Raw genomic sequence first — 72,089 nt, forward strand, 5'->3', positions numbered from 1 at the left:
GTGTTGTGCCAGAAGGCAGCCTCCAGCTCCTGACATCAGCCCTGGAGATGTTTTGGTGCCATAGTATATAGAACATTGACATTGGCATTCAGTGATGATGACAGTGCAAGATTGGTACGAAAAGAGCTGTGCTAGCCCAGTCTGGCAGAGGAGCTGCCAGGTGAAAATGGGAAAGGAAGCATAAGGGAGCAGGGGCTGCCCTTGGTGATGGAGGGTGACTGCTTTGGACTGTAGTTGGACGGCAGATAGGGAAGCCACCAGACCACAGTACACTCCTGTCTACTTGTTCCTCTTCCGCTGAGCTGTAGAGTTGCCAGTAATCCACAGGACATATAGGAAGGCATCTGCCTCTACTCTGTGGTGCTCTGCTCTGTGGAAGCTCCCTAAATCCTTGGGCCAAAGGCAGCACTGTGCCTTTATTTCACTGGGTGCTCTGAGGCTGAGCTGCTCTCCTGAGTTCTAGTGAAGTAGTGGCCATAGCAGAGAGGGTACAACGCTGGTGGTGGCCAGCACAGTTACCTCAGGACTGGTGCCTCTTGGTCATCATGGAGGCATGTAGTGGACAGCTTTGTTGTGAGGCTAGGAGAGCCGTGGCAGGGGCTGCTGGTGTCCTCCTCAGAGAGTGGTTGCTTCAGTTGGTGGATCTCCCATCTTTCAGAGCTGCAGCCCTGAACAAGGACATGAGCAGATCTTCTGTGCTCTTCTTCCTCCTCCACTTAGCCAAGGAATGCTGCAATATTTCACAGGGATATCGACTTAAACATAAAGGAACACCTTATCTTGTGCCTCTACACCTTACCTAGTATCCATGATAGAGAGTATGACGGGCCTAGAGGCAGCTGAAAGGTCCCCAGAGCTGCAGAAAGAAGTTCTGCAGTATCCACATTTTTTTGTATGATGCTTATCACAGGGTGAAGGTAGTTTATAAACACAGATTTTCTGACTCAGTAAGCTACTTTTATTTAATCCAGTTTTCCTAAAGGTTAGTAAATCTGCTTTACTACAACCAATAAAGTAAAATGGTATGTGGCTATGAATTCTTAATTTAAAAAAAGACCCAAACCACTATGCAAAAACTTTATACTTTTAAAAGTATTCTGGGTGTATACATACTCATTATTTCAGGATGCAGGTGAAATTGAGTAACAGTAAGAGTAAGTAAATTTTTGAAACAAAACTAGATTTTGATTAAACTGCAATGCTAAACTCCTTAATTGTGCAACAACTGTAATAAATGCGTGATGTAAAAAGTAACCAGAAAAGATCAAAATTTTAACAAATTACAGTACAAGAGGGAAAAGGGACTTTCAGTTAATTCTAGGATTCAAGCATAGAGAAAAAATAGAAATGGTGAGTATAAGCAAAAGATGACTTTCTTACTCATGAGTAAAATAGCAACACAAACAAAAGTTTCATGGAAGCTGAATTATAATGTAATGCAGACATGAAATTGGAAGACATCTGGTAAGCACCATATAAATTAACATAATGTGTTTGGGGTTGGACAATCCCCAATGACCTCTTCCAAAACCCAGTTTCCACCTGCTAATGCCAATTTTGAACAGTGAGAGGAAAAAGGTTTTGTTAGATTCAGCAAGAACATTCAGAATTGTATTAATGAACTCAATTATTTCACTTAACAATTTTGGAAGAAATAAATTGCCATTGTATATCCATTATGCTTGTTATTGTTATTGTTTACAGTACTTGTGACAGTTCCCAAGCTAGAAATCTCTTTTGCTGAAAAAAAAGAAAAAGTGTAAATATTGAGAGTCAGGGAGCCAAAAGTGAAATAAAAAAATCATCCCATTTTCTTTTTTTCCTTCATCTAATAGTCTTCTCATTTGTTGCTTGTGTTTACACTTACAATGTAATGACTGACTATCTGTAGGTTTAATATAAAGTCAGAAATTCCATTCTCAAATTTGAACTAAATTAGAACTCATCCTATGGCCAGAGACAGAAGATGTTAAATCACTTTTGAAAATAGAGTTTTGATAAATTTTAGATAACGTTAAAGATGTTTTATTTCTCAATATATCTTATAGGAATTCACATTTCATATTATCACTAGATGATTCTTAATTTCCTTGTGTTCATGTCCCTGTCCAGTTCCCCTCCTTTTTTTTTTTTATTTTCTTTTACTGGTTTTAAAAATTAAATTTAACTTGTCATCTTTTGTACTAAAGATTGTGAATGGAAGTGATTTAGTATTCATCAAATTCAATTAACTTTATTACAATAGACGTGACACTTGAGGTTGCCATCATATTCTTAAAACGTAAAATATAAAGGCATTACTATAATATTGATTAAACTGACATAGGAATGAATGTGTTCAAAGCATAACAACAACAAATATGGTACAAGAACATTATTGCAAGTTTTTAAATAATAATAAACCAGGCAATGTCAAAATGTAATTTTGTCTTTTGATCTCAATTTGTTTTCACGGGATTTTTGTGCATCGGTTCTTCCTTTTAGTTATTATTACATTTGATTAATTCTCATTTGAGAAACTTTTTAAGAAACTGAACACTAACAGGAATCTAGGAACAGAATTATTTTATATATTTATATATTATTTAATATTGCCTTCAGGATAATTCAAACATGGTTATAAGGCACCCTTGTGCTAACCCAGTTATCTTTCACAGAAATAAATAAATAAGCAAAAATTTTGTTCCAAATAGTTTATAGGATATGGCACCAATGATGTTACTAATGCCAAATTAAGAAGATTTGTGCCCTGGTGGTTTTTTTTTTTCTGTAACTGCTATATGGTTGTATATAAAATGATACTGAAGTAGTTCTAGGGACAGAAAAGAAAAAAAGAAATTTCAGTCATGAAAGCTATGAACAGTGACAAACATGCCCTAAACACACAATAATTTACTTACATAAAGCTGCAATAACTTGTGATGAATGTAGGAATGATCAAAAAAAATCTACTGGTGAACCAAAGAGGTAAAGATATGTCCTAGTTTCATAGTCACATGTTCTCAATTTCAAAAAAATAAGAAGTAAAAAAGTACTTTGCCTCAAACCAGATAAGAAAATACTCTCCCTTTGAAACTATAACCCCATCTAGTGGGACTCCCTTTTAATAGCTGATAGGATTTGTTCTATTCCTTGCTCTGACTGAGTACATTGTGTTGCTAAAGATCATCAAATAAAACTGGGAGATTTCCAAGTTTTGTCTATATCATATCTCTTCTTAAACTATTCTATCTTTGCTACTGTTGTAATTGCTTCGTCAGTTACAAAGGGTTGATGCATACTGCGAACTATCTACTCTATTACCTGAATGAGCTCTGGAAAAAACTTAGTAGAACACTGTGGAAAAAATGTTTTATGAGATGTAATAGATTATAGGCAAAAAGGTATCATGTAGAAGTTGTGTTGGTCAATGGTCCCTAGATTACTTACCTTGCATGGATTTCCTTTCAAAGTTGTCTGTGCTTATAGAAATTAATAAATTACCAGGCATCCCAAGAGCACAAAAGAAAGTAATTGTACTGCAGTGAATGTTGGAGACCAGGCTATACTGAATTTGAGCAGACTAATAAGGATTTCTCACAGTGTGCACACTTTGTGGTACATTGGGCTATGAGCAGAGTCCATTGGTCTTGTTCTTTGCCTTTAATAACACAAAGAAATTGAAGAGTAAAGATGGCTTATTGGTTCTAAATACTGGGAGCTATGATACATGGAGAGAGGAGAGAGTGGAGGGTGGTTCTGCTACCTAATACCTATAGCTCATACTATTGTAACACATAGCTCAGACTGAATGCAGAAATGATGGCAAGTGTCTGCCCTTCAGATTAAGCTGGTTCACCTCTTGCACACACTTGCTCCATTGATAGGCGCCCTCAAGTTGTTCATTGAAAGCTCACTGATTAAGGCGATCTTCCTCAGCACCCAGCCAACACAGAGCACTCTCACAAGCTGCAGGGATCTCTTTCACAAACGGTATTTGCCCAAGCACCAATATAATCTTCTATGTTCAAATAATTCAGTAATCTTTGATATTTCTTTGGTCAGTAGTAATGGTCATCAGCACCAAGATACAAATTATCATCAATTTTCTAGAGGATATACATCCAGTGAAATAAATGGGGCAGTTATAATTCTGTCAGACTAGCCATTATGTGCTTGGCAAGTTGGTCAGGCAGTGCAATTGTGTTTTCTCTTTCAAAGGCTCTGAGTCTGTATGACTGTAAAAGCTTGAGATTTAAAACAGAAGAGCAGATATGTAGAGTGTCCTAGTTCAGCTGGAGGGACCAGCTAACCCTGTGTGGTGGTGATCAAACCTGTGTATTCCACCCCCTCTATTCATTCCCCAAGGACAATGGGCCATTAGCAGCAGCTGCCCAGGGAGCCATTATCACTTCACACCCAGCCTGAGGGGGGCGGAGCTGCTAATGGGCCATCAACAGCTCAACAACCCCTGGCTCCCAGAGTTAATCACCCATTGTGTGAGTCCCCGCCCAGGGGGAGGGACTGAGTGCTCCCTGAGGGTACATAAGTGGTGGGTAAGAAGACCTCAGGACCTTCTCGTCGGATCCAGAGCAGCAGCAGGACCTCGACAGCAGGAGATCACCGCTCTCGCCCAGACCACAGCCCTCGCCTGCACCAACAGGTTTTTCTTTTCCTTTTGCTCTGGACTTGGGGGAGCCACAGGGGTCTCAGCACAAGGGCAAACAAACCCCCTTGGGTTTGTGCCCCAGGACACTGGGTTATACTGCTGGGGTATTGTGAGTTGAAAGCAATTTCCCTTGTGTATCAGTGTTGTTATTGTAATATTATTATTAAATTTTAGGTCTGACTTATAATCTCTCTCGTGGTGAGTTCATTTCCCCTGCTGGTTCACCTTCTAACCAGCACATCTTTTGGCGCCCAACGTGGGGCACGAGAGAGAAGTCAGAACTACAATTTCATTTTGTGTATTTGGGTACAGAAACTCCCTGACTACCATGTTGCTTGATGTATTCATGTGGATGGTGTATCTGGGCCTGTTCATATTTCGACACATGGGGAACCATGTGCCTGTTTTGATGCTCTCTTTAATACCAGGGAGAAGGATCAAAATTGCTTTATTAATATACTATGTTTATGTTGTCATAACATCAGAAGCAATGAATTTCATTGTGAATGTATATTCAGTCTGGTCTGCCTGTCCTGGTTTGGGTTGTTACCTCTGGGGTCTCATTAAAAATAGCACCCAGACTGTGGGGAAAACAGGCGGAGATGGTTACTTCCACCTTTTCACCTCTGCTACAACAATCATTGAAAATATTGAGCTCCCTTTTGATGTTAGGGACAGCATAATCCTGCTGTTAGTGTTGCTTTGTCTCCTCTGTACTGTATACACCATGTTTAGGGTCAGAACTGGGCTCTCTAAGGAGACTTGCTGGAGGCCTGCCCTGGGAGTGGATGATGTTGAGTGGCACGGGAAGTGGGAAGATATGGGCCAGTATTTGGAGACCTTCTCTCCTCAAATGATCTGGAAATTCACCCCGGAACAACTGCAGGACCCTGCCAAAATGCTAAGCTATGTGAAAGGAAGATGCTCTGGTAGTCCCAGAGATGTGCAGCTCACAGCAACCTGCTGGGCCCTGGCCACTGCCTACCGCACACTGCTTGGTGTGGTACAGCATCATCAGGAGGAGGAGAAAAGGAGCAAATCCACAGGCGCCATGTCCACCCAGACCATGACTGAGCCAGAGAGGAAGAGAGATACATCAACTAGCGCCATGTCCACCCAGACCATGACTGAGCCAGAGAGGAAGAGAGATACATCAACTAGCGCCATGTCCACCCAGACCATGACTGAGCCAGAGAGGAAGAGAGATACATCAACTAGCGCCATGTCCACCCAGACCATGACTGAGCCAGAGAGGAAGAGAGATACATCAACCAGCACCATGTCCACACAAACCATGGAGGAGCCAGAAGGACAACAGAAACCGATAGCAGTTGCCCCTGTCCAGAAAAGAAAATCAAAGACCAAATCAGTTCGTATAGTGCATGACGAGGAAGAGTCAGGACCTTCATCTCAAGCAGAAGAAATGGAGCCAGAAATAATCACCCGGTCCCTATCCCTGGGAGAGCTGCGTGAGCTCCGGAGAGAGTTCACACGACAGGCAAACGAGTCCATCTTGACCTGGCTACTTCGAATCTGGGATGCTGCAGCCAATGATACAATTCTAGATGGGAGTGAGGCAAGGCAGCTGGGATCCCTGTCTCGAGATGTTGTCATTGATCAGGGCATTGGAAAGAGACAGGAAACTCTCAGCCTCTGGCGGCGACTGTTGTCAAGCGTGAGGGAGAGATATCTTTGTAAGGAGGACCTCCACGTACAGCAAGGACAGTGGAACACGATGGAACAAGGTATCCGGTGCTTAAGGGAATTAGCCGTACTGGAGATAATCTTTTCAGAGGATGAGAGATTCCCTAAAAGTCCAGATGGTGTCCAGTGCACATCCCAGATGTGGTTAAAATTTGCACGACTTGGGCCAGAAATGTATTCTCGCTACCTTGCAACATTGCAGTGGAGAGAGGGAGAAGACAAGGCGGGTGCACTGGTCAGCAAACTCAGGATTTATGAAGACACTGTCACTGCTCCATTACGAGCCCATGTCTCAGCTGTGGAAACAAAACTGGCTGAACTGGAAGAGAAGATTAAGGAAGGACTCTTCCATATCTCTCCAGAACAAACAAGAGTCTCCGCCATCAGAAGCAGGCGTCTTCCAGCTAAGGAGAAAGGGTACACTCCACGCGGCAATCTGTGGTTTTACCTCCATGAGCATGGAGAAGATATGAGGAAGTGGGATGGGAAACCCACCTCTTCCTTAGCAGCTCGGGTACGTGAATTGCAAAGAGGCACAACTAACACAGGGAATTCTTTAAGGTTGAAGGCTGCTCCGGTCTCTCGTGGGCAAGGCTCCAGACAGTATAGGAATGATGATGTTATGCCCGATCCTCTTGAAGGAACCTCCCGGTCATATTCACAGGGAGAGCGCAGTGAATACCATGACCAGAACTAGGGGGGCCCTGCCTCTAGCCAGGTAGAGGAGAGGGACAATCGGGTTTATTGGACTGTGTGGATTCGGTGGCCTGGCTCATCAGACCCACAGAAATACAAAGCTTTAGTGGACACTGGCGCACAATGCACGTTGATGCCATCAGGATACGTCGGGGCAGAATCCATCTCTATTTCTGGGGTAACAGGGGGATCCCAACAGCTGACTGTACTGGAAGCTGAAGTCAGCTTGACTGGCAAGGAATGGCATAGACACCCCATTGTGACTGGTCCAGAAGCCCCATGTATCCTTGGCATAGACTACCTGAGGAATGGATATTTCAAAGACCCAAAGGGACTGCGTTGGGCCTTTGGCATAGCTGCTGTGGAGACAGAGGAAATCAGACAGCTGAGCACCTTGCCTGGCCTCTCAGAGGACCCTTCTGCTGTAGGACTGCTGAAAGTTGAAGAACAATTGGTACCGCTGGCCACAGCCACAGTGCACCGTCGGCAATACCGCACTGACCGAGACTCTGTGACCCCCATACACAAGATGATTCGTGAGCTGGAGAGCCAAGGGGTGGTCAGCAAGACTCACTCACCCTTTAATAGCCCCATATGGCCAGTACGAAAGTCCAGTGGAGAGTGGAGGCTGACGGTGGATTACCGTGGTCTCAATGAGGTCACACCCCCCCTGAGTGCCGCTGTGCCGGACATGCTGGAGCTTCAGTATGAGCTGGAGTCCAAGGCAGCCAAGTGGTATGCCACCATCGACATTGCCAATGCCTTTTTCTCCATTCCGTTGGCAGCAGAGTGCAGGCCGCAGTTTGCTTTCACCTGGAAGGGGGTGCAGTACACCTGGAATCGACTGCCCCAGGGGTGGAAACACAGTCCCACCATTTGCCATGGACTGATCCAGACTGCATTGGAAAAGGGTGAGGCCCCAGAACATCTACAGTACATCGATGACATCATTGTATGGGGGAACACAGCAGGGGAGGTTTATGAGAAAGGAAAGAAGATAATCCAGATTCTCCTAAGAGCTGGTTTTGCCATTAAACGAAGTAAGGTCAAGGGACCTGCTCAGGAAATTCAGTTCCTAGGAGTGAAGTGGCAAGACGGGCGTCGTCAGATTCCAACAGAGGTGATCAACAAAATAGCAGCTATGTCCCCACCGACCAGCAAGAAGGAAACTCAGGCTTTCCTAGGCGCCGTGGGCTTTTGGAGGATGCATATCCCTGAGTACAGTCAGATTGTAAGCCCTCTCTACCTTGTGACACGGAAGAAAAATGATTTCCAGTGGGGCCCTGAACAACAACAAGCCTTTGAGCAGATTAAACAGGAGATTACCCATGCAGTAGCCCTTGGGCCAGTCAGGACAGGACAGGATGTGAAGAATGTGCTCTACACTGCAGCCGGGGAGAATGGCCCATCCTGGAGCCTCTGGCAGAAAGTACCTGGGGAGACTCGAGGACGACCGCTGGGATTCTGGAGTCGGGGATACAAAGGATCTGAGGCCAGCTACACCCCAACTGAGAAAGAGATCCTGGCAGCGTATGAAGGAGTTCGAGCTGCCTCAGAAGTGATTGGCACTGAGGCACAGCTCATCCTGGCACCCCGACTACCAGTGTTGGGCTGGATGTTCAAAGGAAAAGCTCCTTCTACCCATCACGCCACTGATGCCACATGGAGTAAGTGGATCGCTCTGATCACGCAGCGAACCCGGATAGGGAATCCTAATCGCCCTGGGATTTTGGAAATCATCACCAACTGGCCGGAAGGTGAGAGTTTCGGATTGTCCTCTGAAGGAGAAGAGGAGCAGGTGACACGAGCTGAGGAGGCCCCACCATATAACCAGCTACCAGAAGAGGAGAAGCGATATGCTCTCTTCACAGATGGCTCCTGCCGCATTGTAGGGACAAGCCGGAAATGGAAAGCAGCTGTATGGAGTCCTACACGTCGAGTTGCAGAAGCGACTGAAGGACAAGGTGGATCAAGTCAGGTCGCAGAGCTGAAAGCTGTTCAGCTGGCTTTGGATATCGCTGAACGAGAGAAGTGGCCAAGACTCTACCTTTACACTGACTCGTGGATGGTGGCCAATGCTCTGTGGGGATGGCTGGAGCGCTGGAGAAAGGCCGGCTGGCAGCGCAAAGGGAAACCCATCTGGGCGGCTGAGATGTGGCAGGACATCGCTGCCCGGGTAGAGAAGCTGAGTGTGAAGGTCCGTCACGTAGATGCTCATGTACCCAAGAGCCGGGCTAATGAGGAGCATCGTAACAACGAGCAGGTGGATCGAGCTGCCAGGATTGAAGTCTCTCAGGTAGATCTGGATTGGCAGCATAAAGGTGAATTGTTTCTAGCCCGATGGGCCCATGATGCTTCTGGTCATCAAGGCAGAGATGCAACATACAGATGGGCTCGTGACCGAGGGGTGGATCTAACCATGGACAGTGTCTCACAGGTTATCCATGACTGTGACACATGTGCTGCCATCAAGCAGGCCAAGCGGGTGAAGCCTCTATGGTATGGTGGACGGTGGTCGAAATACAGGTATGGGGAAGCCTGGCAAGTTGACTACATCACACTTCCCCAAACACGCCAAGGCAAGCGCTACGTGCTGACCATGGTAGAGGCAACCACTGGATGGCTGGAGACATACCCCGTATCTCACGCCACTGCCCGGAATACCATCCTGGGCCTTGAGAAACAAGTCCTGTGGAGACACGGCACACCAGAAAGAATAGAGTCTGACAACGGCACCCACTTCAAGAACAGCCTTATAGACACCTGGGCCAGAGAGCACGGCATTGAGTGGGTGTATCATATCCCCTACCATGCTCCAGCTGCCGGGAAAGTTGAGCGATGTAATGGACTGCTGAAAACAACCTTGAAGGCGTTGGGTGGGGGAACTTTCAAACACTGGGAGCTGCATTTGGCAAAGGCCACCTGGTTGGTCAACACCCGGGGCTCCATCAATCGAGCTGGCCCTGCCCAATCAGAACTCTTGAATACTGTAGATGGAGATAAAGTCCCTGTGGTCCATATGAGAGGTATGTTAGGAAAGACTGTTTGGGTTAGTTCCACCTCAAACAAAGGCAAACCCATCCGAGGGATTGTCTTTGCTCAAGGACCTGGTTGCACTTGGTGGGTAATGCAAAAAGATGGAGAAACACGTTGTGTACCACAAGGGGACCTAATTTTGAGCGAGAAGAGTTTGTAATGTTTCATTGTATACATGTGTATATATATGTATAGGTAAAAAGGGGGTTAATTTGGGAATGACTAGATGGAGTGGAATAAGGGGTGGATAATGTCCTAGTTCAGCTGGAGGGACCAGCTAACCCTGTGTGGTGGTGATCAAACCTGTGTATTCCACCCCCTCTATTCATTCCCCAAGGACAATGGGCCATTAGCAGCAGCTGCCCAGGGAGCCATTATCACTTCACACCCAGCCTGAGGGGGGCGGAGCTGCTAATGGGCCATCAACAGCTCAACAACCCCTGGCTCCCAGAGTTAATCACCCATTGTGTGAGTCCCCGCCCAGGGGGAGGGACTGAGTGCTCCCTGAGGGTACATAAGTGGTGGGTAAGAAGACCTCAGGACCTTCTCGTCGGATCCAGAGCAGCAGCAGGACCTCGACAGCAGGAGATCACCGCTCTCGCCCAGACCACAGCCCTCGCCTGCACCAACAGGTTTTTCTTTTCCTTTTGCTCTGGACTTGGGGGAGCCACAGGGGTCTCAGCACAAGGGCAAACAAACCCCCTTGGGTTTGTGCCCCAGGACACTGGGTTATACTGCTGGGGTATTGTGAGTTGAAAGCAATTTCCCTTGTGTATCAGTGTTGTTATTGTAATATTATTATTAAATTTTAGGTCTGACTTATAATCTCTCTCGTGGTGAGTTCATTTCCCCTGCTGGTTCACCTTCTAACCAGCACATAGAGGTACATCAAACTTGCGCCTATCCTGGTTCTGAAACATAAGTGTATGATTATGCAAACAGTGGAAAATATGAGCAACAGCAGAGAGACTTTCCAAATAACTCACCCACCTTTGTGCAGCCAGCAGCCTAGGAGACTTTGTATGGTTAATAGCACTTAACAGGGTTTTATTCCACAAATTCATGCATTTGTCTTTTAAACCACGTGTGCTTTTTAACCAAAATATCATGTGGAAATGAGATTCATGATTACAAACAACTGGACTGGAAAAACACTTGCTTCTGTTTGTTTTAAACTTGTTACTGGATAATCCTTCTTCCAGAAGGAGTACTTGTCTAACCCTGGACAAAGAAAAGGTTGTTGTCAGTGACTCAATTTCTATGCTTCAGTCTCCAATGGCAAGCACTCTAGCCAAGCCCCCCAAGTCAGAAAAGACGATTACGAGTACTTGGAGAAAGAGGACTCTAAGCCCACTGTAGAAGGGGATCAGGATCAAGAGCATCCAAGGAACCAGATGAGATTAATCAAAGGGTCCAAAGGGAGATGGCAGATGAAATTGTTAAGCCACTGTCTATTTTTAAAAAAAACTGTGGCAGTCAGGTGAAGTCCATGATGACTGGAGACAGGGGAATATAACCACTGTTATCAAAAAGGAGAAAGCAGAAGACCCAGGGAGCTACAGTGCAGTCACTGTTACCTCCATGAGTCTCCATGGCAGGACCATGGAGCAGATTCTCCTGAAATCTATGTTAAGGCAGATAGAAGACAAAGATGCAACTGGTCACGGACACCATGGCTTTACTAAGAAAAAATAATGGCTGACAAATTTGGTGACCTTCTGTAACAGGTCTGCAGCATTGGTGGATGGAGGCGGAGTGACTTATACCGTCTATCTGGACCTTTGCAAAGCTTTTGGCACTGTCCCACATGATATCCTTGGCTCTAAATTGGAGAGACATTGGTTTGATGGATGGATGACTCAGTGCATAAAGAACAGGATGGATGGACGCATGCAAATTGTTCTGGTCAGTGGCTCATTGTCCACTTGGAGACCAGTTACAAGTGATGTCTCTTGGAGGTCGATGTTGAAGCTGATACTGTTCAACATCTTTGTCAGCAGCATGAACAGTGGGATCTAGTGCACTGGGAGGTAATCACTTCTGATTCTTATGATAAACTTGGGGCACTGCTTACCACCACCAGCTGGCCTTGAGGTACTTCGGTTGGAGGAAATCAAGCTCACCATTACACCTGCCTGGTGACCAAGCACTGAGGAACCCAGCAAGGTTTAACAGAGCCACACACGATGCTAGCTGGGAAGAGATTTGCCTTCTGTATCAGAAACAGAACCAGAGAAGTGACTGTCTCCCTGTACTCAGCACTGGTAAGGCTGCACCTCGAATACTGTGTTCAGTTCTGGCCCCTCAGTTCAGGAAGGACACTGAGGGGCTGGAGTGTGTCCAGAGAAGGGCAGTGGAGCTGGGGAAGGGTCTGAAGCACAAGTCTTATGAGGAGCAGCTGAGAGCGCTGAAGAAAAGGAGACTCAGGGGAGATCTTAATGCTTTCTGTAAGGACCTTAATATTCTCTGTAAGTACTTTCTGTAGTGAGGTGGGGATTGGCCTCTTTTCCCAGGCAACTATGATCAGGATGGGAGGAAATGGCCTTAACCTGCACCAAGGCAGATTTAGATTGAATATTAGGAAGATTTTCAGATTTGAATTGACTATTGGGAAGAATTTCTTCACAGAAGGGGTGATTAGATATTGGAACGGGCTGCCTGGGGAGTTGGTGGAGGCACCATTCCTGCAGGCGTTCAAGAAAAAACTGGAAGTAGCACTTAGTGCCGTGGTGTGGGTGTCGTGGTGGTGTTTGGTCATTGGTTGGTCCCCACGATAGCAGGGGTCTTTTCCAAGCGAACCGATACCGACTCCCGGCGGGAAGCGAACGGCCGCGCCCGCCCGCGGGAACGCGCCCCAGGGGCGGGGCGGGGCGGGGCGGGGCCGCGCGGTCACGTGACCGCTGCGGGAGGCTGCGGTGCCGCCGCCAGGCCCGGCGCGGCCGCTCTGGGGCGGGCGATGCTGGGAGCGACATGAACCCCGAGCCGGAGCCGCCACCAGCACCGGACCGGGAGGCAGAGGAGGAGGAGCCGCCGTGGTCGTGGGTGGGCGGCGGCGGCGCCAGGTGGGGCATCTGCATCATGCTGATGAAGAAGGTCGGCCTGAAGGTGGGCGGCGGCGCGGTGAGTGCGGGGTAGTGTCTGGGTGCTCCTTGAGGGCGGCGGCTTCGTGCGGTTCCTGCCTGCCCTGGGAGCGGCGGTGTGGGCCGGGCCGGGCCTGGCCTGGCCTGGTTGGACGGCCCGTGGAGGCAACGGCGCCCGCCCCGGCCGTGGGGTCCCGCTGCCCCCTGGCCCCGCCGGAGCTCTGGGGCCGCCTCGCCCGTCCCGTCCCGTCCCGCAGCCCCGGTGCGTTCGTTACGACTAACCGCGGAGTAACCGCACCTGTGAGCGGCTCTTTTCTGCCAAAGTCAGTGAATCCGGGGTGGTTGGATGGTAAAACTTAAGTTTTCCTTTGCAGTTCATAGGAGGTGCCCCTTTGTGAACTGAAACCACGGAGTTACCATATGCAGTTTTCATAACTTACGGCACTTGTTTCGTCTCTTCATACTGAGCACTAAAATGCCTTTGTGCAAATGAAAGAAGCCGCAAAGGAGTGATCTTTGCACTCAGTGAAAGTATCTCTGAGGAAAGTTGCATTTGTAAGCGTGGCAGTGATGCATAATTATTTCCAGCAGAAACGTCTTTGTAGAGGCTTAAACCTGTCCCAGGATACGTGTATGTTCACATGGTGCCTTAAAACCAGATCAGAGATAACACCTCGTGAGCTTTCTGCAGTAAGGTGTCTGGTGCCAGGCAGGATGGTACTGGCTGAGGCGATATAACTCACTCTGTTTTGGTAGTGGCAGTGAACCCAGAACTTAAAATGGGGTAGATGAAGCCAGAGAAAGACACAAAGTAACAGAACAGCCGCCCTGTCATTGACTGTTTTTAAGGGCTATAGGTAGAAAGCAGAGCAATGCTGCCCCATGCTGAATCTTTTTTGGGAAGTTCAAATCACATAATGTTTTTTCGCAGCCTGACTTGCTATCTAACAATAACTTTTTTTAAGTTCTATTCATATTCAGGTGTTCCTGAATAACTAAATATTCATTTAAACATAAAATTAGGTATGCTTAAAGCATTGCATATGCCATAAGTTATAAAACAATATTAAGTTTGTGTCAGGGAGTTCGTGTCTGCTTTGTGTGTTGACAGCCATTCCACAGATCAGAGAGAGGAAAGTGTACTGCTTTATGTGCATGTGAAGAAGTATGTTTAGCTGAGCATTAATAGTGTAGCATTAATGTGATCATGGCTAGAGTTGAAGAATGTAAAAAATAATCTTAAAACCATGTGTTTGACACATATATGTTACTTGTACTATACTTTGATGAAGATGTTAAGGTACTTTTAATACATGAATAAACCAGAGAAAATGTAAAAAAATGTTAATCCATGGAATTAATTTGTCAGGAGATTTTATTTAAGTTAATTCCAAAATAACTGCTTAACACTTCTTGTAACCCAACATTTATTTCTGTGTTCAAGTCTTTGAGTTCTTTTTTAGAAATGGTTATGGCTTTCAAAAAGCATATTTGGCTCCTTCAAGAAGTGCAGCTGATGTCTGCTGTGTGGTATGTTGGCTGTTCAGGTTTGTGTACAGCAGGTCGCATTAAGGACTCTAGTATATATAAGGTGCTGTAACCCAGGAGAGTCTAGAAGAATTAACATTTTAGTTAAGAAATACAAACTTTCAGTTTTATCACTTCAGACGATGTGGTGAAAGAAATAGAAGGTGATCTCAATATATAAAAGAAAACCAGTTGAATTTATTTAAGTATGAACAGAGTAGGATATGGAAGGTACAGGTAGGAGAATGTTAAAAATTAGGACTTTGATTTCTTTCTCTATCTTTGAAGAGTAAAGCTCAAATGGAAATTAAATCTGTACATAACAAAAGTGCTAACCTGTTTTGTTATTAATGGACAGAATGTTTGTTAAAGTTGGATTAAGTGTTAAAAGAATGCCTTTGAGTACTTAAAATATATTCTTCTATCAGTTTGAAAAATTAGCTTCTAAATGGCATATGTTCTTGATTTTATAAAATGATCTCAGGTTTTGCTTCTTGAATGTTTTTTTTCCTCTCCCCCACCTTACTTAGAGGACTTTGCGTTTCTGTAAAGCCTCTCCTGCAAGAGAGAAAGGCATGAGGCTCCAGCCTTAACTTTTGTACATAGTTATAGCAGTAGTGCAATTATACTGACATCATCTTAGGGTCTATGTCTCAGTTCCTGACTGAACAGTCTGTTTCCTACTTTATTATTGCAGTTAGTGCAGCTCCATGTGATTTTCATGTGGCTGTCACGTTGCTAAAACTCCCTCTGCTTAGACCTCATTGAAAAAACTTATTCACGCTCAGATATGAGGGGCTGGATCAACGCTTTAGATGTAGTTTGATGTATCTGCTTGACATCAGTGGGAGTGCATCCCTGACGTTTGAAAGGGAAAGCCTGCTGTGTAGGCTGCTGCTAAAGAAAGAAGTAAATACAGAAGTGAAATTTCTGTGAGTTGCTTCTTTGGTCTGTGAAGAACATCTTAGTTTTTTATTTTTTCTCCTTTGTCACGTTAGTTCAGTACAAAAAAGTGGAAAGAGTATGACCAAGTCTGTGAGGTTGTACAAGGCTTTCTCCTTTTACCCCTCCAGCCTGGCATAACAAGTTTCTGTTTTTTGATTTATCTGTAACTATCTTCACCCTATTGAATGCATTGGCTTCACTGAATCAAAGAACTAAAATATAAATGCTGAACAAATGACTTTTTATGAATTGAGTTACTGGATCAAAATCAGTAAGAATGATAATATGTTTAAGTAAATTCCAGTGGAATTAAATCAGTTTTCATTGGCTGTATTACCGTCATTTCAATGAGGTTCAGAAATTGAAATAAATGCTACCTTGGGACATTTTATTACTGTTTATGCAATCTTGGTACACCAGAATTATGAACGTTGATAGTATAAAATTCAACGTGACATTCAGAATATTCATCCCATGTACTTAATTTCTATGCACTCTATTGTCAGTAAAATAATGCCATACTGAGGAAACTCCAACAAAATACAGTGCCATACTGTCTAAATCAAGTGCTTTTATGGGAGAAGTCCCCAAGTGGGATATCAGAAAAGTCACACCTGTGTACCTACTTAAGAATTAATCACACATTAGTTTAATGCTTTTGGACACTATAAGATGAAGGCCAAGACTTTATATGTTTTTAAAAATATAATGAAAGTATTCTGAACTGTGCATCTTGGAAGTATGCCAACCTTTATTATTTTGCCTGTTTTATACAGTGAAGAACAATTGTATATACCTAAAGAATTAAGTTTTCACCCTTCTTGCTAGCATTTTTCCTCTTTCCTTTTTCCTTCATAAAAATACTGTCCTAGTTCAGCAGGAGGGACCAGCTAACCCTGTGTGGGGGTGATCAGAGCTGTGTATTCTACCCCCTCTATTCATTCCCCAAGGTCAATGGGCCATTAGCAGCAGCTGCCCAGGGAGCCATTATCACCTTCACACCCAGCCTGAGGGGGGCGGAGCTGCAATGGGCCATCAACAGCTCAACACCCCCTGGCTCCCAGAGTTAATCACCCATTGTGTGAGTCCCTGCCCTGGGGGAGGGACTGAGTGCTCCCTGAGGGTACATAAGTGGTGGGTAAGAAGACCTTGGGAACTTCTCGTGGGATCCAGAGCAGCAGCAGGACCTCGACAGCAGGAGATCACCGCTCTCACCCAGACCACAGCCCTCGCCTGCACCAACAGGTTTTTCATTTCCTTTTGCTCTGGACTTGGGGGAGCCACAGGGGTCTCAGCACAAGGGCAAACAAACCCCCTTAGGTTTGTGCCCCAGGACACCGGGTTATACTGCTGGGGTTTTGTGAGTTGAAAGCAATTCCCCTTTTGTGTCAGTGTTGTTATTGTAATATTATTATTAAATTTTAGGTCTGACTTATAATCTCTCTCGTGGTGAGTTCATTTCCCCTGCTGGTTCACCTTCAAACCAGCACAAATACAGAACAGTGAAACTGAGGCAGCAATTTAATGTAACGAGACTTCACTGAAACAGCTCTGAGTTCAGTAAGCTGGTTTCTTAAATTTCTTTCTTGTAGGATTTAAATTGAATTGTTAGTAGTAAGCACTTTGTTCTGTTGTCACTTTGGGTATTTAGCCCTTTGTGGAGCACTGTGGTCTCCAACACCAGTTATTTTTCATGTTCAGTCTGAATAATTGGAGATGAACAGCATTGCCTTCTCAAGATCACCAGTGTTGTTCTTAATCTCCTCATCATGTTAAATTCAAGCTGAGTCTCTACTGTTGTAGTAGTGATTAGCTGCTGTCTTTGAAAAAATCACTGACTCATATTTATACTGAGAGGGCACTTTTACTGTTATGAGTCTTATTGTAACTAATCCCCCAAATTCTTTGAATGTGGAGGGTTTTGTCTTCTGAGAGAAGTGTAGTAGGCTAGAGCAACAGAAACTTAATTATATGACTTAGGAATTTAGTACTGAAGATCCAACCCCAGCCACTGGACAACGAGCTTGAGTAATTATCTGCCCCATGGAGAAGCTTGTAAATAAACTAAGCAGTGTGTGCTGCTTTTTGGAGGAATTCTGAGTGCCATATGTGTTTCTATATTTTAGGAAGAAAACTTCAGCAGTAGATGAATTAGCTCGTTATTTGGTGTAGCTTAATATGTTGGTTATATGTTATTTCTATAAGAAGTAGTTTAATTAGGCAATTAGTATTGTCTAAAGCTGAGCATTCAGGATGTATGGCAACTGTTTTCTTGGTTGGTCTTCCCACCTCAGTTACCTCAGCCATGAAGAGTGAACCAAAAATGGTGTTCATGTTTTACAGGCCGTAGATTTCTGCTTCATAAGCTTGTCCAGTCTAAACTGAAACAGGAATGTGTTCTCAGCAGGAAATAAAATATGGCAAGACATTTTAGACACCAAGTGTAAATTATGTGAAGTGCCACTTATTTTCTAGGATTTTAGTGTAAGAAAGCAGTGTCAGTTGTTTTGTCACACCCTTCATGTCACTTCCAGTTCAATGAATCCCAGTTGTATCTGCAGCTATTTTGACTACAGCTTGGAGGAAGCTGCTTCGGCATTCCTCCATGCTTTTGGCAGCATTCTTTTTCTTTCTGTGGGCCCTTTGTGCTTCTGTAAAATAGACGTTCAACAGTCTGTATTGCTGAAAGCCTCTGAACAAAACAAGCAGCTGTGGGATAAGAGGAGGATCTTTTTGTAGGTCTAATAAAAATGTAAATCTAATCAAAATTGTTAGAACACCAGAAGTAGAGAGCGAGGCAGACACATCTCATGTTCATGCAGTATTATAGTGCTGAACTTGTGTCTTTCATTGAACTGTTTTCTCCAGGACCACATTCCTACATAGTGGTCATCCTATTTTTTCATGCTTGCATTAGTTAAATTCAGCTGTGTTAATTTCAATCTGCAATCAATGTTTGTTGTTCTTCACTATTGCCCTGTAACTTTTCCTGTGTGAGTTGCATTTTGTCATCACTGAACTTTGTCACTTTGCTTTTACCCTCTTTTACAACTGAGTTATGAATGTACTGAATTACTTAGCTGCTAGGATGGAGCACTGGGACTCATCTGGTAACTTTCCTTTGTTTTGTGTTTATGTATTTTCTTTTTAATTCCTGTGGAGAATTTGCTTGCTTTTAGGGCCTTTGTTGAGCATCTTTGAGTATGTTTACTAAATTTTCAGAAGGCTTATTATGATCTCCCTTATCTATATACGTTCTTTTGAGAACTCCAGGAACTTTTTAAGGCACAATTTCACTTTACAGAATCTGCACAGGGTTTTCCATTTTGAACCAATTGTGGCTTCAGTACTCTAGACCTGTCTAATACGATTTAGCCTCTCTTTTTCTTGCATCATGCTCATCCAGTCTGAAGGTAAAATCTTGTCAGGCCTCTGAAAGGGGGGAGATGAAGCCTTAAGATCCTTAAGATTTTTACTTATTTGTAGATTTTAATATAGCTGTATAGTTTCTAAGACGTCGGAATTGCTAAACCTCTTTTTCATGGTTTGTGCCACATTCTTGAAATTCTGTTTTAACTTTCTTTTTAAGGAAAAAAATTCAGCAAAGACATCTTGTATGGGACACCTGCCTGGAACGTATGATTGTAGTCAAAGCAGTATAGAAAGCCCAAAACCCTTGGAGAAGCTGCAAAGGAGCAGACCCGAGAATGGCCCCAAGGGGGGACATGATAATATGATATGATAATTAAGGAGTGTTACAAATTTGTTAGAGCCATATACTGGGTGTACACTTACATATTCTGTTGAACCTGAAAGTGCTTTCATTAAAAGACCCCTTCTTTATTTTATCTATACTAATATTGTCTGAGAAGTTCTTTTCTCCCATTTTAGGCAACAAAGGTATTTCTTTTGCAAATTAAACACAAGTTTGGATAATGTATAACCAGAATTAATTACAATTTATATTGCAGCTTACAAGGCACTGTTCTGGATTGGAAAGTACTTTCATTTGTGCTCTGTGGTTTGAGGACTTTTTTACACTGAATTTTTGCCAATTCTGAAAAATGGACCATTTGTGAGAAACAGCTGGAATTAATGTTGATCCAAAATACATCGGTTTGAAAATTAAAGGGAATAAGACACTAGAAACAGCTAAACATGCAATATTCCTCAAGAATTACCTGTCTAATAGGTGTGGAACAAGAGAGAATCCATGATGTTGTGAGGTGGAGTGGTAGCATACTATTTCTGCAAGAATATTCTAAAATGATTAAATAGTCATGCAGAGAGGCATACCAGGAAAAGTTTGCATTTGAAATAGTTGAATTTTGTGGGGAAACTAACAATAGTGGAAAGGGAATGCACTTCATAATTTGACAGGAACTTCAAGATCTGAGTGATTCATACATGAAGCCAAGTTTCTCAGAGTGTTTTACTGATTCTATTACTTCATTTCTTTTTCTTGAAAATATGAGAGTTGACACATTGGCCTGCAGTGCAGGTGGTAGTGTAAAAAATAAGTGCTTGTACCAATTCATTTTTGTTGGGAGGAAAAGGTTTCTGTAGGCACTTCTTAAAAAAGAAAGTAAGAAAATTGGTTATCCTGATGCAGTTGAATGTTGGTTTACATGTTACAGAAAGACAGTGGGTGCTGTTTGCAATGTGCGTCTGTACTGGAAGTAAAACAAGCAACTAGCAGGCTCTCCTGAGAGGCCCTATTACCTCGTGGGAAAGAATTTCCAGAGGATGGTGTGGGGTAAGAGAGGCAGATTCCTGTGGTTTGTCAATTTCAGAAGTTCAGCTTGAGTTTGTTTTTTATCTGCTTGAGAGATAATGCGATTACTCGACTGGAAAGGTACTTTAGGGAGATCCCCTCCCCTTCAGGACACGATCAGCTGTGAGGCCTGAGCAGGTTGTCTAGAGCTTTTCCAGTTGGATAATGAAACAAACCCTTCAAGGATGGTGAACTTGTGTTCATCTCTGTGAGCAGTGGGTTCTGCTGCTTCACCCTCCTGGAAGTACAAAGTCATGCTGGATTTCTCCAATCGAATCCTTTGCTTAATTTATCTGGCAGGAGTACATGGCCTTCATCAAAGTATGACAAGTTTGAAAAGGTGCTCCAGAGGACTTTGAACAGTGAGAAGTGATTTTGTTTTGAAATAAGGATATTTCTTAGGAGAAACAAATGTTTAACCATGTTTGAAATTGATGTCATGGTGCCTTTGCAAACAATTTTAATTATTAAATTACAGAATTGAATTAACAGATAAATAGTTACATAAGAAATATGTAAATAAATGAATACTGGCAATTCTAGCTTTGCTCTGGAAATATGGGACTGGCTATGTAAAACCGGTGCAACAAGTAGGTGTTTTGTTAGAACTTCTAGGACTTCAGATTTTATAATGATGGCCTTAAACTTGTGTTGGTAAGCATCTGAGACTAAGTAATGCTTTACTCATTATTGACTATGCAATTATAAAAGCTTGACCAGCAGCTTCGTTTAAAAGCAATTAATGCTCATACACAGTTTCTTCTCCCATACACTGGTCTGCCATATGGAGATGATCCATGTGCATAGAAAATAAACCCACAACAGATTTTAAGGCTTTCCTGAGGGCACCTAATTTTCAGCGTAACACTTTCACTTTCGAGGGTGGTGGATGAGGCAAGCAATTTGCATGTTGACCATATCTTTGCTGTTTCTGAAATCCTTTTAAAATCTCTTCAATCATAAGGAATTGAGTAAGTTGTGAATTTTCCTGGTTTCATGATTTAAGTTTCCCAATACAGCCATTTGCACAAGTGTTTTTTAATTAACCTAGAAGTCACTGCAAAGAAATTTGCAAATCATCAGCTGTAGTCTATGTGGATCACAGATTGGTAGCTATTAGTATATTTGACACAGTATGCTTGTCTTACTTTTTATAGGCTCATGTTCCTTTCAGGATTTAAATTCTAATTTTCCAGGTCATGTCTTGAATCCAAAAAGTGATTTCTGTTTTTTTTTTAAGTAGTTCAATGCAGTTAACTGTAAGCTGCATGATACTGCTAGAAATGATTTGCAGACTATTTTAATCTCTAGGACAGATTCATTGAGGCTCCTTGCAACAAAAATACTTTTTTTTTCCCCAGAAGATTTAAAACTACTTCTGAAGAAAGAAACACGCATGTCTTTCTCAATATGTGTGTACATCATCTTTCTGTTAAATCATGTAAATCTCAGATCAAATTTGCATGTAATAAAAACATTATTAAAAAAATTCAGAACAAAACTAAGCAGACCAAAGCTTTATTTTTAGTGACATTAGAAATGTTTGCTGAATACAGACCAGATGTTCATGGTCCAGCATAATGCTTGGGGATGTAAGGGTGTGGGGGACATAAAATTAGAGGCAGGAGATAGTCCGGGGAGTCCTTTACCTACTGTCTACTATAACATTTGCATTTTCCAGGAGAAACTGTGGAAAGGATCTTTAGACTTCAGTGTAATCAGTGTTAAATGCAGTCTGACTGGCATACATATAGTCAAGAAAATACTCTTATAATTGTTATCTTATTACATTATATAAAAGTACTTGTGGACTTCTTAGATGAGGAAGAATCTTTTACCCCTACAATCTTTGGAATCTGCTGTTTAGAGTTTTAAAATTACATGGTAATCTATGAAGAAATGTTAAGAATGCTTGAAAGTTTCTCAGCCTCCCAGAGATAAGATTTGGTATAATCTTATATTATTTTCTAGGAGAAAGAAAACTGTTTTCTTCAAATCATCACACTTGAAAACAAGCTGCAATGTAGAAAATAAATTGAATTTTATTAGGTAGGGTACCCTGTTGCTTCAAGTTATGATAAACTGATAACTCCAAAAAGTATTAGAGGTCCAGGCATTTAGACTGTTTAGGCAACAGGGATTTCTCTTTAAAGTTTTTTGCTATACATGGTTAGCTTCAATGAATCTTTTGATAAATATGCTTTCTAAACCTGTAGTTTCTATCAATATACTGAGCAGGGGAGAAGCACCAAAGGTGTCTCTGTTCCACCTTCATTGTATACTGTCTTGACTGCTTTGGGGTTTAGTGGAAGACCCTGAGTTTCATGCTCTCCTTACTCTACACCTGCTGAAATGAGAGTCTGGTGGATACTTATCACTGGATGTGTCTCTTCATCTGAATCCTGCATTATTACATTGCACAACAAGAGAAATGTTCTTTTATATTTTGGATAAACCTCGTGTATTGGGAGTACTAGCTGAGAATCCTGTACTGCTTCTTTCTAAGAATTGCCAAATCCTGTTGGAGCATAGGGGCTTTAGATTGGCTGGAAACACTGAAAAACAATCTTTTGCAGGACAAGTATTAGAAATAAGGGAAAGAGTAATTTCAGAACACAAAACCTGTGTACAGTTACTAGGGAAGAGGCAAATAGAAATGAAAGAATCATAGAATGCTTTGAGTTGGAAGGGTCCTTAAAGATCATCCATCTCCAAGCCCTCCATGATGGGCAGGTGATCCCACAAGATGGGTTGTTCAGGGCCTTATCCAGTCTGGCCTTGAACATTTCTGAGACATCCACAGTTTCTCTAGGCAACCTGTTCAGTGCCTTATTACTCTTTGAATAAAGAATTTTTTCCTAATTTCTAGTCTCAATCTCTCCTCATTTAGTTTAAGATTGTTCCTCCTTGTCTTATCACCTTTTTAAAAAGTCTTGTTTAAAAGCTTGTTTAAAAAGTCACTCTTCCTCTTTTTTATAAAACCTCTTCAGGTGTTGAAAGGCCACAGTGAGGTCTCCCCAGAGCCTTCTCTTCTTCCAGGCTGAACAACCTCAGCTCCCTCAGCCTGTCATTGTAGGAGAGGTGCTCCAGCCCTCTGATCATGTGTGTGTCCCTTCTCTGGACCCACTTCAACAGGTCCATGTGTGTTTTGTGCTGAGGACCCCAGACTGGATGCAGTACTCCAGGTGTCTCATGGGGGCAGAATAAGGGGTCAGAGATCCCCTCCTTTAATCGCTGGCCACTCGTCTTTTGATGCACCCCAGGATACAGTTGGTGTTCTGTGCTGTGAGTGCACAGTTCTGGCTCACGTCCAGCTTCTCAACCAATGAGAACCCTCAAGTCCTTCCTCGCAGTGCTGTTCTCAATCAGTTCTTCTCTCAGTCTCTGCTCATATCTGGGATTGCTGTGACCCAGGCAAAGCACCTTACACCTGGACTTGAGGAACTTCATGAGGGTATTGTGGGCCCACTTCTCAAATTTGTTAAGGCCCTTCTGGGTGGCATCCCTTCTTTCTGTTGTCAGCTGCCCTGCTCAGCTCTGTGTCATCACTGCACTTGCTGAGGGTGCACTTGATTTCACTGTCTGTGTCATTGATGAACACATTGAAGAGCACTGGTCCCGAGATGGAGCCCTGAGGGACAACATTTGTCAAAAGGCTCCACATGGACACAGAGCCATAAACCACAACTCTCTGATTGCGTCCATCCAGCCTGTTCCTTATCCATTGAGTAGTTCAGGTTTCAAATCCTTGTGTCTCCAGTTGGGAGAGAAGGATGTCATATGGGACTGCAAGGAAGGCCTTTACAAAATCTAGGTAGATGACATCTGCCAGTCTCCCCTTGTCAACTGTTGCTGTCACTCCATCATAGAAGGCCATCAGATTGTTCATCAGTTCTGCTTAAATCTGCCTTGGAAAGAAAGAAAGCAAGCAGCAGTTCTGGTTAAATATGCTTTACCCAAGGGTTCTGCCCATTTAATCTAAATAAAAAGATTCCAGATGTTTCATCTGGGATCTAGTCCTTGGATCTTGAATGACAACAGTTTCATGAGCATTTCAATAGTTTGCTAATTCTTTCTGGAATTGTTGGCCAGCAGAAATAGCTCCTCAGTCTCTGTCTTAAGCAGCCCCTTATTTTCTTATGCTTTGGCATTTTCAGGCACAAAAATTGTTGCTCTTCTGATTATATACATAGTCATAGTTTTGTTGAAACAGTGCCGTGATCTTCATGAAGTGGATCTTTTTTGTTGGCACTTGTGGAGTTGCAGGTAGAGATATACTCTCTATGCTATGGAAATGTTGTGAATAATGCTTTAGGGGAAGGAAGCCTTAAAGGGATGCTGGAGGTGAGAGCAGTACAGGTCAATGTCAGGAAAAGGGCAAATAATTCTTTTCAATTAGCAAGAATTTGAAGGAACAAATTTTTTCAAGTTCCCTGGAGATATTTATTTATTTTATAGTGGCTTTTCTTCTCTTGTGTTTGGCTTATTTTTGTTTCCAAAGGCACGGTTAGTAGGTCATCCTGAAAATTGGTTATGCCCAAAACATGTTCCTAAGAGATGTTTGTACATGTAATGAACTGGATGTGTGTAACCACTGCATGTGTTTTTCTTTTTTAGCAACAAGGTGTTGGCCGGCCAAGTGTGTACCATGCAGTGGTGGTCATATTTCTAGAATTCTTTGCCTGGGGGCTCTTGACGACTCCAATGCTAACAGTAAGTAGCATTCATTCATCAACTGTTATCTTGGCAGTAATGACAAATGTTAATTTGCTAATTACTAGGGATTTGGGGTTTATTTTGTTTTATATTTCCTGCTTATCTCATTACCTGTATCCCAGAAGTCTTAACATTCAACACTGTGCAGTAGTTAGTGTACTACAGCTGAGATCTGGACTGCTGAAAGACTAAAAGGTAATGAAAAATAAAATATCAATATGCTGTACTATGTAACTTTCATTTGCCTTTTAGAGTAACATCAGTTAAGTTTGTTGATGAAAGTATCTCTGGAAATTCTAGTTTTCAGACTTCATGGTTCAATGCATCTTCCAGTTGTGACAATTGAATAAACTATGCAACTCATCGTTAACTATATGCACTATTGTGGTCTGGCTGTGCTGCCCTCATGTATCTTAAAGTAAAATGTAAAGACGTTCATGCAAGGAATGGCTTTCGTAAGTATTTAATCTGTCTTGGAATAAGGTTGTTTCCCAGATATACAGATAATTGAGTGTTTGGTAACAGGATATGAACTGTTTCATCTGAAGACATGGATCTCATCCATGGAAATTAGGCCTGCCAGGGAGAAGCCATCAAAAGTCTGTTTTCATCAGTTAATGTCTGAGGGTACTTTGAATACCTGGCAGCCAAAGGTTTGTGGGATTGAAAGAGTTAACTATTTTTCTTCCCCAGACTTCAAACAAAATAATCTACATAATTCTTAAAATGTGTTTGTCTCACCTTCCTAAAAATTCTGAACTTTTAAACATAGCTTGATAATAAGAAAGTCCATATAAACATTTAACATAAAACAACTCTGTCATTAAATGACCATCCTGTCATGCTGTCTTGCAAGTGTCAAAGTATAGGGAAGCTTACTGGGTGATCTTTTTTGGTTTTTTTCCTTTACTTTTTTCTTTACCAAAGTGCTCAATTTCACCTTGCTTGACACTTCTCATTTAAAGGGATAAATATCCAAATAGTAATTCATACACAGTCTGCAGAAAAACACCCCTTCAATAAAACTATGTGTTAGATGTGTTCCTCAGTAGTTTCCCAGTAGTGTACTCCCTTTCAAATTGTTCTGCATTTGCAGGTGCATCTTCATTTGTAATCAGCTTTGCATGCACTGAAAGGTTGCTCTTTGGTTTAAATAATTTCACATTTGGTTTGGTACTTTGCACCCTTCTATCTTACCTTGGCCTGCTTATCAGCCAGCAGTACTTGAAGATATATATAGATTAGTGCATATAGAGATTTCTCATGAGCTTAATTCAGCCTTGGAACAGTGTCAGGTGTCCACTTATGCTCAAACAGGTTTGTCTACAGGAGAGACAGAAATGGAAATGTCTGGGCCATTGATCAAAGCTCATGGTCACTCAAATTTGTTGTGGTTTTGCCATGATTCTCTCGGTCATTGTCATCATTCAATCTGATTAAAATGTTGTCTATTATGTAAATGCATGTATTCTATGATAGCTGAGATTGTTTCAAGTTCCTTTAAATGTAATTTTTAAATAGCTTTTCACTTTTGACATCTGTCAGCAAAGCTGTACTGTTTGTTACATGGCACTATACTTGGAGAAGAAAAGATTTGAAGTGTTTATGTAGCACACAGAGGCTCTTTGGTCATAGACTGCCCAAAGCTTATGCTCATAACTTTTATTTATGTACTTATAAACCAGTGTTAGTAAATCACCATAAGCAATATTAATTACTTACTGACATGTTCTGTCTTCAATAGATTTTTTTTCAATATGTGTCTGTTGATAGAACTGGAGTGAAACATTTCTCTCTACCCATTTGTCAACTTGCATTTGTCTCATCTATAAAGTAGCAGAAATTAGTCTGAAAAACTTGAACTAATAGCAGCAGTGGTTACCTCCCAGGAAAAAATACTGGAAAACACTTCACAGAAAGATCATTAGATTTGACTGTGAGTTTCCTGCACTTTTTTTTTTTAAACTTAGAAAACATCTGCTTTTAGATCTCTAATTTGAAGACTGACTTCTTTTTTTTTTTTGCATTTGTATAATGAGATCAAGGATCTAACAGGTGAAAAATTATTCTAATTATCTTACCAAAGATGACACCAGAAGGGAAAGGGGGTATAAATGAGAAGAATTATCTAACCAGTAGTTAATATGAGAACCACCACTTTTTTTCAATGTATGATTTGAGTATCTCAGTCATCCTTGAAAACTGATACTGATACTTTTCAGTGACACCACAGTATTTTGTTTTTTTCAGGCCAATGGTTCTTGGTATGCATACATGTAATTTTTGTAGTTGGTGGTGCTTCTTTGTAAATAATGAGCAAATGAATTTTGTGTGCATGCTTGTTTTGATCATTGCAATAACTTTTTTTAGTCAACATGCTAGCACCTCTGAGGCCCCTTAACTCTCCTGCATATTTATGGTAAATCTGTTTAGTGTAGATTAACATTCTTGCCCTTGAATTAAGACTGCTGGTAAAGCACCTTAAATGAATTCATAGCTGGATTTAAACACCTAGAACTCTTGCTAGTATTTATAAGTATCTACTTGTTCATCACTAGTCTTTCTAACTGTATGGCTATTGAATAGTTGCTTTTTGTTCAGTTGTGTATATGGAGCTGTTTTTACCTGGTCAGTGCAAGTTACCTGATCTCATTTTCCCTCCCATATATTATTATTGACTATGTTTTATTCAACCTTTTGAAGGAATTAGCTATATCAAAAGTTTTGTAATTTTTACTGCATGGAAATGCTTTTTTGTTACACTGATCCTCTTTCTTTATTTTAACAATTTCTTATGAAGACAAATAGAAGGTATAACAATTTTTCTGGCATTTTTTTTCAGTTTTTATTTTCAGATAAGGTAAAAGTTCACATAGAGCTATCCAGTTCTACAAATCAAATTTAAACTTGGAATCACCTTTCTCCTGTCTCTCCTGATTCAAATAATTTTTTTTTCCTGTCAGGTCTTACATGAGACATTTCCCCATCATACATTTTTGATGAATGGTCTTATTCAAGGTGTTAAGGTAAGATCTTTTTAGAATCTTTGACCGAAATATTCTGCATGTTCTTTTGTTTTAACTTGTCTCACTTGCATTCTCCATAAGAACATACAAAACACTGAAAATATGTTAATTCTTAAACCATTTTTTCATTGTAGTTGTTGTTTCTTGGGCTCAGTTCAAGTTTCATTGCTAAGTGAAACAAATGGAATCTTGAAACAAATGGAATGTTTCTCAGAAGTTTAAATTCCTCTCATTTGAATAGGTATCACTTGTAGCTATTGTAATTTTATGGGGATCTTTCTGAGAAGAGCTAGGTTTTTAATATTTGCTTCCTAATGTTAGATGACTTATATCACTAGCAGATTAACACAACCATAATGATGCCACTGAGACAGAAAATGAAGCACTGAAACACCATAGTTTTGTCTTAGATGTTCCATGAAAGCTAAATTTCATCTTTTTTTTTTTCCTGTTTCTTCTTTTAATCATCTTTTGAAAATTCTGTGATGGTCAAGCTATTCAAGTTAGGTTACAGCTTACTCACAGTACTGCACTCACACAGTGGTCGTGCTTGATTGTTGCCACAATCAAAAAAGGTTGCAAATTTTTTCTAGCATAACTGGAACTTCCTAGTTTCATTTTTACTAACTGTCATACTGAGAAGCTGCAAAGCCCTTACTGTAACTTATGAGTAAGTTAATTTATAGCACCCAAAAATATTTACCTTTGTATCCTGTAACAAATCTAAAGTACTGCTTTTAGTGGTGAGAACATGACAGCTTTAGAATTGACTTGCTGTCTTTTGTGGTGGATTGGCAGAACACAATGCCCTTGAGATGCTGGTGTATATCAGACTAAAAGAGGAAGTTACTTTCTCATTGGCTTCTTAGAAGAAAACAGGGTTCATATTCTTCTTTTTTTTAATTTCAGATCTTTTCGCTTGCAGCGCAGTGTAACTCTGTGTATCACTTGCAAGTAGTAAATGGAGGATTCCCTATAGTTTTTTTGGAGAGCATATCTGTATAAAAGTGCATTAATGTCATGGTCTAAGTGTTTGTATTGCTCTAACAGGTGTAATAAACAGAGGATCATAGACTAGAGTGAGCTTATACTTCAGTGTCTAATTTTTCCTTTAAAATTCTGTTTGTGGAACATCAGAAGTGTTTTCAGTGACAGCAGAACATGTTAGCTTGTATGGTAGTAAAATCTGATTCTAAGGAGCAGAAACATTAATTTCAACTGAGTAAAACATTTAACATTCCAAAGATCTAGTGGTGTGGCTTTACAGCTTTTACTTTCAATTCACCCACTGGAAACACTGAAATCAGGGTTGTTCATAAGGATTTGGCAGAACAGGGATTTAGTGCAGTATCCTGTACATATATGTTAAACTTGAAAGTAACTATGTTTGCATAACAGAGGTAAGCTAAAGTTAGCTGTTGTAGACTTCCAGTGTACAGAACCCTGCATTTACTAATGTTCGTACTTACAGCAGAGTTGGATTGATGAGTGAAGACTATATTAATTAGGAGGAAAATATTCTTCCAAGCTAAAGTTCTGCAGTTTACACTCCTATTAAATCCTTTACTTATTTTAATTCTGTGTAACAGAGAACAAATTTGAGGCCTAGATTCCAGGTCTTCATGAAATGCTGAAAAATCTAGTATTTGATCCTTCATCAGGGATCCTATATGTGTAAGTCTGACCTTTGCTGCTGCAATATTACAGTGTCCCATGATCTCAAGCTGTCAAACTTGCTCAAATGGTCCTCATAGTTCTTGCAGCCTACAGATGTACTGTACATGATGGGTATGTACGATAAAACATCAAGTGTGCTGTTAAATTTGTTTCAGAGAACACTTAATGTTACTCAAAACCCTCTCTTAGGACAGTGCAAAAGACCCTCCAAATAGAGGGGAACTTGGGTTTGAAATCTAGCATGAAGTCTCTCAGTAGGGGCTAAGAAAGTGTCCTTTGTGTAACTAGACTGTATTTTGGTGATTTTAAAGATGCTTTTTCAGTCTGTGATGCTTCTACATTAAGTAAAACTAATCTTGAAAAAACATATGCTATCTCTTTTTTAAAAATTTGCTCAAGTTTCATAGACTCAAAACATAAAATATCAGAATCACAGAAAACTAGACTGTAGAAAAAATTATATACATTTTCAGTTATCTACAACTTTGTATTTAGTTTAAAATCTATTTTAAATTTTAGTTCTTTCTTATATAGTGGTTAAAGTGAGCCTTGGAAATGTATATGTAGACATATTAATTGTTTTTCTTCTGTCACAGGGTTTTTTGTCCTTTCTCAGTGCTCCACTAATAGGTGCTCTCTCAGATGCTTGGGGAAGGAAATCTTTTCTTCTTCTTACAGTTTTCTTCACCTGTGTCCCAATTCCATTAATGCGAATAAGTCCATGGTAAGTGGCAGACTGCAGTAGCAAGTTTATCAATGGAGCACATATTCAATCAGAGCACTAGTTTGGGGGAATGGGAGAGGGACAGGAAGACAAGAAGAAAGCAGCTGTACTTTCAAGGTGTGACTACATTATTCTGGAACCTTTCTATATAAGAGATGTTAAAACTGTGTATCTTAAAAGTAGAGACAATGAAATGGGATTTAATAACTGTATTCACACAAGTAAAACAGTACTTGAAAGCATCTGGTAGTCCTGTCTAACTCAATTTTAAGCTCAGTTCCTAGTTTTTTTCCCTTGATGACTCACAATAATAAATGTCTTTAAAGCTAAATGAACCTTGGCACTTATTTGCCAGAGAAGAGTGTAATTGCTGCAAATGATATCTTTTAACTCTTTGATTAGGACTTTGAAACCAAGTCAACACCCCTCAGTTAAGACTGCAGTTTAATTTACATTAATTGTGAAATTTGCGAGATTATAAAAGAACTTTGTGCACAAGGAACGCATTCAGAGTTCAGCTTCCACAGCATTATATATGAAGGTCTATTCCATAACTGGCTGAGGAAATTAGTTCTAGGATAGATTGTTTTTCTTAACTTAAACTTGAGAGCGTCAAAATCTATAGGTACCGAAGAAGGGACTACTTCTTCTTTTCGGCTCATGTAAAGTAAACAGGAGAACATAAAAAATTAAGATGCTATTTTCCAGTATTTAAGTGAGACTGCCCAATCTTGCATCTCCAGTAAAGCTTTGTTTTACTTCTCGAGAGCACTTCTCTTAAGCTTAAATACAAACCTGCTTATTAGTAAGATAAAAAGCAAGAGATCTTAGCTCACACTTTCTAATTGTTGCTTTTAAATTATTAGGTGGTACTTCGCTATGATTTCAGTATCTGGAATCTTTTCTGTTACCTTTTCTGTAATATTTGCCTATGTAGCTGATGTAACACAAGAACATGAAAGGACTACAGCCTATGGACTGGTAAGATAATCTAAATTTTGAGAAAGAAGGTCAGTTTATGATGCACAAATTTGATGCACAAATTATTTTCTGATTAATGTAAAGAGGTTAATAATGGAATGAACCATGCCTCGAGACACTGTGATGGGGTTCAGGCAATGAACAGAGTGCTGTGTGCTCATAGCAACAGAATAAAAATTGGACAACTTTACCTGCACAGAGGACACATGTAACAAAGTATGTCTTAAGTTTCATTAGCAAAACATGCAGCGTTGTTAAAGGCAGTGCAAGTTATTTAATACTGTGTGTAGCAATACCTTTATCACCCATAAATTGTACTTTTAGTGCATGTGACTTTTTTTTAAAGCAGAATGTTGTCTTCTGTAGGTGAAAGAGCTAGGAAGGATAAAAATGCATAATGCAGTAATTTTAGTAACTTAGTCATGACCGCTCTTAATAAGCAAAAGATGAGGAAAATAGTTCAGTTAGTAGAAACTTGTCCTTTCAGTAGTAATATAATTCCTGCTTAGTTTGTTTTCCTGGTATCTATATTGGTTTAAGTTTTGGAGGCCTCTTGGTCGACACCCATAGCCTTTGAACATCTTTCATCTGTTTGTCATCTGTGCATCTGTTTTCACTATACAAATATTTATTAAGTTGATTTTTGGCTGATTGTGTGCTACTTTGAGCTGTTAAGGATTCCCTTTATTTTTAGCCTTATGGATGTATGATTACTCAAATGTTGATTTAGTGGTTATAAAGGATTTAGTTCTCTTGAACTTGTGTGTATTGTTGTAGAAGAGCACAAAACAGATTTGAAAGTTCTGGAATTCCCACTTTATTCCTTCTGCATATAAAGAGGACCATAAGTATATCTTCTGTTCTTAGTTATTCACTAAAATAATTACGATTTTATTTTGGGGACTGTAGAAGAGCAGTAATTAGAAAAAACAACACCACAACGAAACACCCTGCTGAGCTGCCTTTTAACTTATTTCTGATTATTTTTATAATTGATTTTTCATCATATTCTGCTGTATGTGAATATAATGCATAATCTCTTAGTAGCTGCATACTACAGCATAGTATGATGCAAATGTTCTTGTTAAAGTTGCTGTCAAGCTGTTGTCATAGCTAATGACTTCCACCTTGCCGTGCTATTTAAAATGCACACTGTTAACAAGGGCATTACATATTATTCTGTGTATTACCCAGAGTGTGATTTTAGTCTATTTCAAAGTAAAGACATTTTCCTTTGAGTCAAACCCACTCTTTGACTGCAAATGCTGTCTGGTATGGTGTGCTGTTGAGCAGGTTGGGGAGACTATATTTGGACCCTTATTTATGGTAGTAAGTGATGATGTGTTATCTTTTTCATTTTGTGGTTTGTTTGGGTTTTTTAACTTGAATTTTTACTGGTGTGTTTTTTAAAACCATACTTCTGGGGAGGGGTGGTGGTGCTTATGAGTTTGTCAACTTCTTGTGCTGATGAGTTCGTGAACTGTTCCTGTGCATAGGTATCTGCCACCTTTGCTGCAAGTTTGGTAACTAGCCCTGCTATTGGAGCATACCTGTCTGCCAGCTACGGGGATAGCCTTGTGGTACTAATGGCCACCTTGGTGGCTGTTGTGGACATCTGCTTCATCCTGCTAGCTGTACCAGAATCTCTGCCAGAGAAAATGAGACCTGCTTCTTGGGGATCTTCTATATCATGGGAACAGGCAGATCCTTTTGCAGTAAGATGCGCTTCAATAAGTAATTATTAAATATTTGATGATTAATAAATAAAAATTATTAATTGCATTTTGTAATCTTGAGAAATCTTTAATCTTATTGGTAACTTGACTACTCAGCATACCATAATCTCGGTTCTCTGCTCTTGCGCAGAAAGATCTAGATACATCTTAAAACCAAATTCAAGCCAAATTTTGTGGATTAAATAATTGTTGATTTGAAAACAATGTTTGATGTGAAAAATGCTTTACTTTTCTAACTTACGTACTCTATTTTATTGTAAGAGAAATGCTGAATTCTTAAACCACAAAAGTCCATATTTTAAAATTTTCCTTTTTCACTTTGTTTGTGTGTTTGTCAATATCTCTCACCACTCTTGAGCTCTACTTTTGGTTAAATGTGATTTCTTTCTAATACAGAATGAATTTATAAAGCCTGATTTTTCTACAGGCACATATAGAAAAGGCTAAGACATGTTGTGCACTTTTTGTAGTAACTTGTTCACTTACTCAATTTGCGTTTGTGTTACACTTTAGTATTTTAAGGGAGGATAGGCTGACTGTTCTTCATGAGATCCACGCTACTAGGAACTGGTTGTGAATATTAAGAGATGAATGGCATGCTTGAAAGACTGTAGTTACAGTATTTCTTTTTCACAATTTGTTTGCTCCTCAAGTAGGTAATATGGGTGAATAACAACTGTACAAGGAAAAACACTCTAATATTTTGAAAAAAAACAGTTGTAAAGAAGCTATGTTATTTGCTAACATCTTTCAAAACAGATTATTATGGAGATCAATTATGTGATGTTATGCATTTCCCTAAATATTATATGATGCTGGTTTTAGGGAATAATTATAATTTGGCACTGAACAGTAGCTTCAAAAATCTAGTGGAAGCTTTGCAAAAGAATCAGATACCACAAACCTTATATAATGAGATTGTTTTTAACTTAAGATTCAGCTTAACATTTCCATGTGTGATGTTTTTTGATACAGTAAAATGGATGGATAAAGGCATGGGTAAAAATGGATTTCAAAAAAGTAAATCTTCTTTCTATTTTCTCCTTGCTTTCATTAGACTTTGTATAAATGTCCCAATTCTTTCTTTGTTACTTTGTTTTACAGTCTCTGAAGAAGGTTAGAAAAGATTCTGCAGTTCTCCTGATCTGCGTTACAGTGTTTCTCTCCTATCTGCCTGAGGCTGGCCAGTATTCTAGTTTCTTTCTGTATTTGAGACAGGTAAGTGTTGGTGTCTTCACATCTTACTAAGGATGTTTAAATAAGTATTCTGTAAGACCTGTGTCTTGTTGAAGACTTTGTTCAGAAATCTGCTTTCTGGCAAAATAGATCTTTAAAAGTATAAGCAGGGTACTTTGCTAAGGGAAGAGCTGAATAGCACTTGACTTATGATAATAAACCCTACAATAGCTTTAACATGTGTTAACCTTAAGCAGACCTCTGTTCCCATTCACTGCAGCAGTTTCTGGGTCTTGAGGTGGGATCTTGCTGCTTGAAGAGCTGTTGTGTTTATGGGAGGGATAGAGAGCTCCAGTTTCCAGATACATGACTTCCTCTGTCTCTTTTTTTTTACGGCAGTTTTTTTTCTCCTGTGGTCTTCTTGGCAAGCAGTCAAGGATTATTCTTCAAAGTGGACACTTCTGTATGGATTTAGAGCATAAGCAGGGATCAGTGGTTTCTTTAAAGAAGATATCTCTCTGCTAGTGATTGTCCTGGATTGTGTCTGACATTTGTTTTATGCATTTTCTGGTTCTCTACAGATTATAGGTTTTGGATCAACTACCATTGCGGCATTTATAGCTGTGGTAGGCATTATGTCCATAATAGCTCAGGTAAGCTTTATTCATTACGGGGCTTTATTCAACAGTACAAACAGTGTAGAGACTTCTGACTATTAAGCTTGTCTGTAAACTTCTTACATGTTCAAATATGCCCGTGTATCTTGCATTCACTGAAGGTTATACTCAGTATATAGTCTGTGTAAATTTCTTTTTCTGTATCAGCTTTCCTTAGAAATACTGGATCTTGGTGTCAGAAGACAAAACTAAAATGTGCTAACCTTGCATCAGTAGATTCAGTGGAAATCTGACTTAAAATTATTAAAATGATTCAGAAAATTGGTTGCTTAATGCAAGGCTTTCTGAAAGGGAATTTATTTTTATTTTAAGTAACAGTCGTGCTACTTGCACCTGTTCAATTAGTTCAAGTTATCAAATTTGCATATAAACAGTACCAGTATTGACCTGTTCTGTCCAGAGTTACTTAAGCTCAGCTTGGAGGCTGAGCAGCTGTGAGGACTTGGTATGTTGCTGTCATGCCTCTTAACTGGCAACAGTGAGCTGGTTTTTGAACAGGTCCTTTATGTCTTTTGGAAATCAGAGTTCTTATGATGTGATCTTTGGTATCTTTGTGGATACAGTATGTGTTCCTGTTATGATAACATGAAGAGGAATGGCATATACCGTATGTTGTAACCTTGCTGCTATCTTCAGCAGAGTGAGGATAGTACTGTTTGATGTAAACAACACATTCATCGGTATTTATCAGTTTTACTGGAATCTGTTGTGGCCTTCAGTGTCAAGTCAAGTAATTATTTTACTCCTTGCTTTGTGGTCTGTTATGGTGCTGTTATGTGCACTGACATTTGCCAGTCATACTTTATGCCAACCAATGTTTTTGCTAAAAATCTCTTCTGGTTTATAATTTTTAGTGTTAAAATGAGGAAACTATTGATTTTTGGACTCTTCTTTGAAGAGTGCAGTTTATTTCAATAAACTTTGCTTCATAAATACTGATTTGGATTGGCATGAACACACGTAGATAGAAGTACTACAGTTTTGCTATTTAGCATTCAAACCTGCTTTGTCTAAGAATGAGAAGAAAGCTAGGAAGAGAGACAAGACAAGAAAGGAAGTGTGCTTTGCTCTGCAGTCTTTCTGGTTTCTTTTCTTTGTCTTTTTACTGATGCATTGCTAAGTTTCTCACGTTAAAGAAAACAGTGTCCTCTTAACTGAATCAAGTTGTCCATACGGACTTGCTTTACTAGGAGCAGTCTGCTTCTTGCCATGAGTGTATTGCTACTGTGTCTGAATTGGGACCTCCTTCCCGCTCAGAAGTAACACTTCTAACAGATGAGAAACACTGTTCTTCTGTTAGGATTAGCTTACATGTGTAAATGAAAAGGTCATACCAGTGGTGTAGAGAGTCAGCAGAAAAGGTATTTAATGGTGCCTAGGAACTGGCCTTGGCCCTGGCCCAATTTCAGTGCTGCATATGATGAAGTTGAAAAAGTAGCAGGATTTATTTGCCAGTTTTAAATGTAAATTTGCACAACAATGCACCTAACTTAGAGTTCACTTTTTTTTTCTGATCTAACAGTGTTTTTTTTCTCTGCTGTTTGTAGATACTGGTAAATTTAACTCATGTCTAGCCTGTACTATCTTAACTTAGTACCAGCTTTTATGTTGTGGAACTTTCTACTCTGTAATGAAACAGGACTGTAGAGGTGGAAATGAAAGCCTGTTTGCAGAAGAAATAGACACTGAGATCTAATGTCCATAGAGAAGGCAATACACATGCTTCTCAATGTCCTGAAGTAGTTAAGAATATCTGTACATCAGCTACTGAGATGACTCATCTCTCTTTTTGACTCAACACAAGGGAAATAAGAGGACAAATAATAGTATGTGTTTCCTTATCAGTTGAAAGGTCGTCTGAATTAGTTTGTGTAGGAGAAATGGCTTTAGCAAACTGGCTTTTTAAAACAACTTTTTGGTAAATGGATTTCTCTTGCAGACTGTGTTTCTCAGTATCTTGATGAGGTCTATAGGGAGCAAAAACACAGTTCTCCTTGGCCTTGGCTTTCAAATCCTTCAGCTGGCTTGGTATGGTTTTGGATCTCAGTCTTGGTAAGCTCACATTTTCATGCATACATACCTGTAAAGGGACTGAAAGTCTTTTCCCAAGAAATTCTACTGTTTGATTCTGTCATTATGAGTATGTAAAAGTTCTGTGAGTTAATAATTCTCATTTTCATTACACTACCAAAATTTGATCTGCATTTTGCACATGCAGGAGTGATAGAATTTTCCATCCATATAGTGTAAGTTGCAGACTAACAGCCCTTTTGAAAACTGAGTCTTTGCCACTATTTTGATTCACTGAGTGTTTTGTCTGAGAACGTAGTTAAAACTTCTTCTTACATGCACAAGCTAATAAGTAGCAGCATGTTCTCACTCGTAATTCCACTAGGTCCATTCTACCAGTTAGGTACTGGGCCTATACTTTTTTCTGTTTTTCCAACATGCTCTGTTACTATAATTGTATTTGGTCTTGGAAACTATCTAGAGTTTCTTTTGTAGGAAAAACTGCCTCTAATTAAAGTCGATAAGAACCATAAACTACAACAACTTCTTCTTTACTAAGTTTGTCCTTCTGACAGTGATGAATGCTGGTTCTTTATCAGAGCATCTCCTAGTGAGTTATACAACCTAGAGAACTGCCTCTCTGGGACACCTTGGGAAATTGTTGCTTTGTAGAGTGTTTGGAGAGGGGAAGTTCACTTGACTCCCACTCTCTGCTTTTTCTCTGCTGTAATAGCTACTGTAGAAACAAATCAAGCATGCTTCTGTTCCAACAGGTTTAGGATAATTTGTGAAAGGGGGATCAGGAAGAAGGCTCTAACCAGAAAATTTCCATCCTTTAGGTATTTTAATAAGAGTATTTTGAAAGGGAATTAAATAGGGTAACTTTATGGTCCTTCTTTGAGTGCGGGGACAAATTACAAGGGCCGTCTCATTTGTAATTCAAATTATATACTCAACACAGGATGATGTGGGCAGCAGGAGCTATAGCAGCTATGTCAAGCATTACATTTCCAGCAATCAGTGCTCTGGTTTCACGAAATGCAGAGGCAGATCAACAAGGTGAGTCTTGTATGAATTCCTCTTTAGGCATTATGCTGCTTTTTCTGTTTAGAAAGCAGAAGAGTTATCTAAGCGTACTTTCGGTTATCTTGGTGAGTAATACTTTTACTTGGTAGTAGTTGTGGAAGTCTGCCAAGCTATGTAGAGAGGAATTTTGCATTGCAAAGTGCATAGTTTCTGTCTGATCAGCTACTTTTCTAGCTTCTTGTAAAAGTACTACAAAGGCAACAAAACCTTTGCTCTTTTTTTTCTTCCTTTTTTATTAAAAGTAGTATTTTCTAAGGAAGGAGTCAGTGATGATTCATGTAACTACTGCCTTTTTAATAGAAACTAAAAGTACATTTTATCAGATTAAAACCAATGTATGCAAGAAGCTTTATCTGGAAAAGATGGCCCTATTTAATATAATACTTCAGATTTTCAGGGAATAGAAAAGGAAGGCAAAGTAACTAGTTCCAAGAAGAGAAAAATTGTGTTGGTTTTGATATGAAGAGGAAAGTACAGTCAGAAGTAACTCCTCACTTAAAATGGAATGAGTCGTCACAAAGTAAAACACTTGTGTATAATAACTGAATTTAGTGTTTTCTTAAAAAAAAATCCAGTACATATATGCTGTAAATATTAGTCTTGCTTTAACATTGTATAATGTGAAGTTAGATAAGGGCAGTTAATTATGAGAGGTACAAAGGAGGTGCTGTTCCAGGAAGCAGATTTCTGTTGAGTTTGAAAGGTGCAAAAGACAGTATCTTACATGGATTTTTTTAATTATTCCCCTCTCCCCCATTTTTTTTTCCTAAGAGAGACATTTAAAAGAATTTTAAATACTTGTTTTTGGTTTATATCAGGAAATGAAAGCTCAGTTAAGCTGACACAAGCTATTGAACTTTCTTTTTTCATAGAGGAAACTGGTATTAATAGCTCAGGCTTTCAATGGTTTCAAGAGTGAAGTTTTGCCCCCTAGTGGCACAAAGATTTTAAACTTACATGTCAACCTATGAAGTAAGAACTTGGACAGCTACCTTTTTGGCATGTTTTCTTTCCTTCCATTTTACATGTTACTGCCTTAAGAAGGCAGCAATACATAAACTATTAATATTGTAAAAATAGTGGTTTGTAGTATCTTAATATGTAAGACCATCAAAAAACTTTTTGCACTGTTGTCAAAAACACTTAATGAAGTTGGAACAGAAATATACCTATAGCACTTTGATTAGTCAAGCTTTAAAAAGAATCCAGTGTAAGACTGCAGCAAGTCAACATGCTTTTACTGCTGTACACTTGAATTTGCTGCCCCGAATAAGTTACTTGATACTCAGATAAATCCTGGTCACAGTTTTTGCATATTTTTCGCATTGTGGTCCTTAATACGTAGATACATTACTCCAAATTTCACTTGAAAATAAATTGAATGGGTACCACATTTAAGCTCTGGCTATCATCATTGTAGGCTTTGGGTGAGAGTGGAAGAACTCTACTGTAAAATTAAACCTGCACATAAATTTCATCTCTCAAATTCAAAATTCATAATGCTTCCAGTAGTCTGCAAGTGTAGTGACAGAACTATGGTCATGCAAAGGATTATTTTAGTCCAACAGAGTTGTCTTCAATGTATTTCTTTGAATCTTAGAATGTAGAAATAATTATGGAATGAGCTATTGGAACAGTCATTAGAATACATTTAGAGCTCTTGGTTCTGAACATTTCTTCTTGATTAAAAAAATATAAAATTCTACACTTTTTTCTTTTTTCTTCATTAGGCGTTCTCCAAGGAATAATAACTGGAATAAGAGGGCTGTGCAATGGCCTGGGACCAGCACTGTATGGCTTTATTTTCTTTCTCTTCCATGTGGAACTCAATGATTTACTAGCTGATCATACTTCTGGAAAAAAAGCAATGCAAGTTCCTAGTAATGAGGTAAATTCAAAATTTGGTATGTGGTTTGTGATACAGAACTCGTAAGGGTAGAAATCTGTCTTTTTTGGTTGATGTAAAATCTTGTTATCTTATTATCAAACTATTACTCACTTCTCAGATTTATTAAACCATTAAGATAGCTCATAATTTAAATGTGACAGTAAATGTTTAGATTTTCAGTAATAGCAGCATTGGTTTCAGTATTGTAACAGAAGCAAGTAATTTCTTTTGATGTAAGTTTACTAGAAGTAAAGTTTAAGTGAGCTTTGCATCATTATAATTATCCACAGGAAGCCCTTACAGCAAACAGTGCAGTCATAGGCTGTGTTTGGAGAGTAATAACAACACTTGCCAATGCAATGAGCAAGAACTACTTTTCAAAGATTCTTACTCCACAGTAGCATAATATTCAAAATCTATGCAGATAAATCAGCTGTTCCAGATGAGGGTATTAATTTCTCAAAGTTCATCTTTAAGTACTTCTGTGCATAGCACCCCTCTTGAAGATGTAAGTTAATACCGTTACTATTAACTCTGTTGATATGGTTATATTGTTTACATGTAGAGACTGTCAGCTGAAAATGTAGGTCTCTGTAATCAGAGTTAAAGGAAGGGAAATATCCTGTTACTGTATGCTTAACTTAAGCTATTTTCCTCCTTCACATTAAAATAACTTCTTAGTTTCATTTAGTACAGTAAAAATACACTGAGTTGGCAAGTTTCATCCTCTGATTTCTATTTAATTGATACAAATACAGAAAAGTTTTTTAAGATAAAAAACCCCCAACTGGATTGCTGATACTTTCTTTTGTAGAAATTTGTGATCAAACTTAACTGATTTAAAAAGTATGTTATAACTTAACTGATTTAAAAAGTATGTTATTTAAAAAGTTTGTTATAACCTTAACTGATTTAAAAAGTGTGTTATAAATGCTTTCTGGCATTTGTTTTTAATTGTGGTTATGAAATGTTGGTAAGTTGTGGTTTAAATTTTTAAACTGCCCAGTTTTTGGAGATGCTTGTTTATTTGGATAACTTGATTCTAAAGTATGTAAGTCTTGGAAAATTGAAGTTAAGTTAAAGATTTATTGAGACTTTGTACTTCTGGATATTGAAACCTTATTCTACTAATCTTCAGAGGAGCCGTTCTGATTTTATAGGCATGTTGCATAAAGCAAGAAGAAATTACAACAAAGCATCATCCAGTATCTTGTTTCATCTGCTAGACAATCCTGTTGTCAGTTGATAGTTTTGTGTGTTTCTGGGTTTTAGATCAATGTGCAGATCGGGTGAGGAATTCATGGGGATTGGAGATGCAGAAAATTGATGTTACAGTTCACATATGAACCTGTTTGTGAAAACTTTAAAGTCACCATGAATACACTGCCTATGATTTCCTGTCTTAGTGCTGTAATTCATAATGCAGAACTCAATGTCTGAAACTTTATGAATTCTTTAATATGCTTGTTTTGCCACAGAGAGTGATTGTTCCTGGTCCACCCTTCCTGGTTGGAGCGTGCATTGTGCTTCTGGCTTTTCTAGTCGCCTTATTTATTCCTGAGAACAGCAAAGCTAGCAGTACCAAAAAACACAGCAATAGCATCAGCAATAGTCTGAGTAACAACCTAGACCAAAGCAATGAAGAGGACTTTGAACCATTGCTACAAGATAGCACTGTATGAAGGCTGCCTTCTGAGGGGACCATGGAACAATTCACGTGCGGAATTGCAGCTCTGGGAGCTTGGTGGGAGGTACAGAGTATCTGGGCTCTGAGGGGAAGGCAGCTGTGTACAAGGGAAGGCCACATGCTATATGATAACTTGAGGTTGATGTCATACTTGCAGGAGAGGATTTTTAGTACAGCAGGTCACAACTTGATGTGATTTTACCCAATATTGGACTTCAAATGCTGCATCGAATTGTGATACTAGGTAGAAACCTGGATATACAGAGATATTTTTTTTTAAAGTTTGAATGTTCACTTCCTAAAGTTACATCATAATGCAAAATAAACAGGTTTGGGCCAGAATAGTTCCTGCCATCACTATTAAAGTTTGGTTTGCATTTCTTATGCCTTATGTCTGCATCTATGCCACATGTAGTCTTCATGATATGGGGGACACTGATCTCTAGATAGTTTTGGTGTCTGAAATAATTGTTATATTAACATTCTCTAATATTATTTACTAACAAGAAGTCCAGTAGTTACCAGAAAGCAGTGATAAAACTGAGATAATGGAATTCTGTGAGTGTGTATTGATCACACATGACAGGCATTACCCATAAACGAGGGTCATTTGGAAGTCTTAAACCCACATTCCAAAATATTTCTGAGCAGTTAAAGCAAATTCAGATGGTATCTGAGAGCCAGGTCACATTGATGCTTTACTTATAAAAACCAGGATTTAATTTTAAAATGAGCAGTGTCATAAATACAGACACTCCTGACTTCTGAGTGGGTGCCAGAGTAGTTTACATCAAGAAGTATGTGTATTTATTGCATTTTGTCACTTTATCTGCCAATTAAATAATCTTTCTTGTTAATTCCTTTCACCTCTGCCTTAACTGCTACTTAGTGTTCAGTTATTAATGATATTTAGCCTTCATTTAACTGTCTTACCTGCTGAGTATCATGGATATATTCATATCAAGTTTCCTTTCGAAAAGATACTTTCAAGGAGTTATGGATGGCAACAAATGTGCTAATAATTTTAGAGATGTTTTATGAAGAATACACAGATTTATATGTATTTTGCTGCACTGTAAATGGACTATTAAACCCAACTTTAATGAAGTATTCCTATTAATGTTTTATATGTATGCAATATATGTAGATATTTGTAAGGAGTTTCAGTTTTTTCCAGATGGGCTGCTGTGTAAATCATGTATTTATAAATGTAATGAGGGTACAGACAGATATACATTACATTTTTGTGATTACATTTTTTAAAAGGATTGTATTGACTGAACAAATTTTAAAAATATATATTTTGAAAATTGTTCCATATTGAGCACAGACAACAAAACTTTTGTACTATGTGGTTTGGGTTTTAAGTTAATGAGCTTCCTAATGCATAATAAATCTATATCTTAAGCTTTCTAGTAAGCTTTTTATGAGTAAGTGTATGTTCTTCCAAGTTCACTGTTGTACCTTCACTGCGTCAGAACAGAAGTGGGTTAATCCTAGTACTGGATGACAGTTCATGAATTCCTGTTCTGTTGTATTGTGCCTGTGTTTCCAAGCCTTATGAAAAGCATTATAAGTTCCTTTGGTGTCTGGCACAGGTTGGAAAGAGTGAAAAGGAGTCAGTTTAAAAAGAAAAAAAAGTAATTTCTGATCTGAACAGTGCTACAAAATTAAGATGCTTTTTCTGGTGAGGCTTAGGTGGTTCTTTTTCTTTGAATGTCAAGCCTGAACTTTTATGCTGGATATTTTATTTTTGCTGCAGGCAAAACCACAGTCAGGTAGAATCTCAGGGTTACAGAATGGTTGAAAGGGACCTTTAAAGATCGTGGGACAGGAACATCTTCCACTAGAGCAGGTTGCTCAAACCCACCCTGTCCAATCTGACCTTGAACACTTTCAGGGAAGGGGCATCCACAGTGTTGCTGGGCAACCTGTGCCAATGCTTCACCACCTTTCTTCCTTATGCCTAATCTAAAGTTACCTTTTCACTTTAAAACTGTTCTCCTTTATCCTGTCACTACATGCCCCTATGAAATGACTCCCTCCTTCTTAAAAGCCCTCTTATACTGGAGGGCTCACTCAGAGCCTTCTCCAGGCTGAACAACCCCAGCTTTCTCAGTCTGTCTTCACAAGAGAGATGCTTCAGCCCTCTGATCATCTTTATGGCCTCTTCTGGACTTGCTCCAGCAGATCTGTGGTTTCTTGTGCTGAGGAACCCAGAGCTAGATGCAAAAAAATGTTTTAAGGAAGCACCTGTACTGTATGTAAATTATATGCATGTACTTCTGTGCTAATGAAACACATGATAAAAGTGACAAAAGGTGAGCTATAGATTACATAAACAATTTTAAAATATTTTTATTAGTGGTATAAAATATTTTACTGTTCTCAGTAGTAAGTTTCCATCTTCCCTGGTGTCAGTCAGGTGTTCTTGAAAAGTAACTGAAAGGTCTTGAATTTTTGTGTTGTTAACAAACGGATGGAAAACCCTCTAAAGCTCTTCCTTTGAAAGATGTTTTTGAACAGGTTAGAAAGTTACCTCCCAGTTCAAGCATACAAATACAAGAGATTGATGGGTGACAGCTTTACACCTGCTTTTGCAACAAAATAGCATGATGATGGAAACATTTTCAACCCTGTCTTCAAAATACCCCCTACATACAACAGCTTTCTTTTTAAAATGTTTTTCTCATTGTTACAAACATCGTCTTTATCTTGAAGAGATACATTAAATTACTTCATTTTTTCCAAAATATTAGCATAGTACTGATAGGCCCTTTTTAACACAGAAAAGGTCAAGAAAGTTGAAACAATTGCTTGTCTTTCCATGAAAGAAAAATGTGAGTTTGACAGCTTTTTTAAGCACTTTGCCATGATACAACCAGTGAACCTCTGTGATACACAAGACTTGCATGATCACTCCCCATCTGTTTCCAAAGTACCGTAAAGATTCTAAGATTAAAAGGTCATCTTCTTACAAAATTAATCACATTGATGACATGTTGTGGCACTTTTTGCTCTTCTTCCTTCAGTTTATTTGCTGCACTAGCTTGCCCATGAGAGATGCAGTGAATGAATTTCACTATTGCTGCAACCTTATCCTGTGATCCTTTTTTTATTCCATTCAAAGCAGCCACTTCAGTGATTACACTTGTACATTTTTTTCATAAGACATCATTTTTTAAAAGAAATGGTTTATTGTTGGAGAACTTTATTTTCCATAACATCTTTTCTAGTGGTTAACAAAAAGGTTGCTCTTCATGTACTTTATCATTTAAAAAAGTCTAGCAAATACCATGAACCGAGACAGATTAGGAACACCTGTAGTTTCAAACCTCCCACAATTCATAACTTGTTCTAATATTTTTTCTTCAAACCTTCAGCAATGTTTTCTGTGAAATTTTGTAAAGTACTGGATTGAATATCACTGAAAAAACTGGTTAAGGTTTGTCTTCGTATCCAGGATGGCTAACTTTTAAATGCCCTGCTAATCCCTATGCCTTCACACTTTTGTCAGCTAAGACTTAAGGGCACAATATATGCTAAAATGGAAGTTCATTGTTAGCAATAGTGCATCCAAATTTGTATTTCAAATAGTCACCTTGACAGATTGGAAATTTTTTGGCTGACATTTTGTCAAATCTGATTAGATTGTCATTGATACTACCATGCAGTGTGGTTGCTGAAGGACATGCACTAGGAACAGAAGTGTCAGCTCTGCTGCTTTCTTGTCTGTTTGTGCTTATATTATTAGTATTACCTTCAATCTGCAGGGTTTGTTTGCAGAATCTTTTTGAGACACTTGGGCATTGTGTGAGGGTATAATGACAGTGAGACAATGCCTCACTTCCTCAGGGTGGCAAAGGGCATGCTTATTTAGGCAGCTGCTGCTCTTCATTTGTGTTGAGATGTGCTTCTGTTCAAGAGGAACAAAGGTCTCATTCTGATGCAATTTACCTTTTTTTCTTTTTATTTTTTAATTATTATTATTATTCTCAGGAGAACTCATAGTCTTGCTCCCCCAAAAGTAGGGGAAGAGAGGAGGGATAACAGTTGAAGATCTGGAAAACTGTACTTGGGAAACTTGCTTCCTTTTTCATTTTCCTCAGAGATTTTGCTGTGCTGTGTACATGCATTTATCGCAAAAATAAGATGCAACTTTGAGTATAGCATGCTAGAAGATTATAATAACACATATGATAAATTTATGACTTAGATTGTGCAAGAGTGTTAACCAGTCTGTTATATATACTGACATCAAGTTTCTTTTAACAAAAAGAGAATTTGATTGGAAAAGTTTAAAAAAAATTCTGCAAATACTTTTCTGTTGTGGCTTAAAAGCTTTCACTTTGTACTGGGGATCAGAGTGGTGTTTTAAGGCTCTGTCATATTTGGTCCATGGTTGTGTTCATAGATGTGCTATGAGAAAATACTGCATTATTTCACTGTCAAAAACTCAACCTTGGAGAAAAAAGCATTAGTGTAACATCAAACTGCTGAGAACTTAGCTTTTAACAAAGGAACAATAAAGAACAGAGTCGGTGTTAGCCCTCAATCAGCATCTTAAACTGTTGCAGCCTCAGCTGGTGCAATGGCCACACACAAGCTGGCAAATTTCCATTCCAGAGAGAGGAGTCAGAAGGTGTAGACCTGGCTTGAGGGGGTGAGGAGGACCAGATGTGCATGGTTTTGATCCAGTGGATGCCCTGAAGGTGTGCTGCCTACCTACCCTTCCTGCCCCATGCCTTGCTCCATCTCCTTCTCCTGCTCAGTGGCTGGTTAAGATTCCAAGGGTCAGTATGTATGATTTTCTATCACAAGTAACAGGATACGTTTGCTTTGCTTACTGATAAATTTGCTTTGCTACCTCAGTTATGTTTAGCATCTTTTAATTTGTGTGTGTGAACCCTCCTGAACATGTAACATAAAATTGGCAATGAGGATGGGATTCTCAGACAACAAAAACTGATGCCGAGGTTGTCCTAGTTCAGCTGGTGGGACCAGTTTATCACTGTGTGGATGTGACCAAAGCTATGTATTCTATTCCCTCTATTAATTTCCCATGAACTGTTAACAATGGACCATTTACAGCACTTGCCCAGGGCACACCCAACCCCTTAGGATGAGACCTAAGTGTGAAAGTTACCTGTGAGATAAGAGCTGTGATAACTCCCTTCCAGGAAGTCATTAGCACCTCCACACCCAGCCTGAGGTGTCATGTCTGCTAATGGGCCATCAATGATTCCAAATACCCCATGACTCACAGAGTGAGATCACCCATTGTGTAATTCCCTTCCCTGGGGGAGGTACTGGGCAGTCCCACCTGAATCTGAGGGGATATAATCTTGGGGGTTTTGGGACTAGGGGGACCATTTGTCAGATCCAGAGGAGGACCAGAATCTTGACAGGACTGCCACTACCACTCTTGATCAGACTGCGACCGTCATCTCCACCAACAGGTTTCTCACTTCTTTATACTTTGAACTCAGGGGGAACCACATGGGGCTCAGCACAGAGGGTAACAAACACCATCATGTTTGTGCCCCAGGAGGCCGGGTTATACTTCTGGGTTTTGTGGGTTAAAACCAATTTCTCTCTGTATCATTTCATTTATTGTAATATTTATTATTAAATTGTAAGTGTGATTTATAATCTCTTTTGTGTTTGGTTTGTTTCTCCTGCCAGTTTACTTTCAAACCAGCACAGAGGTGAACAGGGCTTAGTCACTATAACATGTAGCTGCACTAAGAGATGCTGTTTTCCAGAGGAGAAAATAAATAAAACAACAAGGACGGGGCTTGGTCAGTGGGGCACATACCTGTACCCCGAGGTGCTGTGTCCAAGTGTATGGGTGGTCAGGACTCATTTGAGGTGCCCAGTTTAGCAAGAAACTGTTATAGTGTTTTTCTTGTATCTGCTGGGCAAATAGTGCCATACTTTTTTATTGCATGGCATAGACCTTGTAGGCGTAACCTAAGTCCTTTCGAAGTAAATGCTGTGATAACACAGTTAAGAAAAGACCCCCTAGTCCTTTGTGGTTTTGGTGCTGCAGGATGATTCCTTGTGAACTGTTAGAGAATTCATACATTTTCAGGCTAGCAAACCAAAGACAAATTTGCAGGTTCCCGCTTCTAAGATAAGAATGGAACTTTTCTAGAGATCTTGAGCTGGTGCAGAAGCAAGAAAAGAAGTCTGCAGAAGCCCTACAGAGTAATATTATTAGAGCTCTTTTATAAAGTTAAAATAAGTTGCATTAAGACTGTTAGATCTAGCAATTTTTAGGAAATATGTATTACTTAATAATTAGCTATAGCTGTCTGATGTTGGATAGTTTGCATGGTGTGTGTAAGTTTTAAGATTGTGTGTAACTGTGTGAAAAGATAGTTCTGAATATAGTCCCTCCTGAAACTTGAATATTCTTGCACAAGAATGGTTTAAATATTGTTAATGTAAACATGGTCGAGTCTCTTCCCTTCTTTCCACAACTACCTAGCAACTGTAACCCACGGTGAAGAGGACCGAGCAATAAAACACCAAAAAAAGAGTAAAACCTCATAAAATTAGATGCAGTCAAGTGATTTATTTAACAATAGGGGTTGAAGCCCCTGAAAAGCCCCTAAAAGGCTCAATTGAGAACTATGTCTGTGGAGATCAGTCGCAACAATGAACCGTGTTGTAAGTTTTTTATTTTGTTGTGCACAGGTGGAAGTGTGATAATCTGCGTGTTTTGGTTGTGTAGAATAGTTGTTGATGTGTTGCATTTATAGTGTAGAGTTGTTCTCTAAGAAGAAACCTTGGACAGAGGCTTTGGCAGCAAAGTGACCAGGATGGACAGAGGAACCGTGGAATACACTGTGGGATAAGCTACAAACTTGCACAGATATTCAGCTTAAATCGTAGGAGGCTAAAGACTCCATGGAGGTGTTGAAATATGGGGAACAGTTTGTGCCAGCTCCCCATAAATGCTCCAAAGAGCGGCTTAGTCGTGCCTAATGTATGGCCAGGTGCCTGTTAGTTTCATCAGAAGTGAAAAAATCTAAAGTTTTGGCAGAGAGACATATAAAAAGTGAACAGGGAAGAAGCCAAGCCTCCATACCAGAATGCTGTGTGTTAAGATGTGACCCTCACTCTTTTACCCAATGTATCATCTAGTGGTCTAGTAAGAATAAATAAGGAGTCCACATGCTTGCAGACATGGGGTGGAAGTCAATATGGCAATCCAAACAAAATACAGAGAAAAGCTACCCTCCTATGGAGTCTGAGTAATCAGCCAGTAATTGGGAAACCTACTAAACTGAAAAAAGGCAAATTGGTGACTGAGACCCTCATAAAAATTCTGTTATAGTTGCTTAAATTAGTAAATACATCATAAGTATATATATTATAGGGCACTACATTAGAAATCAAGGGTACCTCTTGGACTTTTGCTACCACACAGTGGCTACATGCCAGAGCCATTACTGTGGGACTTACACAATGAAAAGCAGACATTCCCATAGCTACAGAAGCTGTAGACATAAAACAGTATAAAATTCTGGGAGGAGATGCAGAAATTCAAGCAACTATTAATGATTTGTTTCAAGCAAGTGCCATGCACTATGCACGTTCTCCTTTTAACAGTCCTGTCTGACCTGTGAAAAAAGCCAGATGGCAGGTAGTGGATGACTGTAGATTACAGGGCAGTGAACAAAAAAGAAAAAAACCAATCACTCCTCCCACAACTGCTGCTGTTTCCAAACATGCATTATTAGTCCACCAAATCCAGGCACATCCAAGAACATGGTATGATGTTATTGATGTAGCTAATGCATTTTTTTCAATTCCCATTCCATCCAGGACACAAGATTGTTTGCATTTATGTAGGATGGGAAGCAGTATACTGTTGCTTGCCTGCACTAGAGCTGTAAGAATAGCCCTATCTTTTGTCACCAAGTTATACACTGCACTTTAGCAAAACATGCTGCACCTGCTAAAGTACAGATCCTAGAGATGATATCCTGATACAGGAACCTGATCATGATCAGGTACAAGGAGAACTGGGTGCCATTCTTGCCTTGGTGAGGTAATGTAGATGTGCAGTTAACCCCAATAAAATACAAAGTCCAGCTCAAGAAGTCAAATATTTAGGCATCACATGGATCTGAGGAAGTCAACAAATCCTGGAAAAAACCTTAGTATCTGAACCTGGCCCACTCCAGAAGGTATGAAATGGGAACAGCACTTCTTAAGTGCTGTTAGGTACTGGAAATTTTATGTACCTGGTTTAGCATTGTTACTTAAGCCAGTGTACAAAGTTACCCAAACGAAAGCTCAGATTGAATAGGAGTCAGAACAGCAGAGCTATTAAGGACACACAGAGCCTGACCAAGGGACCCACGACATGCACAACTATCAAACAGGTATGTGGAGAAAGCCCTACAATCAGTTTACAGACATGCGAAAACAAGCAGCATGGTTTACTGACAGCAGTGCAGGAATTCGACATGGCAGACCATGTTGGGAAGCTACAGCACTCAATCCAGCTGCACAAAGACAATTGGTAGTTGAGGGGGAAGAGGTAGCAGCCAGTTGGCTGAATTGATTGCCACTTGGCAAGCCATAGATGTGACACCACCAAATGCTATTTGTTACCCATACACAGATTCTCGGGCAGTAGGACAAGAGCTGGCAAATTAGCTAGGCAAGTAGTATGCAGATGACTGGCAAATAGGCACAAAAAACAGTATGGGGAAGAGACTACTGGGTTAATATATGAGACCTCTTACAAGAATGAGAAGTGCAAGTATTCCATGTTGATGCTTACACTGCAGAAGAGGAGGAGATGAAGAGATGGAATGCACAAGTAGATCAGTTGGCACGCGTGGAAAATGTAGATGCAAATCCACACCAAACATATCTGTTACACAGAAAACTACACTCACATTCCACCCAGCAGAACTGCAATGGTTAAAACCAGATCTAATTATTCAAACTCCAGAGGACCAACAGGTGTTTTTGTATTTTACTTTTACTCCTGCCTTAGTAGTTCATAGTGTTTAAATCCTGTACACCCAAGACCTAAGGGGGCATTCATTTTAGGCTCTTGGAACACTGCTCCTTCTACTTGTACACTTCCCAGTAGAACAATTGGGAATTTCTTTTGGATTTTATGCCCTCTATCCGTTCAAGGCCCTTCACAGTTCTACTTCTCAGGTGCCAAAGTATGATATCAATCCCCTCTGGAACGCAGCCCTATCACCGCTGAGGTTATAGCAGCACAAACAAATTTGGCAGTTATTGTTATTCCAGTGCGACAGCACTGGCTCTGAGTAGCTGCTCAACACTTAGATCAGCAGGAGGGATGGGTGGGAATGGGAGGAGGTGGGGGGTAACTAGTTCTTTTTGTTTTCACAGAGTACTCCAGGCTCATACCACTCTGGACCAAAACATCTGGGTGACTCTGGCCAATGCAACCAGACAAGACATGTGTGCCTTTGCACTGCCACACCCCAGAACTCATTCACAACATGCCTGATTGATGTTCCTCTCACCACCCCCGAGTTACAACAGTTATGCCACAGCACTGCTGAGTTTCTATCCTGCCTGGATACTGAACTGTGGCCACATCTGTCCCAGCTCGGGAAATCTCCTGCTTTTCTATCACAAGAGCTGTGTATCCTGGGTACCTTGAATGCAGATAACTGTACTACCTTTAAATTTACCAGCACAAGAAATTACACTGTATCTTGGTAGGTTAATGCCATGATACCGTGGTGTCAAAATGCTTCACACCAGTGTAATTCAACCACAGCAAATCCAGCCATAAATTTTAGCACGCATATGTAATTCCCACGAGGTATCTCTGGGGACCAAGCCTGGGCCTATGTGTCAATGGCAATTAAAGGTGGTCCATATATCTTGGGGAAACTCTCTTAATCTCCAAATGTAACTGCTTTCCAAAAAAAAACCCGAACAAACTCACAACCGGAATACTTGAGACATACAAGCCTTTGCTCCTGATTGCAAAGATACAGTTGAGTTTTGGGGTGCCACCAAAGTGATTGCTACCTCTTTGGTGGTTCCTGGGATAGCTAGTGCACAAGCCCTCACAAGCAAATAATCTTGGCTGTTAGTTAGCAAATACAGCAACACTACCAACACAGCTATATCTGACTTGTTAATTGATGTAGACAGCATTAGACATGCAAACCTGAGCAGCAATTTAGTTTTTGCTTTTAGCACATGAGCATGGATGTGAAGACTTTGAAGGATTATGTTGTATGAACTGAAGTGACCATTCCAACTACAGAAACTCTTAACACCTTGAAGAGAACACCAGCTGGAATCAATTTACCAGGTGGACATGGGGCTGGGATTGGTTAAAGAAAGGATTATTACTGCTTTGTGCCTCAGGTATTGGGGGTTTTTGCATTATTTGCTGTATTCCTTGTTTAGTATCATTAATATGATTCCTAATAAATAGTATGTTACATCACTCTGTTGTTCATACAGTAGAATATCAACATGTTCCAACCACAGACCACACAGTGGCATGTGTTACGCACTAGAGCCTGTCATATTTGGTCCGTGTTTGTGTTCATAGGTGTGGTAGGAGAAAATACTGCATAGTTTCACTGTGAAAAACTCAACCTTGGAGAAAAAAAATTAGTGTAACATCGTACAGCTGAGAACTTAGCTTTTAACATTTTGTTAGGGAAATTTAATCATATATGGAGATGTCTATCTTATGGTATGCAGATAAAACTTTTAACAACTTAATGCCTTCTCTCAGAGAAGTGATTCACACATCCCCTGAAAAGCAGTGAATGAAAAAAAATCCATGACAATATTGCTCTACTAATAGACTGAAATGTTAACCTCTAAAACAAAAGAAACAAGTCCTAGGTTTACTTAGGCCTAAATTTAGGCTTTAGTTTTTAGAGTAGGCCCCAGATTATCAGCTGACTAGAGCTGGGTCAGGCCAGCTGACAGCTGGCTCTACTGGCCAGCCGTATTCCACACCATATTCTGACGTCATCTCAAGTATAAAAAGAAGGGGGAGGATGAGCTTCTCTATCCTAATCGGGACTGGAGTGGAGACAGGACGCTGCTGCTGCTCTGCTAGTTAAGCTCCAGCACTGCCTCTTGCTACTATGTTATCTACAGGGAAGTAAATGTTATTCTTACTTTTCTCTCAGCTTGGGTCTGTTCCTCAGGAGGTTGAGCTTTCTTAGGAGGTGTCTTTTGGGGTGCTGTGTGGGTCTGGAGCGATTTGTGATTCGTGTTGATGGGGAATGGGGAGTTAGTGTTTCTTTTTACCTTTGTATATATGTGCTATGTTGTTGTTTTACCTTTTAATTTTCCCTCTTCTGTGTAAATATATAACCCAGTTTTCTGTTTCAAGTTTTAGTTTATTTTCTTCTTTCCCTTTTCCTTGGAGCGGGGGGAGAGGGGAGAACTCTGACTCTCTGTTTGGGTACTTGGCATTTTGGCAGCTCTACCAATTACAGAATCCTTCCATATTGCTTCAAGCCCCCAAGGCAAGTTTTTTTCCTTCCTGTCTTACTTCTTTATGGCCGCATAATAAAAGTAATATATTATTTCATCATTGGTGTCATCTGTAACTCTGTTATACGTAGCTGAAACATCACAATTCTGTAGACTTGTCCAGCTGTCTGGCCTGTACTCTTTGTACTCATGCCTAAATGCATTGGGAATTTTGCTTCAATGCATTTAGCAATGCCAGAAAATTTTAAATATGCACTTAGGTAGAACAGTTGAATATTTTAAATGCAATATTTAAAGACACGTAAAACAGATGTACATGTTATACTCTTGTTAGCAATGAAAGAGAAATAAAATTGAAAAAGAAGATTGAGAAATATAAATATTCAGTAGACTATGCCATATAAAGCCAGTTATAGTCTACATATCCTTGTCAGGCACACATTTTGACCTCAGGGAGAGGTTGCAGGCCTCTGAGCAGCTCTTAGAGAAAAAAGAATTTTCAGACCTGATAATTTGTGACTTTAACTGAGTGGTTAAGGATTTAATCTTCTCGGACAATGGATTTCCATTTTTTCTCAAGAAACAAGCTTTCCTTGCCAATGAGTTAGCTTTCATTTTTCAAACATGAAGGCATGTTTAGGAAAACACTTTGGGAAAAACAGATCACTGGAAACTCCTAATGAACCTGGAACCAAGTAATCCAAAATAAATCAACATTTTTTTAATTTTTAATACAAATCACATGAAAGCAGAACAGGTTGCAAAATCAAGTGAAGAATCCAATTTTTAGAGTTTCAGAATAATTCTAAAATTATTTATGTGTGTATAAAATACATCAGCAGTACCACAGCTTCCCTTTGTGAAGGTGAAAGGAAAGAAAAATTTGATAAAGGTCAGACTGTCAGGCAGCCTATTATGAGCAAAACACTTTCCTGGGGTAGAGCCTCATCAAGAGTGGGTTGGTGCCACCTTGACATTATAGCATCTGTCAAAAGGAAAAACAACTCATGACTCCAGGTAATAACTGAAGGTAGTAAAAACAACTCATTTGCCCTATTTCTTCCATCTCTAGGGGGAAAAAAATCAAGCTACCATGTAGCAATAATATTAAAAAGTTCTGCACTGCTGCCTCAAGCAACTGGTTGAGGTCTTGGACTTTTATTTTATTATAAAATACACAAAAGTAAAAGCTTATTTCTAAGTTTGTGGAAAGAGCCCAGGGCAAATATATTAAAATTTATTTGCTTTTATTCAGTATTAAGCATAGTTATATTTGGAGAAGGGACAATAAAAATGTAACAGAAAAGATTCTCTGTGTGCCTTTTATGGTATTTTTTAATTGCTTTAAATTAGAATGCCTATTTTTTCTTAATTGCAAAGACTCCAATCTCAACCTAAGACTTTCAGCTTGTGCAAATATATTTCTAACACAATTACTAGAAATGCTGACCCACCTAAGGTGCAGAGTAAGTGTATTAAAAATGCACTTAAGATAGTGTGATATAATTGAACACAGAGATAGAAAGAAGGCAGCATGACTTTCTTAGCCAATTTTCAAACCTGATAAGAAACTCATGAAGTGAGCAAGGTTTATCCAGATAAAGCTACACTAAGCATTAGCACTGATAAAAAAAAAGTTGTGTTAATTTAATTTTGTTTAAAAGTGTTTTACTTGTACCAAGACCTAGTTTTGAAATTAAATATTTTGACATCATACTTATAAATGATTTTGTGCAGGACTATATCTGAAATATACCTAGATTTTTGAAGTTAATCCTTGAATCAAAAGCTAATAGGAAAATCTGCACATTAAATTTGATCTCTGAAAACTGAGAAACTTGACCTTCAAAGAAGAGAATTCAACCCCATCTCACAGATCCATTTTCCTGTGATAGCCTGGGTGCAACAAACTTTTCCAGTATTCATTCATGACCTCGTAGGAAAACTTACAGCTTCAAGTACCTTGTTTTTTAGAGCTGTAAGACTCCAGCTGCTGCGGTCTCAAGTGTGCATTTTGCAATTGATTCCAGCAGGATACACTTCCTTAACTCCAGTGCTAAAAAATATCTTTTACTTATTTCTTCATGCTCCAGTATTGTTTTCTGCCTGAGATGACAATTCTTTTCAGCCTTGTGACTTTTGAGAAGGTTTACAGTAGTTAGTACAGGGAAGTGTTTAGTAGCAAACAACCACTGGAGTGGTTTGAGTAGCTCGATTGGGAGTGCTCAGACGCTTGTTATCAGAAGAACACTAGTATGAAGATCTCTTGTGTGCTCTTGCCCTTAACAAAAAAACACCAACCAACCAACCAACCAACCAACCAACCAACCAACCAACCAACCAAAAAACCCAAAAAACAAAACAAAACAACAACAACAACAACAACAACAAAAGAAACCCAAACAAAAACCCAATAACCAAAAGTCTAAGGAAAGGGCAACACATCTGTCCTATTTAGAACCTTGTATGTGCTAGTCACTGAAGACATGACTGCATTGTTTCTTTGCTGCTTGAAGTTCAGATGATTAATCCCATTGACAACAGGGACTGAAAGGGCCTTACACTGATAGTTCATCTGTCCAAAAAGGCCTACTGTTAGAAGTGAAAAATATCAGAAAAATCTTGATTTTTGTTTTCTCAGTGTTAACTTTCACATCATGGTCTCAGGAGTACAGTTGTGCTTCTAAAAAGATAGTACTACTTTGCTCCTAAGTGGAATTAGTCATAGAAGAAAATCTTAGCTGAGGAAGTAGTACATCCATCCACAAACCCCAGAGTGTTGTTTGAGTTGGAAAGTGCCTTAAGGCACTTAGCTTCAAATGCTTGGGTAAAACATCACATAGTCTTCTTTGATGTTAGTCTGAGAACTTGTCAGCTCTTTTAGAAAATGTAACACCTGCCTTATGTAAAAAAGTATTGAACTATGAGAAAATGATATCTAGAATCACCTTTAAAGTCAAAGGACCACAAAGAGCTTTATTTACTGGAAGAAAAGTGTGTTTCTATTCGACCACCACTACAGACAGAATGAGGGAGTGAAGAGCATTGTCTCTCTGAAAGTGAAAGGTGTGAAATTCGAGATCACTTTCATTAATGCCTTCTGTCAATAAACTAAAAATCCTCACCTAGTTATGCACAATCCTGTATAGTCTCTGTTATTCAAGTCTTGCTAAAGTTTTAGGAAGCTTAAATACTTATCTTTCATTTGTTCATGTACAGATTAACCTGGATTTCACTAAACTGAAAAAGAAATTTAATTTAATAATTTCTCAAATATAATCACAATCTGTGCAGTAGAAATGTATTTGCCAAAGCAGATGATGGAAAGTGGAACACACTCCTGTTTTATAATTAAATATGACAAATAGCAGGATGCCTTTCATGAGAATCAGCTGTTATGTTAAATGAACTTGGGATTGAAAATAGTCAAACACAGGAGGAATCATGCCTGTGTGAGGTTTGATGGCTAAATTACTGAAAAATGAATGGAAAAAAATGAAGATAATCAATCTGAAAACTGTATAGAGGTTTGTACCAGAAATATCAAGACTAGTGTGACTGAAATTGTAGAAGAGTGTCTTAAAGCTATAGAAACTGCCAGAGAAGGCTATAGGTTCATTGCTACAGAACACTGCTCGTAGTTTCATTTGTTTGACTTGATAGCAAGAATGAAACACTTGAAACTTTAATGCTGTCAGGGTGAGAGATCTGGAGCCATAAAATACTCTCATGGGAAATCAAAAGAACCACAAGTCCAGGGCATTCTACTCAAGGTTTACAAGGTACAGAAGTGGAAATTTCCAAACACTGTCCACATTAAAGTACTATATTAAGCACACGTGCCAGTTAGTGTGGCAGTAACCCAAAAGAAATCAAGGTGTGTGAGAGTTAAGTAGGCAGCAGTTCTTGTTGTGCCTGCTGAGCCCAAGTGATTCTGGCCAGACTGCTTAGGTGTGCAGAATCACAGAATAGCTTGAGTTGGAAGGGACCTTAAAGACCAATTAATTTCGACCCCCCTGCCATGGGCAGGGACACTTTCCACTAGACCAGGTTGCTCAGAGCTCTATCTAGCCTGGACTTGAACACCTCCAGGGAAAGGGCATCCACAGCTTCTCTGTGCAACCTGTTGCTGTGCCTTACCACCCTCACAGTAAAGAATTTCTTCCTGATATCTAATCTAAATCTACTGTCTTTCAGTACAAATCCATCCCCTGCTTTGTCCTGTTGTGACTTGCCCTTGCAAATTCCATCTTTCTGTAGGCTCCCTTCAGCTACTAGAAGTCTGCATTTGGGTCACCTGAAGTCTTCTCCTCTCCAGGATGAACAATTCTAATTCTCTCAGCCTTTCCTCACAGGAGAGGTGCTCCATCCCTGTAATTATCTTGCTGGCTGTCCTCTGGACTCATCTCATGTATTCCCATCTTGTGTTGAGGAACCCAGCTGGATACAGTACTCTAGATGGGGTTTGTCTTACTTTAGAAGACAACTAAGATATTTATATGACCAGAAAAGAAGAGTTCCCCCCCCAAAAAATCACCACAACTTTGAAATTTAGGAGTTTTAATCAGAAATATGTATATGAATGAAGGATAACCGTTCTTAAATATACAAATATATATATAACCAAAACCAGAACAAAACAAACAACTGCACTGTACCACCAATGGAAAAAAAATAACAAAACCCTTTAAATGAAAAGGATTTTTTGTCTCAGTTCCCTTTGGTGCAATTATATTGATAGACAGAAGGGGTCGCTGCTGCTCCTTCGCTGGCAGCGAAGGGTCTCGCAGTTTCTCTGAAGCGATGACTCCTCGAAATGACTCAGGTGGAGAGATGGAGGCCACAGAAGGCAATGGGGTGGAACCCTCTGACAAGAAATGCAGAGTCTTCTCTTTGCCCTCCAAGGGACAAGAGGCTAGGGACAGGGGCTGGTGGTGGTGGTGCTCACTCCTCTTCAGATGGGAAGCTGACTCAGGGAGAAAGGGATCTGTAGCAAGAATCCAGGACAGCTGACCACGGCTCTTCTCTTTCTCTCTCCCTCTGATGAGCAGCACAGAGCACCAGATCTGAGCTGGGGTCGTGGGTGGCCAAAACCGGGGCAACTCAGCTCCCTCCAAACACCTTCACAAGTTCAGTGAACGGTGGGTTCCACCCATGGCAGTTGGCTAAGAAAAAACTGATGTGTTCCCAACCCCTGCCCAGAAACCTCTCCCTCTCCCCTCAAGCAATCAAGTTAGAATTCAAAGCAGTTGGCTACTCCTTTTGTTATCTAGTGGCATGGGGAGGTGGGGTGGGGGGGAGTGGGCATTAGCTCCTGAATTCTGTGGTGGCAGGGAGAGAGAATTTCTTTACCATCCAAAACTACAACAGGTCTCACCAGACCAGAGCAAGAGAATCTCTACCTCACCCTGCTGGCCTCCATGCTTTTGATGCAGCCCATGATACAATTCGTTTGCAGGCCTGCAAGTGCACATTGCTGAGCCATGCCCAGCCTCACATCTGCCAGCACCTCCAAGTCCTTCTCAACAGGACTGCTCTTGATCTGTTAATTCCCCAGCCTGTAAAAGGCAAAAAAGGAAACCATGCCTTGGTGCTTTTTAGAAAAAACTACATGCACACTCTATTTGAAATAATTGCCTTCCTCTTGTGTAACGTCTTGCGTGGAATTTTGCTACACTAACTTTCCACAATGCTGTGACTGACAGCATTTTAGTAATATGGGTGGTAGCTGGAAAGTGCTTTGCTCTGAGTCCACAAAGGCCAGTGGTGTTGCCAAGAAGGAAGGCTGTCAGATGATCATTTCTTTGGTAGAAATAATAGTTCTGAAACTGTGTGGGTTTAGTGTTTCCTTTATCTCAGGCAGATGAGCAACTATGCAACTGCATTACAGAACATTTAGGAATGGTACTCTCTGGGCAAAAGTGAGGCCTACAGCAAGAAAGGTTCTATGAAAAACACATTATTAAACCATATATTTGTGTACTGATAGTACTTACTGCTGGAAGGAGAAAAATGAGTCCCTGATCAACTAGCGGTTTGTGTGGGAGAGAGACCAAAAACTGAAAGATGAGTTCAGTGAGCCTTTGTCACTTCAAAACTTTTGTGCTGTAGAGTGAAGGCTGTGGAAGGGATTGTGTAAACCATTGTTAAAAGTGGTTAGTGCTGGCACACCATAGCTTGATCCAAGAGGTGACAAATGTATTAGTCTTTGCAATCATGGAACTTGAGAGAGTGGAACTGGGAGAGTGTCAGCCTGAAAGTATTGATAAGCTACTTGTATCTGCACAGAGAAGTAACTACCAAGTTACTTAGAAAAGTGTTGCTGACACCTTTTAGCAAGCAAATGAAACTATAAGCATCCTGTACTTGGAAATGTGGGAAGAAAACATGAGACATAGATCTAGATCACAGCAAGACTGAGGCTACCATATGTGACTCGAGGGAAGCTCAAGCTACAGAGCATCCTTGGGCTGGAGGAGGAGCATTGACGCAAGTACCTCAAATTGTAATGTAAAAATAGACCTTTCCCAGCTCTTGGATGCTTTTGCAAATATTGAAGGAGAATCTGAGAACTTAAATGAGATGAACTCTTTGGTGCACTGTGATGGATAGAAAAATCTAAGTCATCCCTGGACACTCATGGGAATAACAATGGCCCACCTAGAATTATTAACTCTACTTCTTTACAGCAAGTCTGCTTATGCCTTGGGAGACTTGGGATGCACAGTACCTAACACTGTTGAGGCTAATTAAATAATTTCAACAGACAATGTCTGTGTGTCTTTGAAGACCTATGCTCTGTTAGTGGTGACTAACAATGTAACAGGAGCTTGGGTTTGTGTTATTTACTCAATAACTTTTGTTGTATCTACATTAGGAGATCATTGGCACAGCAGAAGGAGAATGGTAGTTAGAAGCTGGTCCTGGACTTCTGTTTCTGTTTACAGTGGTCTTCTGTGGATTTACTCTGAATTACAGCTAGCTTGATCCCCTAGGCCAAAAGTTTTCACCACACAGGTGGTTTGCAGATAGCTAAAGGTGAAATATCTAGAGGCTGACTGGACATTCTTGTGAAAGAGAGACCTGTTACAATGCCTAAGGCATCTGTCCAGTGTACAAGAAAACCACTCTGTGAAGCAAACTGTTAAATAAAGACAGTTATAACAAGTGCTTCAAAACTGCTCTGAACCAAGCCGCTAGTGCAGATTCAGCCTGAAGGGAACAAATTTTCTTTTGTCTTTTTTAACCAGTCTTGCAGGGTAAAAGGTGCATTCTGTGCTCTCTTCCTTTTTTAAAGATGTATTCTAAATTAGGACTTCCCTAGAGCGTAATTTTAAGAGATTCTGAGTTAAGGTCTTGGTAGCAGCTCTCTACCTTTGTTAATGGATCTGTTCCTCTAGGGATACTCCTTGTATGAATTTTAATGGCAGTGTAATTTCTAGACAACTGTGGACTTGCCCCTCAGACTCAGTATCTTGGTTCACACCTTGGAGCTACCCTGCCTATCAGAATCATTTGCAAAGATTCCTGCTATGCTTATATTTATCCATGCTTAGTAGTTCTGCTGAAGTCAGAATAAAATTAAATAGGTATTAAAATCTCTGCAGAATGATGTTCTGAGGGTGGAAGGACCTTAAATGGATTTTGGTTTAGGACATGTTTGCCCTGTCCTTCACAGGCAAAGCCAGACTGATCCTTCTGGTGCTAACTGCCAGTATCAGCACAGTATGCTCTCACTCTGAGTTGTCTGAGCCCATAACTACAACTAGCTCAAAAGTTAATTCTGCACAATCATCAGGGCAAGATGAGTAACAGGTTTGTTGCAGGATGATAGTTGCTCCCAATACCAGTTGATCTGAGTGTGAAAAAAACAATTTTAAAACTTCTTGCAAATGATGGCAATACTGTTTTAAGACAGTATTAATCCCAACAATGCCTTAATAAGAGAAGTTTGATGATAACTGTTTGCAGCATCATAGGCTTGCCTATAAATTTGTAATTAATTGTAATTTCTGACACAATTTTCTAAAACTTCAATTTTTTCTTATGTTAATCTGAAGGAATAATATCTGTTTCCAAAATATGTATTCTGCTTTGTGACCTTTACATCCTGACACACAAATGCTGACTGACTTAATTTTTACAAAGGTAGTGTAGCTACTTAAGATATTTATAGAAATGTTTAAGTGTGTATGTTTTTTCAGAATGTGACATCTACCTTAGGATCCATTCTTTTCAATCCTTTGCTTTCTCTTACGATGTATTTTGCATTTCTCCCTGTTCATGGTCCTTTAAGTCTTCACAAAACACCTTATTTGAAGCTAGACCTTAGATTGCAGAGACAATTCAGAAAGTTTCATCGTTAATATTGTGAACACAATTATTATAAATGCATGCCTTACTATAAATGCAGGGTCCTGAATTTTATTTGGCCCATTAGTATCCATTCCATGTTTGTTTTGCTGATGTCTGTTCCTTTGTGAGAGTTCACTTTTAAAGAATAAATAGTACTATTATCCAGGTGTCAGAAGTTATAGCTCAAAGATGACTTAGTAAAATTAAACAACAGTAATTAAGCTATAACGTTTCCTGCACTGTGGGAATCAGAGCTGGGATGAATTTAAAATTTCCATATATTCTTCAATTAGAAAGCTAACCATAAACAAAGGACTAACAATCCATGCAGATTTTTATGTTCTGATAGCTAAGCTGCTGAAATATGTTTGCAATTTATTTGTCATCTTTTTAAGCTATAGCTATAAAAGGTTTTATTGCATTTCAAAAATATTTAAACTGTGCTAGAATTGAGTTATTGTGCTCTGAAGTCAAGTGACCACTAGCTGGCAATGTTATACAGCTCTTCCTGTTACAGATTCATTGCACCATATATCATGGTTTGACTCAACACCTTTAATTTTAAAAATAGAAAAAGAAATTGGATTTCAGTGGGGCTGGGCACTTCTGAATATTTCACCATTCAGGCTCCAGTAGATTAGCAAGAAAATAGGAAGGGCAGTGGACATAAATAGCTTCTAAAGTAATAACCTTTGCTTGTAGGATTTCTTTTGTTTTTGCAGTTCTGTGGTTTTAATTTTTATTTTAAATGCCTTTTACTTACCTCAGACCATCTAGGTTGTTGAAAATAAGCTTCTATAATCATCTGCAAATAGCCTGGACTATAACTATCAGCTCTTAGAAACTCCAGTATAGGGGTCCTTCATTTCACTTATTTCAAGTGTCTTTCCTCACCTTCAAATGTCTTAAAATGATATTATTTCCTGCCTATCCACTATCCTTCACTTCCTAAGGCATAATTTCATGTCTTCTTCAACTGTTAACAGGGAAGACAACTATGAAAGCTACTCCAGAGTTCAGGGCAATGAGGATGGCTACCAATGGCTGAACAAGTTAACTACATTTCTATGCTCATGCACTGATTACTCCAGTTGCCACTATTCACAGTATTCTCCTATTGCAACCAGATCTCTTACTTGTAAGTAGGTGGAGACTCACATGTATATAAAACTCAGTGGTCAGAATCTATTATTTCCTAATATGAAAAAAAAGTAAGAGAATGAAACACTGAGACAAAAGAGTTTTTAAAAAAATACTTTCAGTATTTTGTACTGTGAAACCATAAGTTATCTTGGAAAAGACTAGACTGGGGAACTGAAAGGTGGGATAAAGCCCTGGTTTTAGTTCTAAAAAGATTATGGGAAAGAAATCATACTTGTGACAGAAAATGTTTCATCTAAATTTATTACATGAAGAGTTTTGAGATTCTTTCATCTGTAAGATTTTTGAAAACAGGTTGACTCCTGTTCAGTCAGCAAATAGTCTTGTGCACAAGTCTCAGGACTCACTTTTCTTTCTCTAGTTAATGCTTTCATTTGGTTCCTTCAGAAATAAGTAAAGAACAAGGCCCTAGTGCAGATAAAACTATTACAAGGAAAAGAAAGACTCGTTTAAACAGGGGCATTTAGAAGGCAGAGGTGCAGGGGGAGGATGTCTTTAAGTCAGATTCAGCATCTAATAGAGAGCCAGTCATGGCATAGAGAACAATCTTTTGCTAGTGCAAAGTGGTAACCAAGCATCCTGTAAATGCCGTGGGAAATCTGAGCCACAGTGACCAAAGTCAGCTACTTAAGGGCTCCTCTACACATGAATATTCCCCTGCTTTGAGAAAATTCCTATCTTTAGCGTGAATGGATATGTGAAAAACACAACTGTAGATTAGACAGGATGCTTTTATCTAAAAATAAGAAGTAGCTTCCAGCCAGCAGTTTGCGTAGGGAAGTTTCTCTCAATTGGGATGCTAGCAAAAAGGTTGAGGTTTTGGTATGTAATTGCTTCTGTATCACTTAGGTTTTTATATTATTGATACCTGACAACCAGTCTTTAATATGAAAAGTCTTTTGATCATGCACCCTTTTTTGCTTTCTTTTATCTGAAACATGTCTTCTCTCTTGGGAGAAAGGGTTCACTTTAGAGAGGTTAATGAAATGTTTGCTGCAGTCAGTAGGTGCTAAGTCAGTAGTGTCTTTCTGTCATGGAAAAAAATTTAGATGCCAACAAAGGGAGCAAGCTAAAGCTCAAATTGTGCAAAGTACCCTTCCTTCATAACCATTCATTAAGAAAGGAAGCTTTTTGATGCAGGGATAGAAAAGCTTTCCTACTGATGAAATATAATTCTATTTTATAATATTAAAAATGGGCTTAATTTACATTGATTACAAAGTTTTTACTGAAATCCACCAGATACGCCAGGGGAAAACCTTCTCACTTTCTCAGATGCAGGGATTTATCCTATATATTTTTCTAACTATGTCTTCAAAGATCTATACTAGTGATCTCAAAGTAGCAACACTTAAAACTGAGACACATACTTCCAGGTTTTTTGTAGTTAAAAACAGTCTCATCTGATGGAACTGGCCATAAACAGATCAAGCCTAAGCAACACCTTGCTAAATTATACTCATAAAGTGATGCACTGTGCAAAAATTGGTATTACAGGCTAGAGGAGCTTTATATCACCAGAAAATGGAAAATGTATTCATTCTTTCATACCAAATACCTTCTAATTTGCTTCTTTTCAGATCACTGCACATGCAAAGAGGATTACTAACTGTAGATCAGTATGGCACATTACTATTTTGTCTCCTCTGTCATCTCCCTAAGGCAACATCTTGTCTGAAATGGTGGCACTGGAGCTAACAGAGATGGAGGTCATCAACAGATATTGTTTCGATAGGTTGTTGAAAGAATGAAGAGTTTGCCAGACACAGCTTAGCAGAGATGACACGCTCAGTTTTGACAGAGCTGGGCCAATAGACACAACAAAATAACTGGAATTATGGTGTTTAAGTGTTGAATGTCGTTACATTTATTAAAAACAATGGTCTATTACTGTTTTGATACCAATTGTACTTCTCCATCCTTCTGAGGGTTTTCATCGGGGTTTCTTAAAAAAACAACCAAACAAAAATCCCTGAAAAAAATCCCCATTGAAGTTTGGCAATGGGGATCTTTCAATTAGTCCAAAAGTCTGGGGGGGATTGTTTATCCAAAAATTATCAAAATTGCTGAGACAAGATGTCCTCTGTAGATGTTAGTCTCAAAAAAGACCACATTATAGTCTAGGTTCATTTCTATGATTTTTTTTTATTTAGTTAGATGGTATTATTATTGCTATTATTGTCATCACTGTTATTTTTTAATGATGATGACGATGGTCATTGTAGGGATTGTCTCAGAAGGGCCAACAAATTGCTTATGCCTCTAAACCTTTTTGTCTTGTTCACTGCAAGAGGAATTTAGACAGATGCAAAAAGTGATGTCGAATGCTAACTTACTGGATTTTGTTGTGTTATGCAGCTATGCAATTTGATGGAAGATTCTTTTCTAACAAGAAACGTGCCATTTGTATGTTTACTTTATAGAAATACAGACCTCAACTGTAAGGAGAAATTATGTAAGCAAACTACTTCAGACATACAGAATTACATTAATGGTTGTGATTTCAGTGAAATATAAATGGTTGAGATGGTCTTGTTATATCCACACTCTTCTTGACTGCATGTAATCACTTTCTCAGCAGATTTTAGTAACATCAAACCTTATTTAAAAGTTTTTCTTTGAATCTCTTCTGCAGTTAAACTGTTTTCTGTACCTGGTAAAGAGATAAGAGTTTTCTTCATGTTCTTTCTGTTTTGAACATGAAAATGTGAGAATTTAAAAGTATAATTTTCTTGGCTTGAGGCAGAAGACTTACCTGCCAATAAACTACTGAACTTTTTTAATGATACCTTCAGGTATCACTACCTAATTTCCATTTTATTTATTTTCAATCTGTTCAACATCTCAGATTATATAATACTTCCCTTATACTTTTGCATTTCTAAGGATTGTTTTGTTTCTTACTTTCATCTGAACACACATACATGCAGTACAAGGGTTTTTTTTCATTATTCTATACAATGCATCTTGTAAAGGTTGAGAATGAGATCATGTTAATAATAAAGATATATTGAGTATATCTGAGATAAATTCCACACAAACACACCAAGAGTCCAAAGTACTGGGCCGGTTTTTAATTCTTTCTTGGACTATTATCTTTTTATTGGTATCCATGTGTCCTGGGTTGAGCTGGCAAAACACCAACTGTCCAAGACAGACTGAAAAGGGTTCCTTCTCCCCCCAACCAGCCAAGGGAAAAAGAAGAGGGAGAGAGGAAAAAAAAACTTCCAAAGCCAGGTCTATGCTGAAACTAACTACATGTATTTATACAGAAAAGAGAAAATTAAGAGGACACTACAATATAACACACACTTACACAAGTCATGTATAACAAGAAATAACTTCCCACTTCCCAGTAAACACAAATTCTACCATTTTAACTACAAATCATTCTAGAGAAGTTGGTTCTTCAGAGAGAGACTTAAGCAGAGAGAAAAGCTAAGAACAAACATTTTACTTCCCTCAGATAACATGATGTTAAGCTGGTGCTCTGGGCTTGGGCCTCCCCCATCCCTCCTGGGACAGCAGAGTGTCTTGCTGGCACCACAGCTGTGAAGCAACTGCCCAAGCCACTCCCACACACCAGCTCTTACCCCTTTTGAGATGATGCAATATGGTATGGAATACAATATTATTGGCTAGAAGGAGTCAGCTGTTAGCTAGCTCAGCCCAGCTCAAGTCAGCTGACAATTTCAGGCCTAATCTGAACTTTAAAGCCTAAATTTAGGCCCACCTGGCATAACACCGTGAGAATTGAAAATTAACTGGTTATTGGCTAAAGTGTAAATTATAATTTTAATACTGTCCAGGAAGTACATTTCATCCTGATTCTGCGTTTTATTAGTACCGACAACTGTGATAGTATTTTCCTAATTATTTGAACTAAACTGCAGAGTATATCAGAGATTTTTAAACAGAAAAGCAGGAGATAGGTTGCTTTCCTATTTGGTTCTAGAGCAGATTTTCTCAGAATCTTGTATCATTGTTAACTGTCCAAAATTCAAGATAGAAGTTGCTAAGTCTGAGAAGATTCAGAGAAGAGTCAAGAGAGTGAGAACTTTTCTGTAACTTGAGATGTTCCAGGAAATATTTGGCTAATCAAAGAGAAGAAGAAGGAAATATTATTTACTGGCCTCTGAGAAGGGACAGACCTTGGATAAGAAATCTGTGAGAAGCAGAATTGAAGTTATAAAAGAAGACCTAAAATTTGGAAGTTGAAATTTGGATTTAAAATGTTACCAATGACAATAAATTAGTGGAACAAAACAGTAGGTGGTACAGTCTATTTTGTGTTCAATTGATTTGAGATTTAGAGTTTTTTGCTGTTCTTTAATTAAACCACGCCCTTAGGTTCATGACGTATGCTATGGTGTAGACAGTAGGAGCATAGCAGTAACTCTTTGGTGGTTCCTTCTGTCCCTCTACTCTAAAATTTCTCGTGAATAAAAGCACTACTCTGCTCCTCAGAGCTAAGATTTAATATGCCATAATCTCCTGAATTTTTTTGTTATAATACTGCCTAATAGAGCTACATTTTAAAGGGCTGTATTGGTTGCACTTTCAAAAATACATTTCCACATAGTGTGATATATGGGATAAAGAAATGAGCTTACAATATGTGTTATGCATGGCCATGCTGTGCTGTGTATTCTTTTTTTGCAGCTTAATTAAAATTTTTGTGTCAGCACATGGAGAGTGTAGAGTGCACACCATACGAACCCAGGAGAACTTATTTGATTATTATATGTAAAGGTCAGGATTTTCAACACCTTTGTTGTTGTCACCTCTGAGTTATGATGAAGGAATCAGCACAGACCTGCAGTGTGCAGGGAGTTTTCTTGAAGTGTGAACGGAGCTGTGGAAGTACCAGGCAACTTATTTTCTTTTAGGTAACTTTTTGGCTTTACTAGTAGATCCTATGTGAGAGATGATAGCAACTTCTAAATGGAAGAGTTTTCCCTCTGTGACCTCCCTCAAGGGCAGAAGATTGCTGAATTCATAAGATCCTTTGCATTGATTGAAGTCTGGTTCCTGGGTTGGATTCTGTGGCAAAGGTATCCTATTTTAGGGGCTAATATCCTTGTAAAACACAAAGCCATAGCTAATAAAACATTAATATATTCACATATTTTCTGTTGTGACAAGCCAAGGACCTTGACTTTCTGACAGTCTTCAGGTAAAATTCTGAAAGAACAAGTGGTGCGAAGGGGTCTCGAAAGTATTTCAGATAGGTAGGTAAAGATGTAATTCTACATTGACAAGAAGGGGAAAAAACCCAACAAAAAACCCCAACCAAACACTTTTTCTCCTTCTAGAAGTGTTGACTTTTTTCGGCAAAATTTGTGAAGGTCTGGACAGGCTTTGCTTATTTCATATTTAATAATTGCATCTGTATTACTGCTTAAAATTTATTTGCAGAATTTATTGAAATGATCAAAAGTAAATTAGTTTATGACTGAAACCAGTTCATTGTTATTACTTGTAAAATACATTTTTTTGTTTTGTTTCTTTGTTTTGCATTTTTCTTGGGCTGTTAGTCTATGAAGGATTTCCTGTACTTCCTTAAGGGTTATTACGGAAATCGAATTTTCAGAAGAAGTAATTTTAAATTAATACTCATTTTGTGGAAGTCAGTGGTGGTGACAGCACTGATTTATTTGAGAGTAACTGAGGAGATATTCTGTACTTTTCATAATCCAAATTAAGTCTGTAATTATGAAACCTTGGGAGATGTGAAATTAGTGCTTACGAATTACCTGGTACACTTCACAGTTTGTTTTTGAAAGCTTGATCTTCGCTCTGTCTGGAGAAATGCAGGCATGCATTCACAGTTGAAATCAAATGCCAGAGGTCACATTTATTTGCCTAATTATTTATTTAAGTGTAAATTTTGTGAAAACAATATTTTACTGTACTCATAAACTCTCAGAGACATTAAAGCATGAATATTTTAGGACTCCTGTCTGTCAGTGAACATCTTTATCTCTTCCAGACGAAACTTTTATATTGTTTCTTCTAATGTAGGAGATGTAGTAAAACAAGAGCAAGGTGGAATTAATCTTTAAATAAATTTTTTTCATATCTTTGTGTGTATTGATAAATTTTCATTTTTTATTAAAGATATGAATATTAATTGTCTGATTTTGAATTGCAGAAGTAGTAATTGTTTTGCTTTTGATCTTGTCTTAGGTAGTTTTGGTAGTTAGAGGGAAAATTAATTCTTTATGTATAATGGACTTTTTTTTGACACTTCTATTGGAAGGTAGTTTTAAAACTGCCACAGTCACTGTATTCATCCCTCATGAGATTTCAGTGAAATCAGGAACAAATTCAGTCACAGTGATTTGAATTTTCAAGGAAAAATGCAGAGGATAACATGTCCCTTTGCTCCTTTTAATTTTCTCTTTTAGATAGGGGAAATTATCTGATTCTTCCATTCAGTGAAGAAAGAGTTTCTATTGAATTTAGAACTGCACTTCTAGAAATTGAGTTCAATAATATAGAGGGTATGTTTTCTGGTAGTATTGTCAAGGCAGTTGTGCAGATGGTTTTGTCAATCTTCAGAATCACAGAAGCTGAAAAATAGCTCTTTTTGTCTACATTACAGTGTGCTTTGTTCATCCTAAGCATTTTCAAAAATTAGGAGACCCAATTATCTTTGTGTTTTTGTGCACAACCTGGGATCTTTGAAATAACTTGAGACAAGTTAACTAGAAGGATAATAAAATGAAATGAAGTCTTCTCATCTTGCTCATAATAAGACCTATATTTGTCACAGTTAGTAGTTTAGAGGAGTATAAAACAATTAGCCACTCATATAAAATACTAATATAAAACATATAAATATAGGCTGGGCACAGAGTGGCTGGAGAGCAGCCAGGCAGAAAGGGACCTTGGGGTACTAATTGACAGGAAGCTCAACATGAGCCAACAGTGTGCCCAGGTGGCCAAGAAGGCCAATGGGATCCTGTCCTGTATCAAAAATAGCGTGGCCAGCAGGACCAGGGCAGTGACCCTTCCCCTGTACTCTGCATTGGTGAGGCCACACCTTGAGTACTGTGTTCAGTTCTGGGCCCCTCAGTTCAGAAAGGATATTGAGGTGCTGGAGCAAGTCCAGAGAAGAGCTACAAGGCTGGTGAAGGGACTGGAGCACAAGCCCTATGGGGAGAGGCTGAGGGAGCTGGGGTTGTTTAGCCTGGAGAAGAGGAGGCTCAGAGGTGACCTCAGCACTGTCTGGAACTGCCTGAAGGGAAGTTCTGGCCAGGTGGGGGCTGGTCTCTTCTCCCAGGCACTCAGCAATAGGACAAGGGGGCATGGGCTTAAGCTCTGCCAGGGGAAATTGAAGTTGGATATCAGAAAAAATTCTTTCCAGAGAGAGTAATCAGGCATTGGAATGGGCTGCCCAGAGAGGTGGTGGATTCACCATCCCTAGAGATTTTTAAACACCGATTGGACGTGGCACTGGGTGCCATGATCTACTAAATGGACTAGAGTTGGACCAAGGGTTGGACTCGATGATCTTGGAGGTCTTTTCCAACCCAATCGATTATATGATTCTATGATTCTTTCTTGCAATCTGTTTTCAAAATAGATTTTTTTTTACAAGCTGTTCTCTGTATGGTATTAACTACACAATGATACAAAGTAGAGAAAGTAATTCTTGTTTCCTGCTTATACTGTAGAGTGGTAATTTGACTGACAGTAAGAATGACACGGGGATGTTCGAGATTTTTCCATGCCCAAACAGACTGTCTTCTAAATTGAACAATGCACTATATATAATAATTTTCAAGCTTTTAAATTGTGTTTCTTAGGTACTTGTTTTATTCTTGATCAAGAGATAACACATTTGTGGATAAATCTCCCACCAAATTATCAACCTGTACAGTCTTTCTCAGACTGCAGTGGGTTTTGGTGGTTTTTTTTGGTTGTTGTTGTTTTTGTTGTTGTTGTTTTTTTGTGTGTGTGTTGATTATTTTGTGTCTGTGTTTTTAGTGTAGCTGTGAGAAAAATAAAAAACTGGTATGTTTTCCTATTTTGCTTTGAGAGAATTATATGGTATTTGTGTTTTTCTTAGAACATATACAAATCTAGGGGAAGATTCTTTTTAAAAATTTTATTTATTTTAGGTTTGGTTTTTTGCAGAGGATGAGAATCCTGACTCTATAACAATTTAAGACAAAAGTGAATTTTTGTTAATGTGCTGTTCCAGTGGTCTTTCTGGAGGGCTGTGACTTTGGAAAGCAGTTGAAGCTGTTTTGGGAAGTGATTAAGAAATGTCTTACATTTTGGGCTTGATGTATCTGCACCCTCTGGAGAAATTGGAGACTGGGAGATCAAATGTTTTCCTCACTGACTATAAGTGGCCAGCTTTCCCAGCCACATCCATCCCAGCTTTGCCTTCTAGGGTCACCATGACAGACAGTCATCCTTTGTGAAAAATGGAGGTCATGATGACTTAGCTCTCTGGAAACACCTAATCCAAGCAGCTATTGACTTTGTCTGTGGGCAGAGCCTGCTCTGTTATCTGTAACGTGTGAACGAGTATTTTCCATGAATTACAGTTCTGGCTGCTAAGAAACAGCTTAAGGAAAGCAGTCAGCATTTATCTCTCATCAGAAATTAAAAAAAAATGAGATCAGTCTTTATTCTTAACACCTACATTTGCAAGAAAATGTGACTGATTTCTAAATAGTGTTTTAATTTTAATGATAACAAAATACACAGTTTTAATATGCCCCCCCCTTGTGAATTTCCTTAGGCATATTTTTGTTCCATACTTTCCTTTATTTGTAAATACCATTGGTTCTCATGGGTGGATCTCACATCACTTTTGTGCAAGACTTTCAACCTGACATTCTAGAACTGGGTTTTGATGGGATCACGACAATCATGGAATCACAGTATGGCTAAAGTTGGAAGGGACCACAGTGGGCCTTGTGGTCCAACCTGCCTGCTCAAGCAGGGTCTTCCTAGCGCATATGGCACAGGATTGCATCCAGATGGTTCTTGAATACCTCCAGTGAAGGAGACTCCACAACTCTCTGGGCAATCTATTCTAGTGTTTCACCACCTGTCAAGTGAAGTTGTTCCTCCTCATATTCAGGTGTATCTTTCTGTGCATCAGTTTTTGCCCATTGTCTCTTGCTCTGTTGCTCAGCACCAATGAAAAATATGGGAAGATCAGACATTTACAAACACTGATGAGGTCCCTTCTCTGTCATCTCTTCTCAAGGCTGAACAGTCCCAGCTCTCTCAGCCTTTTCTCATAAGAGAAATGCTCCAGTTTCCT

General features: G+C 39.3%; 1 protein-coding gene across 2 annotated transcripts; it reads left to right on the forward strand.

Annotated features, from left to right (window-relative positions):
* The first annotated feature begins 12,977 nt into the window (after nt 1-12,977).
* On the forward strand, nt 12,978-47,440 carry MFSD14B (major facilitator superfamily domain containing 14B). Of its 2 annotated transcripts, none has more exons than XM_071580685.1 (12): nt 12,978-13,204; nt 25,028-25,123; nt 28,090-28,152; nt 30,426-30,553; nt 31,420-31,534; nt 33,031-33,249; nt 34,375-34,488; nt 35,028-35,099; nt 37,063-37,175; nt 38,095-38,192; nt 39,950-40,107; nt 41,586-47,440. In XM_071580685.1, exons 1-12 carry the CDS (start codon nt 13,055-13,057, stop codon nt 41,787-41,789), a joined length of 1,530 nt encoding a protein of 509 aa, XP_071436786.1. In that variant the 5' UTR covers nt 12,978-13,054; the 3' UTR covers nt 41,790-47,440. The 2 variants fall into 2 exon arrangements, with proteins under 2 accessions (XP_071436786.1, XP_071436787.1); XM_071580686.1 differs by having other exon boundaries at nt 12,978-13,189.
* Nucleotides 47,441-72,089: the final 24,649 nt, after the last annotated feature.

The sequence above is a fragment of the Pithys albifrons genome, chromosome Z, assembly GCF_047495875.1.
Source record: "Pithys albifrons albifrons isolate INPA30051 chromosome Z, PitAlb_v1, whole genome shotgun sequence".
Classification (NCBI taxonomy): Eukaryota; Metazoa; Chordata; class Aves; order Passeriformes; family Thamnophilidae; genus Pithys; species Pithys albifrons.

Excerpts from the sequence above, each read along its gene's own strand:
- MFSD14B (XM_071580685.1), top strand. The coding sequence starts at position 13,055 with ATGAACCCCGAGCCGGAGCCGCCACCAGCACCGGACCGGGAGGCAGAG. Across the intron at positions 31,535-33,030 it reads GGACTACAGCCTATGGACTG|GTATCTGCCACCTTTGCTGC; the intron begins GTAAGATAATCT and ends TCCTGTGCATAG. Across the intron at positions 33,250-34,374 it reads AACAGGCAGATCCTTTTGCA|TCTCTGAAGAAGGTTAGAAA; the intron begins GTAAGATGCGCT and ends TTTGTTTTACAG.